We start from the raw sequence: 72,089 nt of genomic DNA on the forward strand, positions 1-72,089 counted from the left end.
TGATACTTAGGATCTGATCTAAGTACCTTGGGACGTGTGGAGGAAGTACTTAGAAAACTATTCATGAAAGCACTGTGTTGTTTTGTTGAGAACACACCTTCTTAGACTATACCTTGTCACTTAGATGGTCTATTTTGTTTATGAACTTAATGCCATGATATTTTATGATTTTGACGTCACTTTTTGATAATTTTTTGTACTATAAGTGGTATGGGTGATGACCCCTTGCTTGTGTCCATGAAAAGACTTGTACTTACGGTAATTATTTTTATTAATCATGGTATGGTAATTTAAAAGGACACTAAGTGTATAAGTTTTCTATGATTGATTGTTATGTAAACTGAGCTAATAAAGGATTAGCTAATCATGCATTCATGATACTTTTAAAACTTACCAGATAACGCCAATGTATGTCAGTTAGGATTTTCAGGTTATGATGCTGATGTGCATCTTATGAGATTTTTAGGTCATGATGCAAATGTTTATCCCTTATGGTTTTTGGCTCATCGTGTGGCCATTCACTTACATCGTAGTTGTAAATCGTAAGTTTCAGTTGGATGTGCATGCCCATGCTGATGTACATTCATGTATTCATGCATAAATCAAGATTTACATGATAAAGTTAATATTATATGAACCTTATCTTCCTTGAATCATATTTATGAACTATATTAGACTATGACAATTGATATATAATATTGGGGGGGGGGGGGGGGGGTTAGAAAACACGGATAAGTCTGAAGAGCCGATTGAGAATCCAATGGATGAAATGCCCTACATGATTGCAGTGAAGCTCATAGAGCTCAACCAATAAATAGATTTCTTCTTATGCTTTGATAGAACTATTGATAATTAAACGGATTATTTAATTTTGTAATAAGTCACCGATTGAGTGGACAAGTTTAATTGATTTTTATGATGATTGGAACTCTATACAAAAAGTTTAGTTTATTTTACTTTTGTTTGATGTATACGTATGTATACTTTCACTAACACCTGTGATTTCATAGCAACAATGTGATACTCGAGCTGTGAAATTTGGGGTGTAACACCTTATGAGGGTGGATGATCAAATCCCAATAGAGGAGTTGGATTCACGCTAGTTACCTTATCCCTTAGCTACTGATATTTGACGAATCACAAATAGAGCGTTCCTTGGGAGTAGGGATCATCATTATCTCCCCAAATAAAAAGAGGGAAGATTATGCCTTCCAGTTGGAGTTTGAATGTATGAATAATTAGGTCGAGTATGAAGCATTAATCATCATCTTGAAAATTATAATGAAATTAGGGGTTAGAAACGTGGAAACCATTAGTGATTCCTTACCAGTGATAAATCAACTCGTGGGAACATCCAAGTGCATAAGCTGAGCATTATTGCCCTATTATGGAATGGTTGTGCAGTTAATGGATGATTTCGATGAAGTATTACTAAGATACATCCCATGGGAATTTAACATTGATGCTAATAAAATGATGAAAATCGCAGTAGTTTTGAGACTCCTGAAGGGATTGTCTAAGAGGTTTCTTATAATTCAGAAATGATTATTACCAAAATCACACAAAATGATATTGAACGTTTAAATAACTTTGTTGGCGGCATTAGTAAAAGACTGGCAAATTCTAATCATTCAATACTTGATGAGGCCGAGTACTAGGACTGACCAAGTAATGCGGAGGATCGCACCACACTACTTGACCCTAGATAATGATCTGTATAGAAAGGAGACTGATGGCATTCTTCATAGATGTTTAGGACAAGATGAAGCCATGGTGGTCATGGGAGAGGTACACGAAGGTATCTATGGAGCACACCAGGCAGGCTAGAAAATGCAGTGGTTGATTCGAAGGCATGGTTACTATTGGCCGACCATTTAGAGAGACTGCATCAAATACGTGAAGGGGTGTCGGGAATGTTAAAGGCACGACCAACTACAACATGTCCCAACACTGGAACTCCATTCGATTGTGAAGCCATGGCCATTTTGAGGATGGGCCATTGATATTATTGGTTAGACATATCCATAATCCTCAAATTACCACTATTTTATCATTGTGGCTATCGATTACTTCACCAAGTGGGTAGAATTTCGGCCGATGAAAGAACTTAGACATGTGGAAGTTATGGATTTTATCAAGGAACATATCATCCACAAGTTCAACATCCCCGAACTATCATAATAGATAGAAAAGCATCATTCTCGGGAGATTAGATTCAAGCTTTTGCAATTGCGTATAAATTCAAGTTTGTTTATTCTACACAATATTACGCTCAGGACAACAGACAAGTCGAGTCAACTAACACGATCTTGAAGAACATTTTCAAATGAATGGTAGAAGACAATCCATGATCTGGGCATACTATATTGTCTAAAGTATTGTGGGCTTACACTATATTGCAAAGAACTAGTACATGAATGACACTATTCACCCTGACGTATGGACATGATGCTGTGTTACCTATGGAACTTAACATGTTTTCCCTTAAGGGTAGCCTATCTAAACAAGCTGACTCTCAAAGAATTTACTAAGGCCATGTTTATGGAGTTAGAAGAGTTGGACATCATTCAATTGCAAGCTTTGTATATGCTGAAGGTTCACAAGTTTAAAGTTGTTAAACTTTAGAACAAGAAGGTGGAGGAGAAGAGCTTCAGTGAAGGAGAGTTGGCATGAAAAACCATACTATTGGTTAGTGTGAGGAATTACAAGTATGGTAAGTGGTCCCCAACATGAGAAGGACTATTGAAAGTTAAGCGAGTTCTGCATGGAGGAGCATATTTGTTACAAGATATGGATGGTTAGAAGAGAAGGAATCCTATCAATGGCTGGTACTTTAGGAAATATTACCCAACGTTATGAGAATCAATGCAAATTAAATGAAGATCGACTACGGAGCAAGCTGATAAGAATGAAGAGTAAAGTAGATAGATAGATAGAGAGAGAGAGAGAGAGAGAGAGAGAGAGAGGAGGGGGGGAGGAAAGATTGGCCATTATAGAGACCTAGTACAAAATGTGGTTCTCTCTTATGAGCAAATTTACATAAAGTAGAAAGGGAAACAAAAAAAATGTTTTCTGGTTGATTGAAAATCCAATTTTTTTTTCTTCATTATATTTATAGAATAGTGGCTAAGCCCTGAGCTTCGGCCGCCACCCATTGGGAGTGCTATTTTTTATTATTATTTTTTTTAATCTTTTGATTCATGCATAGAAAATGTCTCCAATTGCAAGACAACGAACAAAAGATGGTTGTAATCTGTATTGAAAGCTGACAATCATGTTAGTGGAATTCCAACGCTGGCATTACTGTGTATGACGATTGAGTATGAACCTCGTGCCGCCATGTGTTGCACATCGGAATGACTACTAAAAACTAAACGTTGAACATCCCATCACATATCCCGATGCGAAGGGACATGAAAGCATTGTTTACATCCATTTTTGGCACACTGATGTGGACCAATAGGAAGTCACCACATGTCAACACTATGAGTTTGGTGTTGATAGAATCATAAACACATCCCAAGATATCCGAGCTATGGAACAAAATTATACACATGCCTTTAGGTGATCGAAACGTCGAATAACACGTGGCCATAATTCGTGTGGCATTCAAATAAGGCAATGTACCTAGCATGTAGATAAAAGACCTACTGAAGTAAGTATCCTATCATGGACCTAGATATGGTATGCTTGGTAAGGCAGTCTCTCACAATCCTTCTAAAATGGGAGATATTTCCAGAGATCTTCGGAGCTCTTGCAGTAAATATGAAGATTCTAAATATCCTAAGATCAGATGCATCTGAAAGCGGATTGGTAGCAATACAAACCTTTATTGGAGCATATCAGAATAAAAAGAATGGGAGATTAGGATCTGGTGGATTTGGTCCCACTAGTTCCACGATCACACAATAGAAGGAAGGGTAGAGATCGCTCTAACAGAGGTGTTTTTAGATGTAGCATTGTCCTGAAGGTCTCCAATATCGGATCATTTATGTAAAAGTGAAAATTTAAAAACCAATGGTTTCAAATTTACGGAAACTCCCTTTGGAAATACTACAAGCCATAGATGTAAATGATCATGAACCATCAAGGAAACCCAGCGGGGTTTTTACCATCTTAACAACCTATAAAAGGAGCACACAATGAAAAGCTCGAGGCCCATGCTAAATACAATCTATTTTCTTTACATTTATCTTTAGTTTTATCTTAGCATAACCTAGTTTTAGCATATATCACTATTGTTCAACAAAATTGCTACAGTACTGTAGGATTAGATTAAACATCCACAACCTTACGTTGCTGGATTCCAATCAACTGAATTCTTATTTGGGCGATCACCATTTTGGTCGCATCTTACTGACCATTCACCTGGATCATCTGTCTACACAGACGAAATAGGTATTTATCTTTTTTATTTTCTTGATTATAATGAGCCACATATAAATATTAACAAAATTGACATTTCTTTGGCCTTTTTAGTTTATCTGTCATCTTTATTCTTTTGACAAATATATTAGCTACAATTAGTGGTGAAAGAAAGAGAATCCATTAGGAAGGACTAACCCTTGCCCTTTCATAAATTACTTGATCACTGTTTCAGATGGTGGTTAAGATGACAGCTGAATTTATGAATTTGGTCTTACTCAGGTGTCTTAGCATTGGGGGGGAGGGATGGGGGAGGGGGTGTGGTGTTATTTCATGCAAGTGTGACCATTTGACCGTACACTCACTTGTTCCCCCACTTTATCATCTGCCACACAAGTGATTAAGGAATTTAATCACCCATTCATTCGACCATTTTATAGTCCACCTGATGATGTAACAAAATACATCATAACCCTCCATCAATGTATGCTATAACTCACTAATGTATCACGTCTTAAACGTGCATAGCATCGGCGTTTAAGTTTCAATGTTTTTAAAGAGTTAATAACATGTGTTAAATACTCTCTTTTTTTTTTTTTTTTAAGTGCAACATCAATAAATTAGAAGTAAAATTATTATTGTCTGAGTGTTAAATTTTAGGAAATAAAAGACATGTGACTATGATTAGAGTTCACTGATCTAGACCGTTAATCACAATTAGTAACCCAACCATTTTAAATAGTCCAAGTTCTATTATAGACTGTGCAAGGTCTATTACAAGATCATTCGACCACCCATTCGTTAACTTAAACCAACAACAGGAAACCATTAGATTCATACACAATGCCAGCACTGCTTATGGAACTTCTCAAATCATCATCCAACACTCAAATCCATTCATCCATTCAATCCATCAACCCACCCACATGATCGGCCATTCATTGTACATCAATGATTTCATGTGTACGCTCATGTATACACTGCCTAAACATGATCACCATGCACAAATTCATGCATCATAAGCATCACATCAATTACACACGTGAGGCCTTTTATTTCATAAATAGGAACAATAGATTGTGAGTGTTTTGTCTACCAGAGAGGTCTTTTAAGAAACACATTTAGGAGTGCATTTTGTTTTTTTTTTTAATTATTTTAATTATTTTTATTTTATTTTTTATTTTTTATTTTTTGCACATGTGTGCATTAAGAAGGGTGGGGCCCTTTGTTATAAATAGGGTAGTGGGTACGAGAAGTGAAGCATGAGAGAAAAATAAGGAACAAAGAAAAAAGGAAAAAGAAGAAGAAAAATAAAATAAAAGTAGAAAAAATAATAAAAAGAAGAAAAATAGAAGAAGAAGAAATTTCCTTAAACTCTTGTCAAGGTAGGTGATCTCAACCCAATGTTTAAAATTTTCAAATTATTGTTTATGTTATTTTATTTCAAAATTTAATAATAATATTGTTTAAATTAATTTCAAATTATTTATAAGAAATTTGTTGAGGTTAATCCTTTTTAATTGAAAATTTTAGAATTATTTCATTTAATTGCTGATTTTTAAATATATTTTTGAAAATAATTATTGAATTAAATAGGTTTGGTTCATATTATAGTCCTGATTTAATATTTGAATTAAAAAATTAATCTTGTTTAGTTTAGAATATAACATGTTTTAGTCAATTAATTATTAAAAACAAATGTTATTAAGATGATAATCTGATTTAAATTTTAAAATAATTATAAATTGAAAGTATGATTTTAATTATGAATTTTTTAAAATGTAATAAATTTAATTAAATTTGTTAAATATAAACTATTAAATTAATTCAATTAATATGTTTTGGATTTTATTAAATTAATTTGTTAGATTATAATTTGATTTAATTTTTTCATTAATTTTTTTATTGAAGTGGATGTAATTTTATTGTAATAATGATTTTACTACATTATTTGCTTAAATTAGTTTATAATTTTATATCAATTTTTAAAATTTTAATTTAATGGCAGAACATTTGAAAATTAAATTGTTAAGTTTAGGTTATAATTTAAGTAAATTTAATGAATTTAAAATCAAATTTGTTAATGGTAATATGATTCATTATTATTATTCTTTTCTTGAAAAAATTATGGACAAATATAATTTAAATTAAATTATTCTTATATATTATCAAAATAAAATTGATTAAATCTCAACAATTCTTGAATTTAAGAATATTAAATTAAAAATATTATATTTAAGTGTTTTAATTATTAAAGTTTAGATAAAATTATCTTTAGAATTATTAATTAGAAATATTTAAGTGTTTTTTTTTTTTTTTTTTTTTATACACCTTGACACACACAACATTGGTACTTGAACCCATGACCTCGGTGGGTCTAACACTGAGCCATGAGTAGGAACCCAGACTTGCGCACATGGGTAGGGATCCAGACTTTTAATTTGATTACATTTTTCATTTAGGCATACGCAAAAGTAACTGGCACTCGGCGTGATTATGCTTGTTTTATGAATTCCTTGAACGAGGGTTGGTTATAATTTAAGGGAGTGTTTGGATGCACAATTGGATTAGATTGCAATATCACTCTGATAGAGTAGAATCTTAATCAACTATAGTTTTCTCAGCATTCACCCCAAATTGTAACTAGATTACTACAATTTGAAGGCCACTTCCTCATTATGAGCACTTATAAAACTCTTGTATTATCTCCTCTCAATCAAACTGTATGTAACTTGTGCACCCAAACATGGGCTAAAAATGTTGAAATGGGTTATTGAAGATGATTAGAAACCGTTGTGGTAAATGAAAAGATCGAATATGTTGTTATCCAAGATGAGATTTATATCCAATTAGGTGTAGGCTCAGAAGCTAAATGAGGGTGGTAGAATTCCATGGTCTGATACCCGAAATTCTATATCATGGATTCGAAGTCCTGCTCAACGGGGCACACGTGGATAAGATCCGGACCATTCTTTCATAAGGTCCTACTGTGGGAAGCCTGTAACGCAAAGATCACACTGATCGAACAATCCTAGACATCTGATAAGTGACTTCCATCCGTGTTGGACTGTCGCTCATTTGTCTATTGGTGTCCATGCATGATAAGTCCCACTTGATGAATGGACCAGATCACCCTCGCATGCGCCACATGTAGACGTGTAGACACAATTCTAGTGCATCTTGATAGTTTTGGATGTTTCTTGGGACTTTATGGACATGAAGTTCTGCCAACTCATGTATATAATGTGAGCTTATTTGAGAAGGTGACATTAATCATGGATATGAAAAGCTATCATGGCCGTGGAATCAGTCAACATGAAAAGTAATGAAAATGCTAAACGGTCAATTGTCAATTAAGCCTTTTTGTTTCTCAGTTTCATTTTTATGGAAATGTCTAGAGTTTGATGATTAGAGGTCAATGATTAGTAGTGAGAGGTGTCTCACACTATCAAGGGAATACTAATGGATTAATTTATTTCTTGAAATAAACTAATTTCATTTATTAAAAAATAAAAAAATAAAAAATAAAAAATAAAAAATAAAAAATAAAAAGAAGCAGAAGAAGAAGAAGTATACTAACATTGGTCAATTTCCACAACTACTTTTAATATTAAATAATAATAATAATAATAATAATAAAATAAGAAAATCAATTGTCTAAAGAATTGTCATTCTCCTAAACTATTTCAGGAGAAAAACTGCCCAACACTATTCGCGTTGAATATGGTAAAGGTATAAAATGAGAATTGTTTATTACATCAGCAAAGGCTTGGAATGAGAATGGTTGGAAGATGAAAAGTGATGTAAAGCAGGTTGCAGATAATTTTATGGCAAAGATGGACGAAAGAAGGCCCCGTCGGGGGTGGAAATGATCTGGACTGTCGGAAGCTTAAAACAGTCGTATCTCGCAAATTAGAATGAGTTTTTTGATGTATCATACGTGATTTTGGGTAGGACAAACTACTTTAGCCAACTAACCCTATTACGTCGGGTTACATATGCCAGATTTTTGAGATTCCATCCGATCGATGGTCAAAAGTCAATTTTATTTTAATTTTTACTATAAATAATAATTTTTAGTTCCATTATAACTTTGGATCCTTTGAGTTTTAAAAGCTGTGCCCAACATGAAAATGTCTTAGAAAAATTACGAAAATAACGTGGTTAGGCCAAATTGGACACATACTATTTTTAACCAAAAACCTTGAAGTCTAAGTAAGAATGACGACCATATATAAATAGTAAGTTACATTTTTAAGGTGTTTGAGTATAAAGTTTGAGCTCATTATTTAAAGAATTGTACTTTCATTTTTTTTAAAATCATCAATTAGTTTATTTTAAATTTATTAGAAATTATTTCTATTTTTATCCCGCGTGAATTCGAGGAAGCTCTGTGAGTAGTGTAGAGAGCTCAATGGATTCAGAGTAGTTATTCCTTGAGGAAGATAGTGATGGACCTCATCACTTCCTTTCCGCATCAGAAAGGAAAAAAAAAAAAAAACACCCAAAATAGTAATTCATGAACATACAAAATATTGAGTGAAGGATCTGCAATGTGAATCGAGGACTTGTAGCTTAGTTTCCCACAACAAAGTGAAGTCGATTCTCAATTAAACACATGGTACACACAAATACACACACACACCTTAAGAGCTTTTAAGCAATTAAAGTGACATTTAGGCAATTAAGTTAAAGCTCTGTCTTGAACCACACTAAAATAAGGGGTTTGCTACAATACATCTCCATTCTATTTTACAACGTATCTTATAGGATTATATCGGTGGACCTAGGTCACAATCTGTGACCCCAAATCATGAATCTCACGATCTGTATAATTGAGAGTGATGGCCATCGTATTGGAAATTAGAGATCCAGGGTTTTTCATTTTATCCTCTCTTAATTATAATAAAATAATAATAAAATTAGTTTGATAGTTCCATGGTCTGATACCTGAAATTCTATATCATGGATTTGAAGTCCTGCCCAACGGGGCACGCGTGGACAAGATCCAGACCATTCTTTCATAAGGTCCTACTGTGGGTGGCCAGTAACTCAAAGATCACACTGATCGATCAATCCTAGACATCTTATAAGTGACTTCCATCCGTGTTGGACTGTCGCGCATTTGTCTATTGGTGTCCATGCATGATAAGTCCCACTTGATGAATGGACCAGATCACCCTCACATGTGCCACGTGTAGACACAATTCTAGTGCATCTTGATAGTTTTGGATGTTTCTTGGGACTTTATGGACATGATGTTCTGCCAACTCCGATGTATATAATGTTGGCTTATTTGAGAAGGTGACATCTAATCATGGATATGAAAAGCTATCATGGCTGTGGAATCCGTCAACATGGAAAGTAATGAAAATGCTAAACGGTCAATTGTCAATTGAGCCTTTTTGCTTCTCAGCTTCATTTTTATGGAAACGTCCAGAGGTTGATGATTAGAGGTTAATGATTAGTAGTGCGAGGTGTCTCACACTATCAAGGGAATACTAATGGATTAATTTATTTCTTGAAATAAACTAATTTCATTTATATATATATTTAAAAAAAGTATACTAACATTGATCAATTTCCACAACTACTTTTTATATAAAAAAAGAAAATCAATTTTCTAAAGAATTGTCATTCTCCTGAATTATTTCATGAGAAAAACTGCCCATCACTATTCACGTTGAATATGGTAAAGGCATAAAATAAGAATTGTTTATTTCATCAATAACGGCTTAGAATGAGAATGGTTGGAAGATGGAAAGTGATGTAAAGCAGGTTGCAAATAATTTTATGGCAAAGATGGACCAAAGAAGGCCCGGTCGGAGGCGGAAAGATCTGGACCGTCAGAACCTTAAAACAGTCGTATCTTGCAAATCAAAATGAGTTTTTCGATGTATCATATACGATTTTGGGTAGGAGAAACTACTTTAGCCAACTAACCTGTTACGTAGGGTTACATATGCCGGATTTTTGAGATTCCAAAGTCCATTTTATTTTCGTTTTTACTATAAATAATAATTTTTAGTTCCATTATAACTTTGGATCCTTTGAGTTTTAAAAGCCGTGCCCAACATGAAAATGTCTTAGAAAAATTAGGAAAATAACGTGGTTAGGCCAAATTGGACACATACTATTTTTAGCCGAAAACCTTGAAGTCTAAGTAATAATAATGACCATATATAAATAGTAAGTCACATTTTTATGGTGTTTGAGTATAAAGTTTGAGCTCATTATTTAAATAATTGTAATTTTATTTTTTTTAAAATCATCAATCAATTTATTTTAAATTCATTAGAAATTATTTCTATTTTTATTCCGCGTGAATTCGAGGAAGCTCTGTGCTTAGTTCAAAGAGCTTCATGGCTTCAGAGTAGTTATTCCTTGAGGAAGATAGTTATCAACCTCATCACTTCCTTTCCGCATTTTTTTTTTTTTTTTTTTTTTTTTTTTATTTTTTATTTTTTTTTAATAATAAAATAAAAACGTAATAGTAATTTACGAACATACAAAATATTGAGTGAAGGACCTGCAATGTGAATTTAGGACTTGTAGCTTAGTTTCCCACAACCAAGTGAAGCCGATTCTCAATTAAACACACAGTACACACAAATATACACACACACACACACACACCTTAAGAGCTTTTAAGCAATTAAAGTGGCATTTAGGCAATTAAGTTAAAGCTCCGTCTTGAACCACACTAAAATAAGGGGTTTGCTACAATACATCTCCATTCTATTTTACAACATATCTTATAGGATTATATCGGTGGACCTAGGGTCACAATCAGTGACTCCAAATCATGAATCTCACGATCTGTATAACTGAGAGTGATGGCCATCGTATTGGAAGTTAGAGATCCAGGGTTTTTCATTTTCTCCTCTCTTAATTATAATAAAATAATAATAAAATTAGTTTGATAGTTCGAAGGATCATATATTACTATGATGTGCATGCACACCACTTACTTTAACAGCTGCCTAAAAAAAAAGTGTTCAATTCATTAATTTCACGGCCTACATTTTGCAATGTCCCAAATACTCCTACCATAGTTCTATACTTTTACCAAATCATCCCCAACAAGTATTCTACTAATTCTAATTTTTGTCATTTTTACTGGTAAATGAAGCTCATGGTACTAAAAGCTGAGGTAAATCCTCCGTCGACGATGAGATTATGAGCGGTAATGAAGCCGGCGTCGTCGCTGGCTAAAAACAATGCAGCTTGTGCCACGTCCTCCATGCTAGCACTCCGTCCACGTAGCAGACTTCCCGTTTCGCCCACGATCCGGCCCACCTCTTCAGGCCCCATATCGGCCTTCCCAAAGAAATTCCGATATGCGGTCACCAGCATCTCCGATGGCACGCCATGTGGCGATATGCAGTTCACACGTATACCATGCACTCCCAGCTCACATGCTGTGCTACGGGCCAGACCCAGCACGGCCTCCTTCGATAAGCTGTATGCGTGGGAAGCGAGCCCACCCATGATAGCAGCTGAGCTGGATGTGCATATGATGGACCCTCTCTTGCCCCTGATCATTGCACGTGCCGCGTGCTTGATCCCATGCACCATACCACAGATGTTGACGTCGAGCAAGTCCTTCATCTTGTCCATGTCCAGGTTGGTGATGCTCCCAAACGGGCCCGCCACACCGGCATTGCTGAACATGATATCAAGCTGGCCCCGCCATGCCAGCGCCAGGTTGACGGCTGATTCGACGTCGGATTCCCTCCCCACGTCGCAGTGGATGTAGCGGCCATCGATTGAATCAGCGAGAGTGGGACCCAGATCATCGAGGATGTCAGCGATGATAACGTGGGCCCCATTGAGGGCGAACAGCTTGGCGGTGGCCGCACCGATCCCTCTGGCCCCACCGGTTATAATTGCAACTTTGCCTTTTAACCTGTAATTAATTAAAAGTTAAAAAGGACTATAACAAAACCATGTTAAGAGGCCATATATACGTGTTTGAGAGTTGAAGATCATGTGGGGCCCACCATAAAGATCATCTGGCCCCATTATCCACCGTTACCAAGGCCAATGTACAGTCACTGGAGTCTTCCACACGGTGGGCCACAATGCAGAAAGTGCACCCAGTGGCGATCCTAAACATCCAATCAGTGGCCCTTCCCCATTTTAACCATCAACTCTCAAGCCACCTATTGGACGGTTAGGATGGTCATTGATCCCTCAATAATCGGGCCCATTTGGTGTATGGCTCTCCAATCATCATTTTGAAACATCTATTCCATAGATCCAACTTTGGATTGCTTATGATTTGGAAGTAATGCTTTCATTTGATTTGATGATTCTAACCATGTAATCTATGCCTTTTAAATTAACGGACGGTTCTAACAAATTGGCACCATTCATAGGGTTAGGATCATCCCACGGGGGTGATTCTAGTTCCATAGCTTGCTTCATTGAATCAGAACCGTCCTGACAGATGATTGGGTGTCCCACGTGGCATTCAAAAGGTTAGGGGATGCTAGCAAAACCCCACGTGAGAGAAATATTCTCCTATAAATCAAAATAAGCCTTATTGTTGTGTAGCTGTACTTTTTCAAGCCCATGGATGAGATGGTTTAGATTTGCTAATAGAATTGATTATTTAGAATCATACGCAATCCATGATTAGAGCTATGAAATAGATGGATGGAATTGTTTGTTAGACCTATTTTTGTACAAATGATCTTAACCATCCAAATTAGATCAGACCATTAAACAGATGATTAAGATCATCGGATCTGTGTGATATTTACATAGTAACCCATGAAACTTGAATGGGACTTAACGGACAGTCTAAATCAATTGAATGGAAAAGCTGCACTATAACTTAAGAGATATATAGATACACACAGACTAAAATGTGGACAAAGGGTGATGAATGATGTGGAGTGGATGGTCATGAAGAAATCTAAACCGTCCATTTACACTAGATGATGATGATGATAGAAGGGTGAAATATGGTGTAAGACAGGCGAACCTCCGTCCATTATGGATGTGGCCATTGAGCTCCATTGCCACCTTTGTTTAAGTTTAACAAATGGTGCAATCTCTGATATTTATATAAGGTTTGCATGGTGATGGGTTGGTTGAAGGTTGATAACCTTCTTCCATACACACCATTTTCACACCCTGCACCTGCACACAAACTGCAAAACAAACTACCTGGAAGAGAAATTTACCACCGTAGATGCCACCTTTTATCCAACGTCTTTTATGAAGAATCTGATACCTAACCTACCAACTTAGACCTTGCACGTGGGGACAATGAATTTGAGGATGAAAATACCCCTCCTTTTCACTGCCATTCTCTTCCTTTCCTTTCGTTTCCTAGGTCAATGTCTGAAAAAAAAAGAGAAAAAATCCTTTTCAACAACGAAAATCTGTAGCTTGGATCACATGCACCATCCTCTCACTGGATCCCACCATCTCCATACATCTGCATTTTTTCGATTTTCTGAAAATGGTCCCTCCACAGAAGAAAACATGCACCACAAGTATAATATAGTATATTTCCTTAAATAGTGTAAATTTTTTGTGGGCCATTGAACTGCTGGATGAAGCAGGCATCTTGGTTTTCGGTTCATCCATGTAAAAATCATCCTATGAACATGATGGATTACAAATAAAACATCATTGTGGGGCATAACAAGGTTTCTACGGTGGAATCACTATTTCCTGTGGTATGATCCACTTGATATTTGGATATGCTATCATTTTGGGCTTAAACCCTTACTTTAGATGGAAAAACGGATGAACATCATGGATAGTTCACATACATTCAAGGCGGGCCCAACTCAGTTAACTTAGTACGATAAGAGCGTACTTAAGCAAACTAGTTTCCAATTTGAGAGAGTTTTTGGTCCATTTGACCTACTTCTCAGCAATATGATTGACTCGTCACTGGCATTCCCTGTGCATGATTGGTGAAATTCCCCGAGCAATTCATGAATTTGACAGAGAAATGATAAAAATATGATCGGGAACGTCCACAGATTCATGTAATGTAACGGAAAATATTATGAACCGCTCGGTCAATGTCATTAATTGCCCGGTCAAATTCACTGAAGAGAAATTGAATTTCATGTAAAGCTCGTTCAATTATGTGTTAGGCTAGTTCAATTTCATTTAAAGTTCATTCTAACTCATGTTAGCCTCCCTGAATTTCATGTAAGCCTCGTTGAGTTTCATGTTAGCCTCATTGAGTTTCAAGTTAGCCTCACTCAATTTCAAGCTTACCTCTATCAAATTCATGTTTCCCTAGCTCAATTTTCAGCTTACCTCGCTCAATTTCTAGTTTGCCTCACTCAATTGCTAAGTTGCCTCGTTGAATTTCTAGGTCGCCCCACTGAATTTTTAGGTTGCCTCGCTCAATTTCTAGTTTGTCTCGCTCAATTGCTAGATTGCCTCGCTAAATTTCTAGGTTGCCTCACTCAATTTTTATGTTGCCTCGCTGAATTTTTAGCTTGCCTTGCTAAATTTCTAGGTTGTTTTGCTCAATTTCTATGTTGCCTCACTCAATTTGTAGGTCGCCCCGTTGAGTTTCTAGGTTGCCTTGCTCAATTTCTAAGGTTCCTCGTGCAAATTTTACGTTGCCTCGCTGAACTTTGTAGGTTCCCTTGCTCACTTTCTATGTTGCCTTGCTCAATTTCTAGGTTGCTTCGCTTAATTTTTCGGTCACCTCGCTTAATTTCTAGGTTGCCTTACTCAATTTCACCTTGCCTTGCTCAATTTTTTGGGTTGCCTCACTGAATTTTCAGCTTGCCTCGCTCAATTATCACCTTACCTTACTCAACTTTTAGTTTGCCTCGCTCAATTTTGAGCTTGCCTCGTTCATTTTCTAGCTTGCCTCATTGAATTTTGAAATTGCCTCGCTGAATTTCTAGGTTGCCTCGCTCAATTTCTATGTTGCCTCGCTAAATTTTTAAGTTACCTCACTGAATTTTTAGGTTGTCTCGCTCAAGTTTTAGGTTGTCTCGCTGAATTTATAGGTTCCCTCGATCAGGGTCCTTACTCTTGCACTAGTGGTAGACTCTCAGGAGTTTCAACACCTAGTCAAGGGTTCGAGTACCCATAGGTGGTGAAATCCCACAAAGGCGTGAGTGTGTGGGGGTGTGTGTAAAAAAAAAAAAAAAAAAAGTTCCCTCGATCAATTTCTAGGTTCCCTCACTCAATTTCTAGGTTCCCACGCTCAATTTCTTAGCTGAAAATTCAGAAGATGGTAAGCTTACTATGATCGAGGCAACCTAATAATTGAGCGAGTCAAGCTATAAATTTAGCAAGACAGGCTGAATTTGAGTCAGGAAAATATGATGTTGAGCGAGGCGCACCCTTTCCAGTTTCAAGGCAGCTCTTGAACTGCGTGAGTCTCCGGAATTTAAAGCCCATAACCTTAAATTTGAATAATGGCCCCATTAGGGCTATATATGTTACAAAAAGTCTCCCTAGGGCCAAATGGACAAAACTGCAGTCTATATAAACTCTAAAAACTCTCTCCGTCATACCTATATGAAATTTCTACAAGGAGGAGAGAGAGAGAGAGAGAGAGAGAGAGAGAGAGAGAAGGATCTCAATTTGTCGACTGCCGTAAAAGCAAACCCGCCAGCCATGGAAAGGTAAATCAACCCAACCCTGAAGTAAATCTAAACCCATTTACAGATCTACCTTACATCTATAAGAACTAGAAGAAGTTGATGATCTGTTATGATATCAAGCAACTAAATCTTATACTTGTATAATACTTACCTTTACCCCTTTAAAATCCCACCATCTTATTCCAAATAAACTTGTACCCTCATCTTCTCTTTCTCAGCTTCTAATGTGAACATCAAAAACCATTACCCAACATGTCATAGTCAAAGGGTTACAACAAATGTTCAATGACAACAATCAAATATTAGTGGCCCTTGCTAGAAGATTGTCAGGATTTATGAAGAGTATCAAGCTTTGCTACTCAAAAGATCCCTTTTTCGCATGTTGTGGGCTGGCTTGGTACTCTTTTCATCATTCTTAGAATCCTGAGTTATAAACTTGTTAGTGGGTTACCCTTAGAATATTTTAAACTTTCCTTCCTTTCTAGAATTTTAACCATACCGCAAAGCTAGTACGGTTAAAATCCATTTTGAATTCCCTTTATGGATTGGTTCAATCAACTCTTTCCATAGTACTTTGAAAAAATCACATTGATTGGATGGCAAAAAAAATGTTGTGAGCGTAATGCGAAATATGAATGGATATGATTGTTATATGAGACGAGTCTAATCAAATATTGGTGCCTCGCTCAATTCTTAGGTTGCCTTGCTCAATTCCTAGGTTCCCTAGCTCAATTTGTATGTTGTCTCACTCAATTCCTAGGTTGCCTCGCTCAATTTCTAAGTTGCCTCGCTCAATTGGTACGTTGCCTCACTAAATTCCTAGGTTCCCTCGCAAAATTTCTACGTTACCTCGCTCAATTCCTAGGTTTGACAAAGATATGCACCCTGCTTGACATAATAATTAATGATAAGGAACCCTTTCTTTTTAACATGAATCTAGACCATGATAAATGCTCATACATCAAAATTAATCAAAGAAAATCAACTTGAAAATTACAATGTAAGCCAAGTCATTGCAAAACTCGGCCTAGTTATGTATGTCATTTACATCTTATTCCAAATTGTCATTGAAATAATAAATCTTCCAGGATGCTTCAAATGCAGTCTTGGGCAAAGTTTTCCTAAAATCATGCATACTATCTTGTTTTGACTGCAGCATCAATTGACATGAACCCTAAAATAAAGCAGATCCAAAATTTTGTGGGTCACAAAGGTTTTGAATCAAGCTATTATTTGTGATGTCTTTTCATCCAGGTCTTTCTGACCTTATCAACAGGATGGATTGCAAATAAAAATTCCAGTGGCCCACAAGATGCTTTTAATGGTGGGTATTCAATCACCACCATTTCCTGTGATGTGGTCCACTTAAGGTTTGGATCTACTTCATTTTTCGAAGCATGCCTTAAAATGAGCTATCAAAATAAATGGATGAGTGTGTGGGGAAAATATATATATATATATATATATATATATATATATATATATATATATATATATATATATATATATACAGTACCTATGACTACGGTTATAATTTGTAGCCATAGGGGGGCCGCCAAATTCGCGTGGCCTCACCAAACAGGTTAACAAGTGGCGAGGGAGCTGCCAGTTCGGCTAGCCCACCTCGATTTAGGTTCGATTTTTTTTTTTTGGGGGGGGTATTTTATCCTCAATTTCGTTGTCCATATGTGCAAGGTATAAGTTGGTAAGTTAAGTTTTGGATTCTTCATAAAAGACGCTGGATAAAAGGTAGCGTCTATAGCGGTAAATTTCACCTACCAGGACCTTGTCCGGACAGTAATTTCATTCAGATGGTACAATAGATCCTCTTCTTCCTTGTTATGGTAGAGCTATCTCTCTACATGACACGTGGATGTGTAAGGCATCCATTGGGACCATCCATCTAGTTTCCCTTGCCAAGGATGGTACTTTAGATTACAATATTCAGGGCCTGTTTGGGGCATGGCATTGGGAGGGATTAGGTGGGATGGGATTCAGTAAACATAATTATTACCCATGGCAGGGATTGTCCCCTGTTACCATGGGATAAGCTTAATTCCGTGCTTTGTTTGTGATACAGTGGTACATTGAATGGCTATACCCACCATCATTTGAAACTATTGAGAATAACACACATGTGTTATATCTAAACCGTTCATTTGTTTTGTAACTTCATTTTATGACACCGGCTTAAAAATGAGGAAGATCCAAAACTTATGTGGCCCCAAAGAAGTTTTCGACGGTAAGTATTCAATCCCCGTTGTGTTCTATGGTGGGGTCCACTTGAGAGTTAGATTTGCCTGACTTTTTGGCCCATGCTCTAAAATGATCTCAAAAAATGGGTGGACAGTGTGGATATAGCCCACACATCATGGTAAGACCTACACAACTTGCTAATATTGACTGAAATTGGCACGGAACCGAATGCAATTCCATCTGATATAATTATAAGAGAAATTTCCAACTGTACGACCCATTTATGGCCCACCAACCTTTGTAAGCCCACTTGCTTTTTACCTCCCAAGAATACTCCCCAGACGTATGGACAGCTTTTCACATTACGAAATGCCCCTACTTTTCAAAAAAGCAATTTCCGAAAGCTAGGTTTCCTATGGCTACGAATTATAACTGTAGCGATAACCGTAGCCATTTAAAAACAAGTAGGTAGTGAGACAACGAGTTGGGGTCGACCGAGTTGGGACCCGGTTGACTGGGTCAGGCTGTTTTATGGATGCACTTTTTTTTTCTACATGAGGAACTTTATTCTGCCTACATTCTTTTCCAATACATATTTATATAAATATGTATATATAAACATATAATTTTCTTTCTCTTTTTCAACATTTCTTTCTTTATTCATTTAACAAGAATATCTTCTAAACCAAAATTAGTTACTTGATGTACCCTATATGATTTTGAGGTAAGAGAAGCTACTTTAGCCAACCAACCTAGTTATTTTCCAAGATTCCATCAGGTCGATTGTCGAAAATCCATTTCATTCAGTTCGTGGTCAATTTCATTCATTTCATTTACTTTGCGATCAATTCTATGCATTTCACGGTCAATTCCCTTCATTTCACGGTCAATTCCCTTCATTTCACGGTCAATTCCATGCATTTCACGGTCAATTCCGATGATTTCCCTTCACTTCATGGTCAATTCAATTCATTTCACGATCAATTCCCTTTACTTCACGGTCAATTCCGTGCATGTCATGGTCAATTCCCCTCATTTGACGGTCAATACCATGCATCTCACGGTCAATTACGGCGATTCCCCTTCACTTCACGGTCAATTCAATCCACTTCACAGTCAATTCCATGCATTTCACGGTCAATCCCCTTCACTTCACGGTCAATTCCATGCATTTCACGGTCAATTCCCTTCACTTCACTGTCAATTCAATGCATTTCACGATCAATTCACTTCACTTCACGGTCATTTCCATTCATTTCATGGTCAATTCCGGTGATTTCCCTTCACTTCACGGTCATTTCCATCCATTTCACAGTTAATTCGCTTTACTTTATGGTCAATTCCATGCATTTCACGGTCAATTCTGGCGATTCCTCTTCACTTCACGGTCATTTCCATGCATTTCACGGTCAATTCTCTTCACTTCATGGTTAATTCCATGCATTTCACGGTCAATTCTGGCGATTCCTCTTCACTTCACGGTCAATTTCATGCATTTCATGGTCAATTCCTCTTCACTTCATGGGCAATTTCATGCATTTCACGGTCAATTCCCTTCACTTCACGATCATTTCCATTCATTTCACGGTCAATTCCGATGATTCCGTTTGGATTCATGGTCATTTCCATGCATTTCACTGTCAATTCCCTTCACTTTATGGTCGTTTCCACGAATTTCACAGTCATTTCACTTCACTTCACAATCATTTCCATGCATTTCATGGTCAATTCCGGCAATTTTGTTTGCATTCACGGTTATTTCCATGCATTTCACGGTCAATTCCCTTCACTTTACGGTCGTTTCCATGCATTTCACGGCCAATTCGCTTCACTTCACGGTCATTTTCATGCATTCCACGGTCATTTTCGGCAATTCTGTTTGCATTCACGGTCATTTCCATGCATTTCACGGTCATTTCCCTTCACTTCATAGTCGTTTCCACACATTTCACGGTCAATTCGCTTCACTTCACAATCATTTCCATGCATTTCACGGTCAATTTCGACGATTCCGTTTGGATTGACGGTCATCTCAATGCATTTCATGGTCAATTTGCTTCATTTCACGGTTATTTCCACGCATTTCATGGTCAATTCGCTTCATGTCACGGTCATTTCCATGCATTTCACGGTTAATTCCGGTTATTCCATTCGCATTCATGGTCATTTCCATGCATTTCACGGCCAATTCCTTTCACTTCACGGTCGTTTTCATGCATTTCACGGTCAATTCGCTTCAATTCATGGTCATTTCCATGCATTTCACAGTCATTTTCGGCAATTCCGTTGGCATTCACGATCATTTCCATGCATTTCACAGTAAATTCCCTTCAATTCACGATCGTTTTCACGCATTTCATGGTCAATTCGCTTCACTTCACGATCATTTCCATGCATTTCACGGTCATTTCCATGCATTTCACGGTCAATTCCCTTCACTTCACGGTCATTTCCATGCATTTCATGGTCAATTCGCTTCACTTCATGATCATTTCCATGCATTTCACGGTCAATTCCGGTGATTCCGTTTGGATTCATGGTCATTTCCATGCATTTCACGGTCAATTCCCTTCACTTCACAGTCATTTCCACGCATTTCATGGTCATTTCCATGCATTTCATGGTCAATTCCAGCGACTCCGTTTGGATTCACGGTCATTTCCATGCATTTTACGGTCATTTCCCTTCATTTCATGGTCATTTCCATGCATTTCACTATCAATTCGCTTCACTTCACGAACATATCCATGCATTTCACGGTCATTTTCGACAATTCCGTTTTCATTCGCGGTCATTTCCATGCATTTCATAGTCATTTTCGGCAATTCTGTTTGCATTCATGGCCATTTCACGGTCATTTCCATTCATTTCACGGTCAATTCCGACGATTCCCTCTCACTTCACGGTCAATTCTATGCATTTCACGATCAATCCCTTCACTTCACGGTCATTTCCGTTCATTTCATGGTCAATTTCAGCGATTCCCCATCACTTCACGGTCAATTCCATGCATTTCACGGTCAATCCCGACGATTCCCCTTCAGTTCACGGTCATTTCCATGCATTTCACAGTCAATCCCCTTCATTTCACGGTCACCATAACATTTATTTTTCATCCAATCTATTCATAAGGTCACAAAGACCTGGATGAAGAGGAAAAACAAATTTCATGATGATCCAAAACTTTTGTGACGCCTAAAAGTGTTTCAATGGTAGATGTTCAATCATGCACTGCCTTTTATAGTGTGGTCCACTTGATAGCTAGATCTATCTTATTTTTCGTCTCAAGCCTTAATACGAGTTCGCCAAATAGATGGACGGTTTGGATATAACCTATACCTCATAATGGGACCCACAAAAGGCAGTGGGGATTACAAGGAAAAAAAAAGCTAGTGAGTTGACTAGGTTGGGATCCAGTTGACCAAGCCAATGGCTACGGAATATAACTGTAGCCATAACTGTAGTAATTCCTACCACTACGGTTATGGCTACGATTATAATCCGTAGCTATTGACCTAGTCGATTGGGTCCCAACCCGGTCGACCCTGACTCGTTGGCTGAAATGCGCAGGCTGCTGCACTGCTGCAACACTATAGTTATGGATATGGTTATAATCCGTAGCACTCACCCGGTCGACCCGACTCGTTGGCTTTTTTGTTTTTTTTTTTTTTTTTTCCTATTGTAATCCCACTGCTTTTTGTGGGTCTCATTATGAGGTATGTGTTATATCCAAACCATCCATCTATTTGGTGAACTCGAATTAAGGCTTGAGACAAAAAATAAGATAGATCTAACTATCAAGTGGACCACACTGTAAATAGCAGTGGAGGATTGAACGTCTACCATTGAAACCCTTTTAGGGGTCACAGAAGTTTTGGATCATTATGAATTTATTTTTTTTCCTCTTCATCCAAGTCTTTGTGACCTTATGAATAGATTGGATGTAAAATAAATGTTATGGTGGGCCCTACAAAATTTTTAACGGAGAAAATTAATTTTCTGGCGGCTATGTGGTGTGGTCCAGTTGATCTTTGGATATGGTTTTTTTTTTTTTTTTTTGATAATGCTCCGAAATGATCTCGAAATATGGATGAACGTTGTGGGTATAATAAATACATAACTGTGGGGCCATGTGACTCTGATATCTTTTGAGCCGCTCGTACAACTTGGACTTCGAGGAGCATCAGTGCTCGTCTTCGAGCACCTGGCGATCCGCTTCCGGAAGGAAAAGCAGGGGCATTTTCGACCTGAGCAGTGGGGCCGTACAGCTGGGGCGTATTCTCGGGAGGTAAAAAGCAAGTGGGCTTAAAAAGGTTGGTGGGCCATATATGGGTCGTACAGTTGCAAATTACCCTAATTATAATCCCAAGCTTTTCCATTCTTCCGAAACATGGAGTGAAATTGGCACCAGTTGCAATTCCATCCCACCTAAGCCCATCTAATACCATGCTCCAAACACTCAGTGCTGGTGAGTGAAGAACGGGAGCGGATCGGTCCATCAGTTTTTCAAGACCAAAATGGGCCAGAATCTAATAATCAGGCAGATCCAAAACTCTGGTGGGCCATACCACACGAAACAGCGGGGATTGAACTCCCACCATTGGAAACTTTTCGGGGAGACACATAAATTTTTTTATCAGGATAAATTTGTGCCTACAGTTTATCTGAGTGGTAGTAACCTGATGAAGGGTTTGGATGGCATATAAAAATCGAAGTCAGCTCCAGTAAGGTTTCAACAGTGGACGTTTCCATTGCCACTGACTCGTTTTGTGTGGCATACATAAGTATTATATAGCTTGAATTTATATGGCTATCTTATTGTGCTCTTGGAAAACTGATGGATGGAGTGGATTTGTCACGGGCATATATCTGTGCCCCACACAGCTTCCGACAATGGGGCACGGGCAAGGTACCCTAACTAGGAACGGACTGGGGCTCTGAGGGGCTACCTTGATGTATAGGTTTCATCCATACCGTCCAGACAATTTGAAATATGATTTTAGTCTTCAGTCCCAAAATGAAGGCAGATCCAAGTATCACGTGGACCACACCACTGGAAGCAGAAGTGATAATGACAGCCACCGTTGAAAGCTTCCTATGACCCACCGTGATGGAAAATTTCCATCCAACCTGTTCATACGGTCACATAGACCTGGATGTAGGGAAAACACAAATATCGGCTCATATCCGAAGACTTCTGTATCCCCAGGAAGTTTTCAATGGTAGGTGTTTAATACTTACTGTGTGGTCCACTTGAACCTTGGAACTGCTTCATTTTTTATCATGTATCCTAAAATGATAAAACCAATACAAAAAGGTGGCCCCTGTCTCTTCCTGGCCAGGGTCAGGCGTGGTAGTACCCAATATACTCTTGAGTGGCCCATTTTTGTAGTCCTCCAGTTGGGCCATGTGAATGGGTCATCGTAACCATTCAAAAGGTAGATCCATCATCTTTACAATAAAAGAGGAGCGTCCATTGCATCGTGATGTTGGGCCCCACAATTTTCAAGTGCTTCGTACACGGATCCACATGGTCCAGTTTGTTGGACGAGAATTTCACTTTTTTTTTTTTTTTTCACGTGACTTTGGTCCACCCACAGTGTACCAACATGTTCTTTACTTGTTTGAGGTTTGTACGTATCTCATTCCTTACAGGAGTAGTTGTTCTGATAAGCTAAAAGAATAATTCCATGAGGTTGCATCAGATAGCTTGTGGCCTCTCCCACATGTGTAGGAGATCTAATGCGTTCATCAGAGGCATACTACCATTTTGATGCCTTGCCCCAAGAATCATGTCATTCCACTATTTAGGTGGGTCACATTTTATGAAAAACTGTATTGCCTGATGAGAAAAGGATAACAAAAGTACTGCTCACCTGTTTTTGCTACATTGGTCCAGCTGATGGACCCATAGCTTTATTTTCAGATGAGACATCTATATGATGGTGGGCCCATCAGATGGCCACACTGTCACAAGCATAGTTTATATAGTTTAAAAAAGGTATGGAAATGTTTGTTTGAAATTTGGATGGACCCTTTAAAAAAATTGGTAAAAAAATAAAATCCAAATATAAAAATTATTAGAGAACGAAAATTTTAAATTTAATACATGAGTTTTAGTTGTGAAAAAATGGCCATATGTGGCATATAAATAGGATTAATAAATGAAAATGGTTAAAACATGTATGGAAATGAGTAGTGTACGCAGATAATTATATAGTGGTTAAGGGTCAATATTGTTATTAGACTTCCCTAGTGGGGGTGGCTAACAGTGAAGTGTGAACTTACAGTGGGGTGCACTAACAAACTAATTATAAATACATAAATAAATAAGAAGAAGGTAGTTCTCATATAAACTGATTGCTTATTAGTTATTAAATGTTTCTACTTCCTACTTGAGTTTATCAAAGCAAGGCAACGACCAATCTCAATATTTGAATCACCCTCAAAAGTTATTTTTCAATAAAATAAGTTTTTTTTTTTTCCTTTAAAAATTCAGTTTAAATTGATTCGTCAAAAAACAACTGCATGTTTGTCTATCTTATAAATGGAGTTTTAAATTATATTTAATCAATTATATATACTTTTTAAAAAATAAATAATTTATCGGGCATGATTTTCTTGAATTCCTATAACATTAGTTTTAAGCTCCTAGGAATATTTATAAGATCTACTTCTTCTCTATTTTCAACCATGCATATACCTCTTTCGCCTCTGATTCGTTCACGAAATCCTATATGGTTAGGAGGCACTACCCATCCACTTTAAAAGTCTTTGGTTGGTTATTCGTTCCCATAGCGGCGAATATAATTTTTCTACTATCTTGGCAAAAATAAATATATTATTTCAACCTTCATGCATGTCATCAATATTATACTATCATGGTTGACTAAGTAACATGTGAGACACATTACTTTGTTCTTATAGTATTTACCAGCAGAGAAGGAAATATAGTATCACTTGTTACCTTTGTCTCGTTAATATTCTTGATCCATCCAATCGTGTATAGAAAGAGATTTTTTTGTCTTCAGTTGCAACTTCTCAATTATAATCTTGGACACATTATTCTCATTACTCCCACCATTTATGATGGTATCACATATTTTTCTGTTCACAATGCACTTCGTTCAAAAGATGTTGTCTCATTATGGATCTACTTCCTTTTTCGGTGTGTATAATAACTTCCTCATAGTCAGAGTCTCACCGTGATCTCCGTGAGTCCATTTGTCTCCTTCTTTATCATCCTCAGCTGCTCACCATTGCCATTTCTGAATCATCCACTGCATCATCTGCTCCTCCATCGTTAATGACTAGATTAGACATATGTATCTAAGGACACGTATTAGATCGGTGACCATGTTGGCCACATCGATAGCACCTGTTTGGTGAAGGTAGACCATATGGGTTAGAGATTTTACTTGGACCAACAACAAAAATTGTGGCCTTCTGAGGTTTAACCTAACCACTCCTCGAATATCGGTTCACAGTTAGAGGATGTCGAGGATGCCCCCTTTAGGTTCCTCCTCCCGGGATTGTGATACATCCTGTGAAGGTCCAAAAATAGTTACCCCGTTTGAAGTATAGTTTCATGTATTGGAATACTCCAGTTGCATCTTCTCTCGAGTGGTCAATTTGATTGCCTCGTTTATCGTCCATACGGGTTATATCTAGATTTGATCTTGGATCGTCGTACGTAAGCCAGTAATGAATTTGGTGACCTGTTACAACTCAGTCTTGACCAAATCATTCTCGTGGACATGCTATAAAATTTCTCTACATAATCCCTCACAGATCGGCTGCCCTACCGACAATTCTGGTATTGTTGGAACAATACCTGATCATAATCGTTCGGCAAGAATCATTTTCGCATAAATTGCTTCATATGCTACCACGTGTGGATGAGTTCTTTCATTTGCCTGGTTCGAGTAAGTTGAAGTTGTTCCCACCAAGACGAGGCTCCTCCCTTCAACATGTAGGCCACATGTTCACACCCCAAGTGCAGGGTTGTGATGTAGTAATAAACTCGGTAAGACCAAGGTCGAATCCACAGGGACTGATACCTGTACGTTATCTGAAACCAAGTAGAACTAGAACTAGACTAAGATGTGATCTAAACCAAATAGAATTTAAGGAATAATTGTGGAATAATTATCTAAAACTTTAAGGAATTCAGAGGAAGGAAACTAGGGTTTCAGCGGATCCACTTGTAGGGATCAGGGAGATCTTATGCCTGCATTAAGATTTATGGAAATCAAACTGAACTTACTTGATCTGATTTTCAAGAGATGAAAGGTATATGAATTAGAATGGATTCCATCACCAAACCATGCCCAGGAGACAAAGTAAACAATAGAATTAAACTAATTATCAACCAATCAACAATGTATGAAGATCAGGAAGGTACCATCATCCTACCATGCCCATAGGACAATGATGAACAACAGGGCCTCCTGACGTCATAAACATCAAAAGGGAAAAAGAAATATTCAAAGCCATTGCAAACCCATTGTAATTTCAGTAAAACAGACCATTAAAGACTAAGAAAATATTCATTTGATAATCAACTTAAAATCAAATTCAGTTCAGAAATTTAAATTAAAGGCACAAAGTAGGATCTCCCATCTCGCTACAGGCTTCACCTCTTAGCCCTAGCTAAGAGGTTCAGCCACACATGACTGGGCTAAACAAAGCAATTGATAATAGAGAGAAAAAAAGAAAGAGAAGAACAAGAGGAAAAAAAACCAGCTTAACTAAACTTCCCTTCCTCTTCTCTGTTTCTTCTCTGTTTCTTCTCTTAGACCCAACTATTGCTCACGTCCACGCTGCCTTCCTGTCCCTTGCTTTTTCGATCCTGCTCCAGCATTCCCCTACCAACGGACCAGCAGCCTTCCTCTCTCCCTGACGTGCAGCAGCTACGTCCAGCCTATGTCCAGCAGCCAAACTCCTCCCAAACAAAACACGTCCTCTCCACGTCCAAAGCCTCTCCCTCTTATGCAGCCGTCCGCCTCTGCTCCTCTCCATTCGCAGCAGACTCCTGGTGGGACTCTGCCCATCTTGCGTTAGTGAGCTTGCTGGGACACAAGATCAGCGTATCGGCTTTCTCAGACGTTCGCAGAACGTGACTGCGCATTCTGTTTTGCGCTGATGATTGGTGAGGCCCAAGATCGGGACTGGCCAGGAAATCCCATCCATCCATTGAACTCTCCATGAAATCTTGGCTCAGACGGTGAAATTTCAGGAGAAGTTTTGCGGTGGATGCAGAGATCCTATGTTTTCTTTTCCCGCTGTCTGTCCGCTGTTTAAACAATCCAAACTGATCTCAAACTGTCTTTTGAAAATTTTCCACCTAGGTGATGGTTACAGGCCTCTTTGGAATCCACTAGACGGTCCAGATTGAACCGATCACCTCAGAGGGTGGCCCACAAGAATCCACCACAGGCTCTGTTGCGAAACAGAGCCTGCACGTTTGAGTGCTGTGATGGTCGGTGGGCCCCACAGTGATGTATTTTGAGAAATCCATTCCGTCCACTAGGTTCAGGACGAAAAACCCTCCGGAAATGAGTATTTTTTGGAGAAAATCGGTGTGGTCCACAAGCTTGCTTACTCCGCCGTCCATCTGACGTTTGGACGGTAATCTTCCTGTTATTACGTTCATGGGTCCAAAAGGACACCTAGGTGAGGCTTATAGGCACCCCTGGGACACCATGAAAGGTTCTGATCATCAGAGTTCATGATGGATGGGTCCCACAAGCCAAAAACGGCAATCGGCGGTGAAGGCGCTGGATTTTGAGATTTCTTTAAAGAAATATCGGTCAGCGCACGCTGACCGATTTCTTGAGTTATGGCGCACGTCCGCTCTATACACACCTCATATATACGCGTCACGTGTTTGGGTTCCAAGGTGACGTATGAGTAAAATCTGATTCGTCCATCCGTTCACTCATCTCATTTTAACCGTGGGGACTGAAGATGAAGTGCATTCATACAGCAGGTGGGCCCTAGTTCACTGATTTATAGGCTGATTTGTCCGTTGGGACACTTCCAAGGGATCCAATGGCTGAAATTTGACATGCACGGTTAGTTTTTGGTCTTTAGGCCGTATGTGAAGTTTCGAACCGAACGGATGGTAGAAACCCTGTGATCTTGCATTCTGGCTGACTTTCAGGCCGTTTGAGCTTCGGTTTCTCGATTTTTCCGAGTCCCTGATGTGTAATTCTGTTGATCTTGGGTCTCTGGAGTCCGTCCCATGCTTTGGTGTCATTAGAGCGTTAAGTCCATGCTTTAAGCACCCTTTTCGGTCCAGGCTCGTACATACACTCTGTATTACAAACACGATTAATCAGGCCATTAAGCGGTATCATGCGTGTAAATCTATGCAACAACTGGGTCTGATATGCAATATTTGACCCTCAACATAACCCCCAACCAGCATTTTGCTAGTCCCGAGCAAAGTATGCGAAAAATAAGTTGAGAATTACAGAACAATTTCTATAAAATCGAATGATTTTTGAAAAACAATCCAGATCCTAGAATTTTATGATTCATAAATGTTGGGCATTACTATCTCCTGAACTCGAGCATACGATAATTTCATAGTCGAGTTCAAAGTATTAATCCATCAATCAGAACAATTCTAAACATTAAGTTTCATGGGTATATACTTTAATCTCGACTTGTCAACATTAAGATTCACCTCGATATTTAAGGATATCATTGGTAACAACTAAGAAAATTCACGATAACCCAACTTGGCTTACACATTATCTTTTTATTCTTTTAATTTTTTTAACTTTTTTATTAAAAGTAACGCCAAGAAGAGGGATCAAATCCTTACCTATAGGGAGCAAACCTAAGGTAAAGACTGTACACCCAACTCTTTTTTTTTTTTTTCAAATATCATCCATGGGGAATCGAATTCTCACCTATAGGGAGCAAACCTATGGTAAAGACTGTTCGCCCAATCCTTTCAATTTTCCAAGTTGGTTCCTTTTATGTTTAGTGATTACCAAGTTAATCCTTCAATATCGAACTGAAACCTTAATATGCATGCGAGATGTGTCCTGCGAATTCATGACTCAATCAATGTTTACAAATTCTAATAATGGATTAACAATTCAAACTTAGCTGTGAAATTTAATAGATAACTGAATCCAAGAGTCATGAAGTACCAACATCACGCATCTTGAAATTCTAAGTACAAGATGGCCGTCAAAATCGCTTCGAATTCATACAAAATTCTAGAAAAATTTAAAAATTTTCACAATTTCTGCTCAAGATTTAAGAAGATACTGATTAAGAAACCTAATCTCCCACCCCCAACCTAAAATCTACATTGTCCTCAATGTAAAAGAAATAAGCATGCAATGCACATGGGACAAAATGAGTAAATGAGAAGTGATGGGAAGATAGTACCTGGATGATGCATAGAGAGACAAGATCACAGCATGGGCGTCGGTCAGCACGAGAGAAAAGGCAACAAAAATAACACAAAATAAAATCCTACCTATACCACTTTCATAGGTGCTCTCGATTGCATTTAGCGTATGCAACAAGCCTTTAAACCCCTAGGTTACCCCTAGTGGACGAGTTGTAGTCTCGTGAGGGTTTGCAGTAATGTTACCCACAAACATTGAACTAATGAATGAGAAAAGTGAAATGGAATGAAAATTTGGGTTGCGTCCTAGGAGCGCTAAGTTTAACGTCTTCAACTAGACAAGAATCCTAGACCTAAGAAAACAGGAAACCTACCTATACCTCCATCAGACTAGGAGATCAATCCTGGTAAACAGGATCAGTCAGAGGCATGGACATGTCCTCTGAATCAAATTTCTCGACAAATGGTTTCAATCGATGTCCATTGACTTTAAACTCCTTGCCATTGTCGGGATCTCTTATCTCAACGGCCCCATGTGGAAAAGCAGTGACAACAATGTAAGGGCCGGTCCAACAAGATCGAAGCTTACCCGGAAAGAGATGTAATCGAGAATTATACAAAAGGACCTTCTGACTAGGCGTGAATGATTTTCGCAAAATGTGTTGGTCATGAAATGCTTTCATCTTGTCCTTGTAAATTCTCGAATTATCGTATGCATCATTCCGGATTTCCTCCAGTTCATTCAATTGAAGTTTGCGTAGCGAGCCAGCGTTGTCCAGATTGAAATTAAGATTTTTGATCGCCCAGTACGCTTTATGTTCCAGCTCCACAGGCAAGTGACAAGCTTTCCCATAGACAAGTTTAAAGGGAGACATTCCAATAGGGGTTTTAAAGGCAGTACGGTATGCCCATAAGGCATCGGTCAATCGGATTGACCAATCCTTACGATCAGGGTTAACCGTTTTCTCCAAAATGTGTTTAATCTCCCTATTGGAAATCTCAGCTTGTCCACTTGTCTGTGGATGGTATGGGGTGCTCACCTTATGAGAGATACCGTATTTCTTCATTAAGCTCTCAAATGGTTTGTTATAAAAGTGTGAGCCCCCATCACTAATGATGGCTCGAGGTGTTCCGAATCGAGAAAGGATGTTTTCTTTTAGGAATTTAATGACCGTGCGATGGTCATTCTTTCGACACGGAATCGCTTCGACCCATTTAGTGACATAGTCCACGGCGAGCAAAATATACAGATTTCCAAACGATTGGGGGAATGGTCCCATGAAATCGATGCCCCAGCAATCAAATGCTTCAATGATAAGGATGGGATTCAAAGGCATCATATTTTGACGGGACAATGCTCCCAATTTCTGACAATGCTCACAAGCTTTGCAAAACTTATAAGTGTCCCTAAACATAGTGGGCCAGTAAAAGCCACACTGCAGAATCTTGGCCGTGGTCTTTTTATCAGAAAAGTGACCACCACAGGCCTGTGAGTGACAGAAGGAGATGACGCTCTGATGCTCATCGTCTGGTACACATCTCCTTAGGATTTGGTCTGGGCAATATTTAAATAAGTAAGGATCATCCCAGAAAAAGTTACGCACCTCGGTGAAAAATTTCTTCTTATCTTGCGCAGTCCACTGTGTCGGTATGGCGCTGGATTTTGAGATTTCTTTAAAGAAATATCGGTCAGTGCACGCTGACCGATTTCTTGAGTTATGGCGCACGTCCGCTCTATACACACCTCGTATATACGCGTCACGTGTTTGGGTTCCAAGGTGACGATGAGTAAAATCTGATTCGTCCATCCGTTCACTCATCTCATTTTAACCGTGGGGACTGAAGATGAAGCGCATTCATACAGCAGGTGGGCCCTAGTTCACTGATTTATAGGCTGATCTGTCCGTTGGGACACTTCCAAGGGGATCCAATGGCTGAAATTTGACATGCACGGTTAGTTTTTGGTCTTTAGGCCATATGTGAAGTTTCGAACCGAACGGATGGTAGAAACCCTGTGATCTTGCATTCTGGTTGACTTTCAGGCCGTTTGAGCTTCGGTTTCTCGATTTTTCCGAGTCCCTGATGTGTAATTCTGTTGATCTTGGGTCTCTGGAGTCCGTCCCATGCTTTGGTGTCATTAGAGCGTTAAGTCCATGCTTTAAGCACCCTTTTCGGTCCAGGCTCGTACATACACTCTGTATTACAAACACGATTAATTAGGCCATTAAGCGGTATCATGCGTGTAAATCTATGCAACAACTGGGTCTGATATGCAATATTTGACCCTCAACACCACAAGCTTGACATTTTTCTCCTGAGGAATCCCATGTAGTCAAAGAATCGCTTAACTTTAAAAAGTCAATCGAGAAAGTCCTCGATGTGACATTGGCCATTGAAGCTAGGGAGATCGACCTTTATTTTGAAAACCCTATCTCGATCCAGCCTGATGCCCCTTCGTTCTTCTTGCTGGATAATCATATCATCAATATCCTCATCGTTAGATCCCCCATCTTTGGGTTGTGGTCTACAATCTTCCACCAATATAATTGTTCGTCTGTTCTCTCCTAGCATGGATGGGGTGCGAAGTTCCAGAATTGGGATTGCGGTTCCCATTCAGACCAAACAACAATGACCCAAAGCGCCAAAGTAGGTAGACAAAGAGTACGATCAGATTCCAAGGAGATCGATCCCCTGTTCAGCCACTCGCTCAATGTGTAAATTGATCAGGCGATAATCAGAGGGTGGGGTTCATCCTTTGGTGATGGGTTATTCCTTTGCCTTCCGTATAAAATAATTTTTCAATACAGATAAAATGAGATAGAAAAGAAACTCTTACAGTCGGCCGCTGTTAGCTGCTGAAGGATACTCCTCTGGTGATCGAGTGTAGTTCGGCGTGTGATCATAAACTCCAATTACTGCTAAAGTTATCAGCTACGGGATTAATGCTATGAATTACACTATGAATGTAAATGACAAATTCAAAAAGTAAATAGTTATGCTAAGAAAAGTAATTTACTGAATAGGGAAAGTAAATGGTTACACTAGGAATGTAAATCTCACAAAGTAATTGAAAGATAAGTTTTAGTCTGATTGGTTTGGTATGAGACTCATTTTCCTCCTTGCTTTGCTTTCCCAATTATAAGCTTTGATTAACAGACAATTATTGTAACCGTTTCTCCACTACTCTACTTTCAGATGCTTCCCACGTTCTTTCTTCTTTGGATTCTTCATTGTCACTTGTCAAATGATTGTGCGACCTCGATCGCTGTCGTGCAAACATTTGAGCTCGATCGCTCTCTCTCAATCGCTCTAGCGACACATAAATGCAATTGATAAATTGTGGCTCGGCATAACTGTACATATCTGTAGAAAACCTGTGGTTGTAACATGCACACTCATACAAATTACACATACTTTACCCTAATTGTCTAAAATAGGACTCGACCAGATAGGGTACAAACATTGCCCCCCCTCGTTGTTGTCCTTTTGAAGAAAGAGACAGCGGCGTTTGATGTTTCATTAATGCTACTTTTAAATGCCCACACGTGTGACATAAAACAAACCGCCTTTGATCGATCACTTTACTATTGGTCGTGTCAAATTGAAGCATTGAATGAGTCTCGAGCTAACACGTGTCTTTATTAGCCGTTCTGTCGCAATAATTACGATTTTGCAATAAGTGCTTGTTTCGACCAGAAACAAAAAGTATTTGATTCGGGAAACTATCTTACTTAATAATAACAAAGAGAAAGAATAGAGAGACTAATCATCAAATTTATTCATTCTGAATTCATCACATCCTTTTGATCTTTTGATTCTAGGATATAGTTTTTATAACCAAAATACAAATGCTGAAACAAATTCAAATATAAATTTCGGCAGCATTCCAGCTCATATCATTCATGTCTCTATAAGAGATGAGTTGTGCAGATCTTCTCCATGCACATATCTTCCTTCATGAACATAGTAAAGGAGTGCCGAAAGTCCCTTGAAGAATTTAGAACAACTTGAAACATTTTAAAAAATGAGCATGATACGGCCTTGTAGAGTATCCGCGCAACTCCTCCATGAGTTACGCGGGCGGCCTTCTTCCCTCTCCCTCTTATCTCTCTAATACCTGTCAGAGGTACTGGTCTTCTGGAAAATCTGATCCCTTAAATGAAGGGATAGGGGGTATTTATAGGTTTCCACACATGTGGACCCTCAAATCCTGTGTTGTGGACTTCACTTCGCACCACTTCACAAGCTCCAACCCAATCGTCCCTTCTGGGAGTTGCATGGGTCAGTGCAACTATGATGACCCATTTTCCAGTGCAAGTTGCTCTCAGCGCAACTTGTAGTCTGTACAACTTGCTTCTTCTACATTTTGCTTTAGTTTCTTTCCTTCAATCTTTTTCTTTGATCAATTTTAATGCTCCAACAGATGCCCCCTTGATATGAGATTTGACTGTTTATTAAGTCAATTTGAAGGATCAAATTTTCCATCCAAGAGTCGAGTTGCACAGACCCGTGCAACTTCCCTTCATCGGATCCTGCGCAACTCCAATCGAGTCCCTGACTAGCTATAAATACTAAGCTCCCATTCATTTCTTCACTTCAGAATTTCCTTTAGTCCAGACCCCCTTTTCCATGCATCTTAAAACCTGCGCTACTCGCAGACTCGCGCAACTTGCAATCCACGCAACTCCTTTGCACTTAGTGCAAATTTTCATGTTCTAAAACTCCGATGAATTTTTTTCTAAATCTCAAGTCTCCTCATTTTTCTTAAAACCTTATATTTGGTCTTATAATTTTTATCCCTCACTCATGAAACATTCAAAGGCTTCGTCTTCAAGAAGAAGGGATCCTTCATCCTCTTTGGAATTTAAACAATCTTCCCAACATACTTAGGATTGCATACAAATCAATGAAGAAATATTGAAACTTCGCCACCTTCTGTGAGCAACATAATTACCATCCCTATAAATTTGCGATGTCATTGGTCAATTTTGTATAACGAACCACCCACTTATCGAAGCAGCCTCGTCTCTATAGACAATTGGATCATGAGGGAACCAAGGATTCTGGAATGACGTTTAGAAGGGAATGAATCTTGTAAAAAAGTTGGCATGATATATAAAATGTGATTTTTTCGTCCCTATTATAATCCTCATTAGCCATTTCTGACTCATTTCTTTAAAACCGCTTAGCAGTATTTCTTCAATAGTCGTATACCCTGGAAAACAGATGACTTTCTAGCTAAAGGTCTTCCATCTCCTCGAGATTTCTATAGTGCTTGGGCTCAGACCATTACTCGAAAACATACTTCCATTCTAGAATAGATTAACCTTTTCGATGCAATTATAGCCACATTAGAACATTTCTATGGAGATGTTTCTATCTTCAGGGGTTTTCTCAATCACTAGTCCCCAATCACTAATTCATTTCACCTTCCTTTGGGCGAAATGAGCATCACCTTATGGGATCTTCTCTACATAGCAGGTCTCCCTATCATTGGCAATATCTTTAATGCTTATATCCCTTCAAACGAAGAATTCTCTCTTGCCTCTATGGAAAATAGCAAATCTGAGATTTCAAAGACCACACTTGAACTCTTCAGAAAACTGGACAACTTCCCACAGCCCGTGCACATTAATTCTCTTAAATGGCTAGCTCATTTTTCTCGAAGACTATGGTATATATTTCTCCTTCCTGCTTTCTATTTCCATTACCTTGGTCTTGTATATATTTATGTTGGCTTGCCTTAACAATCATATCTTTACCTTGACAGCTTCGCAGGCCATAATCATCAAGAACTCAAGACCATTTGTGAGAATATTAAGAGCACCACTGAATACAGTTATTCCTACGAATTAGCTCTTTTATAGCTTATTGTTTGAGCTTGGTAATATTTCCTGACTTGGAACAAATTGATGTCATCAGACCGTCTCTCTTTGTAGTCACGGGTGTAATGGTGGAGGGTCAGAAATATTCACTAGTTCCTCTAGTTCTGTGCTCTCTGTATCATGCTTTTGGGGATGTCATCTCTGGTCCTGGAGATTCAACGATCAAATCTTTTGCAGTTTGTGCTCCCTGACACTTCTTTATAGCCTGGCTAGGAGTATACTTCCCTTAAACTTTTGCTGACTCTGGAAGAGCATATTCAGACCCTCATTGGCTCCCTCTTCAGCATTATCAACTAAGGAGGATGATTGAGAAGTTGAATGGTTGGGTCACTCGAAAGATAGAGGATAGTGATCCTATCGACTTTTAACAATTCCCGTTCACCAGTCATCTAGAAGGTATAGAAGTTGTTGATGACAATTCCATCTTTTTTTTTGGTGAGCATTCATTTCTTATTTCCATTAGATTCGGTACTCTTCTGCTGAGAGAAGGTAATACATTCTGGCGCGAACCATATTATTCGAGTAGATTTGCTCGTCAATTCGGATTTGATCAGACTGTACCAGAGACCTGCGACATCGTTACAAGAGCCATGAGAAGTTGTGGTATCAGACCATATAATTGGGCTTCGATATGGAGGCAGCTTTTAAATGTTAATACTGGATCTCATTTTATAATTCCTAGCTATGATTATCCAGTCCATACTTCTTATCCCTGGATGCGTTGGTGGGCTCACTAATACTACCTGACACATAGATATTATCCAGTAGACCATGCCATATGTATTCTTCCGCCGCAGCTAAGGAGTTATCAGGAAGACCAAGGCATAGGTTATTCTAAAGAGACAAATCATTCCCCCTGTCCAGGTCAACTTTGTGTAAGAATTTCTTCGGAAGATATTATTTATGATGTAAAGCCCGCTGATACCCTTGAACGATGGATAACTTTTAGTGTCTCTTTGAGGAATTCGGAGAATATATTTGAATTATTGAACCTTTCAGATGAAGATGATGATTCTTCGCGATTTCATCCTCCACTGCCTTTAAGAATTTTGTGGGACGATTCATCTTCGTTGTAAAGACCTCACAAATCTCATTAGAAAGGTAAACATATTGTGATTAACTGATAGTTATTTCAAAAGGCTGAACTTTTGAATAGAATACTGCAACGTTTCCATTTTCTTGACATTGCTATAATTGAAAAAGAAAATATGACATTATGTATTTCTTGCAGTAATTTCTTTAATAATCCATCTATATGGGAGAAGGAGCATATGCATTTGTAGAGTTATGCCCTAGTTCGAAGCTCATAGTCATATCTCCTTTGATGATTGATGCTAACTTTTAATCTAATTAACTCTAACAGCATCATATACAATTTAAACTTTGGCAGGCATAATTTAAAGAAATGATCAATTTTTGTAAGCATATTTAATAAGTACATGCTAACACAGTAACAACCTATGTATGACTGTGAGTATAGCATCACCTATATGGTATTTTAAATGGGTGGGACTAAGTTTCTATTTTAGTTAGCCTCACACATAGTTTAAGCTCATGTGTAGTGGAGTGATCACAATTTTTCAGACTCGTAAGTAGTTGTAGTTAGGTCTTATGCGAATGGCCTTTATAACTCTCTAGAGTTCACTGGGCTTATCGCAGCTGGGGATTTCACAAACGCGATCCATCAGAGGGGCCCAATGAAGCTACCAGGGCAGTGAACTCAGCAAGTTTTATGCACAAGGTTGGCCACAGTAACTCTCTAGAGTTCACGGGGCGCACAAGGCTACCTTAAGGTACCAAATCCAAGGCCGTTAGTCCATTAATGAGGGGTCATCTTGCTTCAGAGACTTGCTCTCATTAGTTACTACTAAAATCAAGCCATAAATTTGGGGAGTCATCTTGCTTTAGAGACCCACTTTTTCTTCATCTGCAAGGTCAGACCCATTCACGAGAGGGCATTTTCTCATCAACTCTTGTGACGATGTCGGAAACTATACACACGGCATATGTCTTATGTGATTATTTCATCAACTGCCCACATGGGTTCATGTGAAGCTCTTTACGAGCTTTTTAGGGCAATAGACTTCTCACTGCTGCCCGAATAACGTCATTGTATCGCCATCGCCAATGATAACACTTATACGTAGTTGGCTTCCCTATTACCGTATTGATGGATCGCCATCATTATCGTAGGACTTACACATTGTTGGCTTTATAATATTATTCCACTACCGTAAATGATGAATCACCATTGCCGATAATATTTGTATGTAGTTGGCTTTATAGACATGTCGAAAGTAATAAATCGAAATTGATACATCGCCATTGCTGATGATATTTGACAAAAAAAATTTATGGTTAGAATAATATATCAACTTGGTGGTAATATTAATTTTGATGAATTTAGATAATGAAATGGCCTTCATGTCAGCAATATGACGATGTCGATGACGGCTTTTAACGATTTAATGATAATGATTGTTGCTTTTCATTTGGTGATAATTGTTGGCACTTGGTGATAATCATTGGTGCTTGGAACTTGATATAATCGAAAGTCTGCATTTTATTCATTGCATAGAGAGGAATACACAACATTGACTTTTAACGCTTGTTTTTCTTTTTTTTTTCTTCATTCTGCTTGTCTTGCCCCCTTTTGATTGGGAAGTATTGCGTTGTGAATCTTTTGAATTAAAACTTTGTGCATTTTTAAGGACGATGTATTTTTATGAAGCGAGCATTAACTTGTATACTTGTCCATCTTGATCTACTATTCGATAGGCCCCATTGGAATACACTTCGAATGTTATGTACAGACCATCCCATTTAGGGTCAAATTTGCCCCATGTTCTACAGGTGATCACTATTAGCCTTTTTAACATCAGCACCATATTGCATTTCTTAAAGGAGCGATGCTTGACTTTCTTATCAAAGGCAGCGGAGATTCTTACCTGATATAATTGTAATCGTTGTTGGGCCATTAGTCGCTTTTCATCAAACAAATCCAATTCTACTAGCCTTATTTTAACATTTTCATCATCTGTGATTGACTGATGTACTACTACTCTGAGCAACACAATTTGCGCTTCAATGGGGATAACAACTTCAACCCCATAAACCAAAGAATATGGTGTAGCTTTCGTAGCAGTACGATGAGTAGTTCGATAGGCCTATAGAGCTTTTTGCGACTTCTCATCCTAATCACGCTTATTTCCCGTGACTGTTTTCTTCAATATCTTCATAATTGTCTTATTAAACGCTTCGGCTAACCCATTGGCCGATAGATAGTAAGGCGTTGAAAATGAATGCTGGATATCGAATTTTCGGCATAATTTCTCCATACCTTTGTTCTTGAATGGAGTTCCATTATTAGTGGTGATCCTCTTCGGGATACCATGGCGGTATATTATTGCATGTCGTATGAAATTTATGAATCCTTCTCTTCAACATTTCTTAGTGCAATAGTTTTGGTCTACTTTGAGAAATAATCTGTCACTGCCAAAATGTATTGTTTCCCTTTAGATGACAGTGGATTTATGGGGCCGACAACATCTAGCCCCCAGGATGTAAAAGGGCCAGGAAGTCACTCATTGATGAAGATCTGTAGGAGCTACATGTATGACGTTACTGTGTATTTAACATTCATAACATCATTTTGAAACATCATGGGCCAGTAATATCTCATTTGATGTACCCGATGAAACAAATTCCTGCCAGCCTGATGAGCCCCACATTCACCTAAATGAGCTTCTCGTAATATTTGATTTGCTTCTTTCATATCCAAGCATCTTAGCAACATCTCATTATATGACTTTCTGTAAAGCACTTCACTACACATAACAAATGTTTTTTCTCTTTGCTTTATCTGCAACTGTTGTGCTAGATCCTCTGGCAAAATATCATATTTGAGATAATCTACGAAAGGCTGGCGCTAGTCGTCTATCGTAATTCCAAACATGACACGGGAAGTGCTTCAGATATTTCATTAACATCTTCAGCGGACAGTAAGAATCTTCTTTCTTCAATTGTTATTTGAAGAGGACTTTGATTAGAACAGGTTAAGGTTGCAGCCAAATTAGCTAAAGCATCTGCCCTTGCATTTTCTGATCACGGTGTATGCTTGATTTCAATGTCCTGAATTTGCTCCAACAATTGTTGTGCTCATCGATAATACGGTAGGAGCTCTTACTTTCTTATTTCAAACTCTGTCATCAGCTAGTTTATTACCAACTTGGAATCGTCGAAGATTCATAGTGCTTTTATTTTCATCTCCCGAGCTATCTCCATTCCTATAATGAGAGCTTTATATTCAGCTTCATTATTAGTACATGCCGTACCCAATGTAAAGGAATATGGTAATAGGTCACCCTGAGGAGTAATGAATATCACTCTAGCACCAGTTCCTGAAATCTTGGAAGCGCCATCGAAGTACATTTGCCACAAATTAAGAGGTTCTATCATCATTACCTGTTCATATGGAAAATCATCACTGATTGTTTCATTATCTGGTACGGGGTGAGCTGCTAGGAAATTTACTACTGCTTGTCCCTTCACTGCTTTTGCTAGTTCGTAAGTGATCGTATATTCTGAAAGTAGAAGCATCCATTTAACCAACCTCCCCGATAGCATCGGTCTTGTCATCAAGAACTTTATAGGGTCCGCTCGTGAAATCAGGATTATATCATGGGAAAGTCAATAATGTCTTAGCTTCTGTACTGCAAATATCAATGCCAGGCATACTTTTTCGATGGGTGAGCAGTTGCATTCAGTGCCTATCAGAGTTCTACTCAGATAATATAGCGTAATCTCTTTTCCTTGTTCGTTTATTTATGCTAGTAAAGCCCCTAATGAATTTTACACCGCAGAGATAAAAAATGAGGGGTTTGCCTTTCGCAGGAGCTGCTAGCACTGGGGGTTATTTTAGCAATTCTTTAATCGAATTGAACATATTCTGATAAGCTTTGTCCCAAATAAATTATGCTCCTTTATTCATCAGATGAGAATGGCTGACATCTTCCTGCCAAATTTGAGATAAAACGGTGAATGTATGCCAACTTTCTTTACAGACTCTTTAATTCTTTTAACGTTTTCGGCGGTGGCATCTCTTGAATGGCTCTAATATTTCCCGGGTCAATTTCAATTCCTCTGTGCCTAATGACAAAACCAAGAAACTTTCCTAACGAGACACCAAAAGCACATTTAGACGGATTCATTTTTAGTTATTTCTTTCTGAGTTGACGAAATAGTGAAGCTAAATGTTTGTGATGTTCTTCATGATCATTTGATTAGACTACTAGGTCGTCCACATAACACTCGATATGCTTATGCATCATATCTTGGAATATATTCTATATCGCTCTTTGATACGTTGCGCCAGCATTCTTGAGACCAAGTGGCATAACTTTATAACAATAGATTCCTAGAGTTGTTCTGAATGTCGTAGCTTCCTCATCTTCTGGAGCCATTCTTATTTGGTTATATACAACATAACCTTCCATGAAGGACATAACGACATATTTAGTCATACTGTCAATTAATAACTCAGTTATCGGCAACGAAAAGTCATCTTTTGAGCATGCTTCGTTTAAATCTCTGAAGTTAACACATACTCTAATTTATCCACTTTTCTTTTTCACTGGGACAATGTTTGATATCCATTTAGGATACTTGACTTCTTTGGTAAATTTGAGTTTAAATCCGACTTTAATTAGTTTATTTACCTCTTCTCCAATTCATTCAACATTGCCAACGGTAATAGGTTCACCACGGATCCATTATCAAGCATTATTTGTTTGATCTACCTGCCATGGACTTGGCCTATGACCATCAACGACCTATTGTACTCTCTATCAAAAATTAGATCATCATGGGAGAAAGAAATGATTGGCATGTAATTGTTTCGTTCTTCGTGTTCCATTTATGTGAGTAATGCCTTTTTGACATTATTATCGGATAGGGCTTGAATCAGGCTATGTCGGGAATCTTTTGACAATTGCAATGCGTCATACATGCTTAGTCGAGCCGGTATGCCTTTCAGATGACTTATTACATTGTATAATACCTTCTCAATCTTATTCTTTTCTTCTTCTCTATTGCTACCATGGTATTCCTCAGATGTTTCTCCTCTCATTATTTCAACATTATGTTTTCGGGGACTTTTTATTCTTTTGCCCGAGCATAACATGATTACTCTGACTTCACCTGTCCGTCTTAGCAGGCGATTGTCGTCCATTTCTCTTCCTTTTTTTTATAAGCGGCTTCTTGAACAGTTAATACACTCACTGTCACTTTGTTGCAACGACTGTCAGAAAAAATAAAAAAAATGTTAATTAGCATTTATTTGCAAATACACTCTATCCTAGAGATGAAAGCAACGATGTTCCCATCGAGAGTCGCCATTTTGACATCTTATGAGACGTCAAACAATGGTGAGATTCTTCACCTTATTCCTCAGTCAATATCAAGTAAAATAGAATTCCCCAGTGGAGTCACCATTTTGTTTCGAACATAAATGAAAAGTATTTAATTGGGGGAACTATCTTACTTAATAATAACAAAGAGAAAGAATAAAGAGAATAATCATCAAATTTATACCTTCTGAATTCATCACATCCTTTTGATCTTTTGATTCTAGGATAGTGTTTTTATAAAAAAAATACAAATGCTGAAACAGATTCAAATATAAATTTCGGCAGCATTCTGGCTCATATCATTCATGTCTCAAAAAAAGATGAGTTGTGCGGATCTTCTCCATGCACACATCTTCCTTCATTAATGTAATAAAGGAGTGCCAAAAGTCCCTTGAAGAATTTAGGACAACTTGAAACATTCCAAAAAATGAGCATGATACAGCCTTGTAGAGTATTCGCGCAATTCCTCCATGAGTTATGCCGGCTCGCGCAACTCATAAAGAGTGGCGCGGCCTGACCTTCTTCCCTCTCTTTCTTCTCTCTCTAATACCTGTCAAAGGTATTGGTCTTTTAGAAAATCCAATCCCTCAAATGAAGGGGTAGGAGGGTATTTATAGGCTTCCATACATGTGAACCCTCAAATCATGTGTTGTGGACCCCACTTCACACCACTTCACAAGCTCCAACCCAATCGTCCCTTCTGGGAGTTGCGCGGGTCGGCGCAACTATGATGAGTTGCACGGTCTCACGCAACAAGCTCCCATCGCAACTTGTAGTCCGCACAACTTGCTTCTTCTACAATTTACTTCAGTTTCTTTCCTTCAATCTTTTTCTTTGATCAATTTTAATGCTCCAACAATGCTCTTTCCATTCTGCATCTATATGTTTGTCACTTCAAATTTGATTTCACCACGCTTCCTAGTCACTTTCCCTTTTCAACTTCTTCCTTCGAAACCTTTGCTTATAATCTTTATTTCTATAATGGTTGCCTCTTTGTCATCCGCTCCCTCTTTTGATTAAAAACACATAATGACAGTAATGGATTTATTTTCCAGAAAGTGTACCGACGACATAATCTTTAAAACTCCTTTGAACGAAGAAGCCTTCTGTCTTAGCCTGATATTTTCTCTAAAAATTTCAACCAAAGAACTTCAACCTCTAGATCCCTTCTTCCCGATCTACCCAGGGGAAGAGATTCTTATCAGAACTAGATCCATTCCTGATGTGGCCAATGTGTTAAAGATACCGAGGACATGGCTGAACCCCTTTTGAAATGGAATGAATGGTTCACTCTAGTGTTGTCTCAGTACGAAGGTATGTGGAGGGATACTGGGATATATGAGTGTATCAAACTCTCTCTATCTCTAAATATCAAGTTAACTAATCCCTTCTTCTTTCTCTAACATCATTCTAAAGCACTTTAACCAATACCTTCTGTCATGCCCCAAACTCAGAAACCGGGCTCACAAAATTCTCGATCATCGAATCTGGTGCCGACAGCCTCCATAGAACCCCATTCCCGGCTCCTGACACCTATTTACCAGGTTCCAATCCTAGGATCCTACAAGAAGGATTTCTAACATCAATTTGATTCGTAATGAGCATAACCATAAGCATAACCCACGAACAATAACCATAAGAACACCATCACAAAATCTACTATGATAAAAAACTTTAAGGTACAATGGTATGAAGGGAAATACAAGACAATAAAGCTAAAATTCTGGAAGCTCTGCAGCACGCTCCTGCTCCAAAACTGCTACTGCCTAGCGTCGCCTATACGCAACGGTCGTGCATAAGCTTATAGAAAACTTAGAGGGTGGTGAAAGTGTGTGCATATGATAGAAATGCAAGGTTATAGTATCAGAGTAATGCAGAAATGCCGGTAAGTCCATGAATGTCATCAGCCGTACTAAGGCTATGCGATGCAAGGCATGAGTGTTATCGGCCATATCAAGACCATGCAATGCAAGGAATGAATGATATCGGTCATACCAAGGCCATGCGATGTAAGATGTAACTCAAGCACACCAGACCTCATCTGAATCCATATGTCAATGCAGCTCATCGCTGGAGGATCAAATATTAGTATAGTCCTTACTTTGGATAATCATCGGGGTCTAGTACACTCTGCACTAGCTTGCCGCTCTTATCCGAGCGCACAACTAGGTTAGTAGAAGAGACCTCACTATCTACCTACCAATATCGGGCCTGACTCGTCGATAGCAGACTTATTCCTTAAGCTGGTCAAACTTAACCTAGAAATTGCCCCCTCACTCAGGCGGGTAAGGTCACACCCCTTTTCAACTGACCACGACACAGTGGGAGACATGACCTACTGGTATACGGCCCTCGTGTGCTCATATATTTACTCGGTCTTGACGTTGGAGTCATCCTCTGGTACCATTGGGTTTAGAGATTTTCACCCAGGGACATCTATGACGCCCCAATGCTAGTAACAGTATTTTCGGTGTCCAATCCGACCATCCACGATGTATCTGTGGAGGCTATGACCCTGATCTCGTTAGGGTATACAATAATTACAATAACACAAATACAAAGTACATGAGTCACGCAATCCAATCATGCATCAATCCTGCGCATACCGTGCGTTCATGTGGGATGACTCCCCCTATCAGAGAGTCACATGAACCACCTGTACTATGGCATATGCAATGGCCAATCACATCTCATAACAAACATACAGATGATGCGTATGGGCATATATCGTGATGTTATGCTGTCACAAACTCATAATTGGCAACGGTAGCTGGTATCGGCAATCGGCACCGATAATCGGCATCGAAATCAACTTCAATGCAGGGCGGCGTCTATAAATGGATATCTGATGATGGATCAACCAAAATCAATGGGGCCCAAGCATTTGGGTTAGCCCACTACTGAATAATGAGAATGGCCCTAACAAGGTCTAAAGGAAGGTCACAATGTGGGCGTCCAACTATCATTGCCCATCAATGTAGACCTTTAACCAACATTGCTCCCAAGGAATGACGCTCATAGGGCCAATCGTATAATGGTCCCCCAGCCTCATACAAGGGCCAAATATACATGATCACGGGCCTCGCTTATGGGGCATATACACATCACATTGGGCTTCACTCATGGGCCAATATATATATATATATATATATATATATATATATATATATATATATATATATATATATAACATCAAATGGGCTAAATCAGATGGGCCGAATCAAATGGGCCGAGTCAAATGGGCCGATTCAAATGGGCCTAATCAATGGACCGAATCAAACGCCCCAAATCAATGGGCCGAGTTAAATGGGCCGATTCAAATGGACCGAATCGAATGTGTCACGCCCCAGACTCGGTAACCGGACTTACAAGGAACCCGATGGCCGGTTCTGGCCGCAACAGCCTCCGTAGTACCCCATTCTCGGCTCGTGAGGTAGGTTCCGATCCTGGGATCCTACAAGGAGGATTTTTATAATAGTATAATCATTTCTAATGCGAGCATACCCAAGATCACAGCAAGTACATCTGAGAATAACAAAGGCACACATCACAAAATTCACTAAAAAATTGAACTTTTACAATCATCAAAAAGGTCCAAAAGGACATACATGAGAATAAAAGGAAAAGAGAGAGAAATTAGCAACACTAGAGTCCTCACTGCTCAACTCTACTCCACTCTCTACTGCTACGGTGCCTACCTAGAGTCTCCTGCATGCATCAATTCTGCATAATCTTATAGAAGCTTAGAGGGTGGTGTAAGTGTGTGACAATCGTGCACAGAAGAATAATAAGATGTATAAGGAGAGAAGCATAATCAATGAACATATCACTAGTCTTACCAAGGCTTACCATGAACGCGATGCAATAAGTAATGAGTGCTATACCAAGGCAATGTATGAAAGGGGGAGGGGGCTTGTACAGCCAATGCTAATGCGATGCAAGTAATGTCAGTGCTCATATCCAAACCATAAGTCAAGTACATTTTCAATCATAAGGAAATCACCGGGGTCCATTACACTGCTGAATGACTGCCACTCTGCAGACCCCGCACAGTCAAACGAGCGTAAGAGACCTCACTACCCGCCTGTGGACAACCAATCACCAACAAGGACTGAAGGTAGTGGACTCATTTACGAGCTGGTCAGACTCAGCCTAGCAATGCCTCCTCACACCAGACAGGTAAGGCCACACCCCTATCCAACCGACTACACGACAGTGGGAGTCGCGGCCTAACGGTATAAGGCCCTTGTGCGCTCATGTATTCCACCCGGTCACGGCGTTGGAGCAGATCCTTGGTACCATGGAAGTTTTAAGAATTTCACCCATGGGCATCCTATGCACCCGGTATGCTCAACTAATATTTTCGGTGTCCACACATATGGCCATCCACGAATACCCCTATGGAGGTAAGGCACTGATGAAGTAAGGGTGGATACCCACAAGCTATGCAATACCAGATGCATGAATCACACAATCACCTATGCACCAATCCCAAGCATCCATCTCTCGGGGAGATACCAACATGTCCTACATAATGGCATAACCATGGCCAATCACACCTTAACCAAGCATGCATATGATGCGTATGGGAATAAGCTATGAAGATGAATAGGGGTGCCAATGAGGTGAAGATGAACTTTCTACCTAACCATGAAGGGTCTAGGTACTTAACCAATTCTTCATAAGGAATACAACCTCTAGTGGGGGCCCATATACCTCGGGTAGCCCACGAGACTAAGGACCTAGACTAAAGACCACGAGACTAATGGTATAAGCCCAAATAGATGAAACAGGCCTAGCAAGAGTCTATGGTGGGCCTTTAATCACCCATAGAAGCCCGTGGGCCTACCTTAGGGCCACCAATGTGGACATCCAACCACAATTGGTCCCCAAGAGGTAGCCCATCTTTAATTGATCATGGATCAAGGCCCAAGGCCCACGCAACATCAGAAATAAGAAACGGGCAGCCATAATCATATCACAAATGCTCATGTTGGGCTTCAGAAAGGCGGCCCAAGGCCTATCTACAACATGGGTCCAAGGGAAACACACATAGTCCAACCCATATATATTGCTATGGGCCCATAGGGGAAAGGTTAGGGCCCAACATAAAGGCCACTAATCCCATATATTGTGGTGGCCTAGTGAGCAGCCCATTGCTCAAACCACATGGGCAAATGTCATGCTCTTAGTCAAGTAAGTTGGGCCTACAACCCGGCCCAAGTATTAAAGTTGATTTGGTGGGCAACCAAGGGCCCACCTACTTGTGTAATCCAGCCCACTAACCCAATACAATAGTATGGTAAAAATGGCCCAAGAGTTCAATGGGCCTATCTGGAAAGTTCTAGCCCAATTGGGCCTAAAGAATTCAACAACCAGCTACATCCATGGACCCGATTAAATTCAACTATGGTGGGCCTCAAAAGTGCATTTATCAAGCCCAACATTTAAGGAACCAAAGGTATAAATTATTCTCTCTAAGATCTTCACAATGTGGTGGGCCCCACTCCTCAAAATTTCAGCCCAAAGGCCAATCATAATTATAACAAGTTGCTGGATTTTTAACCCAACAGGTTTATGGGCTTATTGGAGTCCAGTAATTGTTTCATTTGATTCGGACATTGGCCCAAGTGGTCCAGCTATCAAGTCAGAGGGCCCCACCACATAGGGTTACATCATACTACATAAGGGAATAGGTGGGCCACACTGCTAGACCAAAGTCTAGCAGGTAGCCCATATGGGCCTGGGTATTTGGCCCAAACTGACCTGAATTTTCAGGCCGCACCACAGTCAGCTCGATTGTCCGTTAGGTCTAAAATTTTGTAGAGTGACACTTCTATAGGTGGGTCACATCGCAGGGATGGGTAGCCTATGGTGATATAAACTATGTTGCTAGGCTAGATTAGGGATGGGTAGTGTGTGGGTGGTCGGTGGTGTAGGATTTGGGGGTTTCGGTAGTGTATGGGTAGTGTGTGTTGGAATTTGCACAAAAGAGGGTGGCCACCTTAAAAAATGTGCCCTCCACACTAGGTGGGCCACATGATCATACTCAAAGGCTATAAATGAGATGCACATAACTTATGATCCACACATCGGATGGACACACAAGACTCATCGTTGGAACCGCGGCGACGATGCGGTCACAATGACATAGGTCTCAACTCGATCTGAGTCGGGTCTTCACGACTGGGCTCACGGATGACCGCAAACACTATCCAAGGGTTACGGGTCACCGGGATTCGACCGGTAGGATCGCGGGATCAAGATGGACGGAATGCATACTCACACACACATATGCACACCTGCGAACTCGGGTCGGGTCTCACAACCCTCCCCACCAAACAAGAAATTTCATCCTCAAAATTGAACAATCTAAGACAAAATAAAAGATAAAACACCACCATCATATAGCAATCATCATATAAGGAAGGCAATACAAACAATCATATATCAATCAATCATTAAACAAATGGGGATAATATTCTCTAATCTCGGCCTCGCGTTCCCAAGACGCCTCGGCCTCTGAATGATGACCCCATTGCACCTTCACCAAGGGAATGACCTTGGTCCTGAGGACCTGCTCCTTCCGATCAAGGATACGAATCGGCTGCTCAATATAGGAAGCATCCTCACGGACCTCAAGTGGCTGCCAATCAATCACAGGAATAGTGTCTGACCCACATCTCCGTAACATAGAAACATGAAACACGTCGTGGATCACAGACAACTCAGGAGGTAAGGCAAGCCTATAGGCCACAGCGCCCACGCGCTCGGTAATCTCAAAAGGTCCGATGAATCTCGGGAAGAGCTTGCCCTTCACACCAAAGCGAACCACGCGTTTCATAGGCGAGACCTTGAGATACACCATGTCCCTGACTGCGAACTCGAGGGGTCGACGCCGACGATCAGCAAAACTCTTCTGCCGGCTCTGAGCTGTGCGCATCCTCTGCCTGATAACATCAATAACCTCTGACGTCTGCTGCACAAGCTCGGGACCTAAGAGACGACGCTCTCCAACCTCGGTCCAATAAGTAGGAGATCTGCACCGTCTGCCATAAAGTGCCTCAAAAGGAGTCATGCCGATAGTTGCCTAATAGCTATTGTTGTACCCGAACTCGGCGAGGCGCATATGATCATCCCAACTGCCCGTAAAGTCGATCACACAAGCCCTGAGCATATCCTCAAGGATCTGGTTGACCCTTTCGGTCTTTCCATCTGTCTGCGGATGATATGCGGTGCTGAGATGCAAAGTGACCCCCAATGCCTATTGAAAACTCCTCCAAAACTGAGATGTAAATTTTGAGTCTTGGTATGAAATGATCGAAACGGGGATGCTGTGCAGTCTCACTATCTCCTCAATGAATATCCTCGCTAATCGGTCAATAGACCAGGAAGTACATATTGGAATGAAATGAGCCGACTTCGTTAGACGATCAACCATAACCCAGATGGTATCATGACCGCGTTCAGTCCTCGGCAAACCTGCGATGAATTCAATGACTGCAAGGGACCAGGGGGTCTCTGATGATCGGCCTTGACACATTGGCATGTGTCACACTCAGCCACAAAACTCACAATCTGGCGCTTCATCCCCTGCCAGAAGTACTGCCTCCTCATATCACGATACATCTTCGTGGAGCCCGGGTGGATAGTAAGTCTCGATCGGTGTGCCTCGGTCATCAGATCCCGACGCAACTCTGGAACGTTCGGGACACACAATCGGCCTCTGAAGCGTAATCCACCATCGGAACCAATCTGCCAGTCTGACTGCTCCACGGATGTAGCCTCTGCTCAGTACTCCTGAAGTGACTCGTCCGTCTGCTGAGCCTCGATCACCCTGGTCACTAAGGAGGGTTGAATCGACAAGCTCGAAAGCTAAACATTGGAAGACTGCAGACCAAACTCAAAGTCAAACTCTGACACATCCTCAAGCATTTGCCACTCACGCACCATCATCTGTGCCACCAGGCCTCGTTGCTGGCAGTTGAGTGCATCCGCCACCATGTTTGCCTTGCCCGGGTGGTACTGAAGGTCAAAATCATAGTCTTTCAGCAACTCAATCCATCGCCTCCGTCGCAGGTTCAACTCGGACTGTGAAAATAGATACTTCAAGCTCTTATGATCTGAGAAGAGCTCGAACCTGGCCCCATATAGATAATGCCTCCACACCTTCAGTGCGAAGACGACTACTGTAAGCTCTAAATCATGAGTGGGGTAGTTCAGTTCATGGACCTTGAGCTGGCGTGAGCAATACGCCACTGGCTTCCAATGTTGCATCAGTACAGCACCCAAGCCAACTCTGGAGGCATCAATAAAAACAACAAAACCCTCACTCCCATTAGGAATAGTGAGAACAGGAGCAGATGTGAGACGGTCCTTCAACTTTGTAAATGCCTTCTCACAAGCGTCACTCCAGACGAACTCGACGCCCTTCCGCGTCAACCGGGTCAGCGGTGCTGCAATACGGGAGAAACTCTCGATAAATCGTCAGTAATATCCCGCTAGACCAAGGAAGCTGCGAATCTCGGACGCGTTCATGGGCTGGCCCCACCAACGCACTACATCAACCTTCGAGGGGTCCACAGCGACACCCTCCCTCGTCACCACGTGACCGAGGAACTTCATCTCCTCCTGCCAAAACTCACACTTCTCCAGCTTCGCATACAGCTGGTGGGTACGGAGGGTCTCAAGCACAATCCGCAAGTGCTCAGCATGGTCCTCTCGAGTCATCGAATATACAAGAATATCATCAATGAATACCACCACGAACTGATCAAGGAACGGCCGAATAACCTCATTCATCAGCTGCATGAATATAGTGGGCGCGTTGGTCAGTCCGAATGACATGACCAGGAACTCGAAGTGACCATAACGTGTCCGAAAAGCTGTCTTCGGAATATCCTCCTCTCGGACCCGAATCTGATGGTAACCAGAACGTAAGTCTATCTTGGAAAAATACTGTACACCCTGCAACTGATCGAACAAGTCATCAATACGGGGAAGCGGGTATCAGTTCTTGATGGTGACTCTGTTGAGCTCACGATAATCTACACAGAGTCGCAATGAACCATCCTTCTTCTTCACAAACAATACCGGGGCTCCCCAAGGTGAACTACTGGGACGAATGAAACCTAACTCCTGAAGCTCATCCAACTGCTCCTGCAGTTCCCTCAACTCCAACGGTGCCATCCGGTAGGGGGCCTTCGAGATGGGCACAGTATCGGGTACCAAATCAATCTGGAATTCCACCTGCCGACGTGGAGGCAAACCCGGGATCTCCTGAAACACATCCGAGTACTCACAAACAACTGGTAGCAGCTCAATATTCTCTATCACAGAATCCTCAACGACTAAAGCCAAGAAACTAGATAACGACTCTCCTCTGGGCTCAGCAACGAACTGAAACACTGGCAAGCTTGGAATGTGAAACGTAACCGTCTGCGCGGCATAGTCTAAGATGGCACCATACTCCGCAAGCCAGTCCATACCCAGAATCACATTAAAACCTGACATCTGCATCATGAACAGATCGGCAGGAAGGAACATCTCGCCCACTAACACCGGGCAAGGAGGACAGCGAAGGGTCAGCATCATAGACTTCCCTATGGGAGTCGAAATAGTCAAAGCCTCAGACACGGACTCTGATGGAATACCAGTCCATCGGTAAAACTGCTCGGCCATAAAAGAATGAGAGGCACCAGAATCAAATAAAATATGAGCAATACAGGAAGAAACAAGAAGAATACCCTCGACTACTCCACCGGTCGATGACTGCGGGTCCTGGCCTGGCGCCTGCTGCATAGAATAAAAGCCACCCTGAGCTGGTAGGGGAAGTAACCTGAAAGACTGAGGGTCCTGAGTCTGTGTCTGCTGGGCTGCGATACATACTGGACCCAGGGACCGGACATGCGGATATCCCCTCTACTGGTGCTGCGGCTACTGCTGTTGTCGCTGCTGAGGAGGTTTTCCTGGCTGCCTCTGCTGCTGAGGAGCCCTAGGAACGGCGGGTGGAAGCTGAGCTCTCTGCTGCTGCTGAGGAGGACGAGGAGGAGGCAACTGCGGTGGCCTCTGCTGCTGAATGGGGAGAGGGCACTCACGCCTGCGATGCCCAGCCTGTCCACAGCCGAAGCATACACCAGAAAAGGGGCCGAAAGATGGTACTGATGACGATGATGAAGCTACTGTCCAAACCGTAGGTTGTTGAAATCCTGACCTGCCCCTCCGTCTCTGCTGACGGTGCTGCCTAGAACTGCCGGCTGGTGCCATCCTCTTCTGGTCTCCACCGGAACTCTGCTCTCTCGACCTCTGGGTCATAGCTCAGTCCTCCTCATAAACCAATGCTCGATAAACGACCTGGTCAAACGTTTCCAAACAATGCCCTACCATATGACTGTGAAGGGCAGGACGCAAACCAGTCACAAAACGACAAGCCCTCATCTTCTCATCGCTGGTGAGATGAGGAGTAAATCTAGATAAGGCCAAGAAATGGGCCTCATACTGAGATACGGTCATATCACCCTGCACTAGGGTCTCAAACTCGATCGCCCGCTGGATCTGAACGTGCTCAGGGAAGAACTTCTGGTTGAAACAGACCACGAACTCCTCCCATGACCAAACAAACTGAGGTCCGACTATCCTAGATACAGATGACCACCAATGGCGGGCCTCACCCTGAAGGAGATAGGTCGCATACTCTTTGACCCGCAGGACACTGAATAGTGTAAAAAATCCTCACAACCTCAGTGCGCCAAGCCTCGACGGCAGAAGGGTCAGGGTCACCACTGAACCTCAGGGGATGATGCTGCCAGAACTCTCGAGCTATCGCACTAGCTTGTGGCAAATCAGACTGCCCAGAAACCTTAGTGGTAGTAGGATGACGGGTCTGCAATGCGGTGGCAACAAGCTGCATCAACTGTTGAAAATGCTCAGCTCCTATAGGTACTGTCGGAAAGGTAGGGGTGGCACTCGCCTCAGGCGGAGGCACGGGTGCGGCCGGAGGAGCAGGAGCCTCAGTAACTGGAACAGCAGGCTGAGGAGAGGGAATAGGTGGGGGAACCAGAGCAACTGGAGGTACGGGTGCTATGGGCTCAACTGGAGGAACAGGCCGGATTGGGACCTCAGGAACCTGATCCTTAACAACAGGAGCAGGATGGGTAACTCGGGTGCCTCATCCACGGGCACCATGACCACGGACGCCACGACCAATAGTGCCACGACAACGGGTGCCACGTCCACGCGGCATAATCTACAAAATAATGATGACGCAAGGAATCAAGACAATTACAGGCTTAATACGGAGCGAAAGGAAGGATCTCGGGACACTACTTGTCTCATGTTCTTAGCAGACCTGCGATGTTATCCTTAGTCATTCCAGAATTACTTGCTATGCTCTGATACCAACTCCTGTCACGCCCCAGACTCGGTAACCGGACTCAGAAGGAACCCGATGGCCGGTTCTGGCCGCAACAGCCTCCGTAGTACCCCATTCTCGGTTCCTGAGGTAGGTTCCGATCCTGGGATCCTACAAGGAGGATTTTCATAACAGTATAATCATTTTCAATGTGAGTATACCCAAGATCACAGCAAGTACATCTGAGAATAACAAAGGCACACATCACAAAATCCACTAAAAATTTGAACTTTTACAATCATTCAAAAGGTCCAAAAGGACATATATGAGAATAAAAGGAAAAAAGAGAGAAATCAACAACACTGGAGTCCTCACTGCTCAACTCTACTCCACGCTCTACTGCTATGACGCCTACCTAGAGTCTCCTGCACGCATCAATCGTGCATAAGCTTATAGAAGCTTAGAGGGTGGTGTAAGTGTGTGACAATGGTGCATAGAAGAATAGTAGGAGGTATAAGGAGAGAAGCATAATCAATGAACATATCACTAGTCTTACTAAGGCTTACCATGAACGCGATGTAATAAGTAATGGGTGCCATACCAAGGCATTGTATGAAAGGGGGGGAGGGGGGCTTGTACAGCCAATGCTAATGCGATGCAAGTAATGTCAGTGCTCATATTCAAACCATAAGTCAAGTACATTTTCAATCATAAGGAAATCACCGGGGTCCATTACACTGCTGAATGACTGCCGCTCTGCAGACCCCGCACAGTCAAAGGAGCGTAAGAGACCTCACTACCCGCCTGTGGACAACCAATCACCAACCAGGCCTGAAGGTAGCGGACCCATTTACGAGCTGGTCAGACTCAGCCTAGCAATGCCTCCTCACACCAGGTAGGTAAGGCTACACCCCTATCTAACCGACTACACGACAGTGGGAGTCGCGGCCTAACGGTATAAGGCCCTCGTGCGCTCATGTATTTCACCCGGTCATGGCGTTGGAACAGATCCTTGGTACCATGGAAGTTTTAAGAATTTCACCCATGGGCATCCTATGCACCCGGTATGCTCAACTAATATTTTCGGTGTCCACACATATGGCCATCCATGAATACCCCTGTGGAGGTAAGGCCCTGATGAAGTAAGGGTGGATACCCACAAGCTATGCAATGCCAGATGCATGAATCACACAATCACCCATGCACCAATCCCAAGCATCCATCTATCGGGGAGATACCAATATGTCTTACACAATGGCACAACCATGGCCAATCACACCTCAACCAAGCATGCATATGATGCGTATGGGAGTGGGCCATGAAGATGAATAGGAGTGCCAATGAGGTGAAGATGAACTCTCTACCTAACCATGAAGGGTCTAGGTACTTAACCAATTCTTCATAAGGAATACAACCTCTAGTGGGGGCCCATATAACTGGGGTAGCCCAGGAGACTAAGGACCTAGACTAAGGACCACGAGACCAATGGTATAGGCCTAATTAGTTGAAACGGGCCTAGCAAGGGTCTATGGTGGGCCTTTAATCACCCATAAAAGCCCGTGGGCCTACCTTAGGGCCACCAATGTGGACATCCAACCACAATTGGTCCCCAAGAGGTAGCCCATCTCTAATTGATCATGGATCAAGGCCCAAGGCCCACGTAACATCAGAAATAAGAAACGGGTAGCGATAATCATATCACAAATACTCATGTTGGGCTTCAGAAAGGCGGCCCAAGGCCTATCTACAACATGGGTCCAAGGGAAACACACATAGCCCAACCCATATATATCGCTATGGGCCCATAGGGGAAAGGTAAGGGCCCAACATAAAGGCTACTAATCCCATATATTGTGGTGGCCTAGTGAGCAGCCCATTGGTCAAACCACATGGGCAAATGTCATGCTCTTAGTCAAGTAAGTTGGGCCTATAACCCGGCCCAAGTATTAAAGTTGATTTGGTGGGCAACCAAGGGCCCACCTACTTATGTAATCCAGCCCACTAACCCAACACAATAGTATGGTAAAAATGGCCCAAGAGTTCAATGGGCCTATATGGAAAGTTCTAGCCCAATTGGGCCTAAAGAATTCAACAACCAGCTACATCCATAGACCCGATTAAATTTAACTATGGTGGGCCTCAAAAGTGCATTTATCAAGCCCATCATTTAAGGAACCAAAGGTATAAATTATTCTCTCTAAGATCTTCACAATGTGGTGGGCCCCACTCCTCAAAATTTCAGCCCAAAGGCCAATCATAATTATAACAAGTTGCTGGATTTTTAACCCAACAGGTTTATGAGCTTATTGGAGTCCAGTAATTGTTTCATTTGATTAGGACATCGGCCCAAGTGGTCCAACTATCAAGGCAGAGGGCCCCACCACATAGGGTTACATCATACTATACAAGGGTGTAGGTGGGCCACACTGCTATACCAAAGTCTAGCAGGTAGCCCACATGGGGCGTCCCATATGGGCCTGGGTATTTAGCCCTAACTGACCTGAATTTTCAGGCCGCACCACAGTCAGCTCGATTGTCCGTTGGGTCTAAAATTTTGTTGAACGTCACGTCTATAGGTGGGTCACATCCTAAAAAAATTTCAGAATTTTTGAACGCTTAAAAATATTTTAATTTATTTAAATAAAATATACTATCCAGAAAATCGGACTGATCTGGACACCATATTGTAATGGGCCGGTCCAGCCACCACCATGGTGTGTACAGGTGTCCATTGGCCCCCAAATTTTGTAGGTAGGTCCTAACATGAGTGAAACACCCCTATACAAAATTTTATAATTTTTGAATACTCATAAATATTTTAATTAAATTAGGAATTTCAATCTGTCCAGGAAGAGATGTTGCTGTCCATGCATTGTTTACCTAATAAGGTGGGCCCAACCTTCATCCAAGAGGGGGAAAATGGAGGTTTAGTATTTTCTTCATAAAATAAAGTAAGGTGGGGTTCATAAAAGTGGCCCATCCTTCAGAGAAACCAAGCTGAAGTATATGTTTTCCCTCCATACATGTGGGTTGGACAGCCCAACAAGGTGGACCGCCCACCCTTATGGGCCTCCGTTTTGGGTACCATATCATGGGCCATCTGAGGTATGACCCGTCACACCTCATGGTGGGGTCCACACCTTCTCATTACAACCCATACTTAAAAAGAAAATAATGGCAATCATAATCCAAAAATCCATGCCAAAGATTGAACATGACAATCAATGCAACAGTCCAGGTTTTTGGACAGCAATATATGGCTGGACACATCAGCCTATATTTCAATAATCTCAGCCATAAAAAGGGTGTGTGGCCTTCCTCAGTGGGCCCCACATAAGTCCAGATCACATACTAGGACTAGGACACTTTCATGCATTGATTAAGGTGTCCAATGATCATGGAGTTTGATGGTAAGGGCATCCCACCTTACTGGATTTTTATTTTTATTTATTTTGGAACATCCAAGGCCCACTAAATGGGCCACATACACATTATCATCCATACATCAGAAAAAAGAGAAGAAGAAAAGAGAGTAATCCGGCCATGGGGGTAGGGCCGCGCCACTAATGGGCCCTCCCAAGAGTGAATCATACCCATACAACTACATTGATTGTACATGCAACATAAAATCACTACATGCATGATCTATAATTGTTATGGATGGTTGGGATGCCATCCCAACATGATCCTTAGGATCTAGATGACCTTAAGATGGAGTGGATTATTAAATACATCATGATGGGGTCCATGGAGAATGGCCCCATCATGGATCATGACATGCATGTAGGATGGGCCAAAGGGCCACATCCATGGGATCAAATGGGATCCCCACCATGGATTGGTGGGTCCCACATGATCCATCTAGGAAGAAAAATAAGATCAAAGGGTAGAAAATAAGATTAGAAATTATAATCACCCACCTTAATGGATCCCACTCCAAAGTTACATCAATCTTCTCTTTATGCTCCAAGGGACATGTTTCAATGGGTGAGATGGATTATTGAAGGTTAGATGAGAGGGGATTTGAGGGAGAAGGGGTTGGAGAAGAGGGAAAATGGGGCTGAATTTTTTTTTAAGAGAGAAAAAAGAGAGAAGAGAGTAGAGAGAAATGAGAGGGAGAGTATGAAAATTTACTAGAAAAGAGAGAGAGGAAAAGTAATCATCACTCTCTCTCCTAGATAAGAGAAAAATCATCATAGCCTATGGTGATATAAACTATGTTGCTAGGCTAAAGTAGGTATGGGTAGTGTGTGGGTAGTGGGTGGTGTAGGATTTGGGGGTTTAGGTAGTGTATGGGTAGTGTGTGTTGGAATTTACACAAAAGAGGGTGGCCACCTTAAAAAATGTGCCCTCCACACTAGGTGGGCCACATGATCATGCTCAAAGGCTACAAATGAGATGCACATAACTTATGATCCACACATCGGATGGACACACAAGACGCATCGTTGGAACCGTGGCGACGATGCAGTTACAATGACATAGGTCTCAACTCCATCCGAGTCGGGTCTTCACGACTGGGCTCATGGATGACCGCAAACACTATCCAAGGGTTACGGGTTGCCGGGATTCGACCGGTAGGATCACGGGATCAAGATGGATGGAATGCATACTCACGCACACACATATGCACACCTGCGAACTCGGGTCGGGTCTCATAGAATGGGCCGATTCAAATGGGCCAAAGCAAATGGGCCAGGTCGAATGGGCCAAGTTGAATGGGCCAATTCCAATACACCATTCATCCATTGTTAGAGATCAATATAGAGCATTATAAAAAAATGAATCATATCCAAAGATCATCTGGACCATACCACAATTAATAGTGGTGATACAGGGTCCCACAATTAAGATTCCAGTAGGCCCCACCATAGGGTTTATTTCTCATCCAGTCTGTTCATAAGGTCACAAAGACCTGGATTAGAGGAAGAACAAATATCATATTAGTTCAAAACTTCTGTAATCCCAAGAGGGGTTTCAATGGTAGACGTTCAACTTCACTGTTTCTGCAGTATGGTCCACCTGATAACTGGATCTGTCTTATTTTTCTTCCTAGGCATTAGAACCGGCTCACCTAAATGGATGGATAAATCAGATGTAACACATACATCAGTGTGGGGTCCATATACATGGCTCGGCACGTAAAAGGGATGGACGGTTTAGATGCACATATAGCAGAGCGAGGTCCCACCCATCCAGATTACTGGATGGTGTGGAATGAAGTACGTATACGGTGGGGTCCACAGAACTGGTGACATCAAACAACAGCTTAATAGCTGTTGTGAGACGCACCAGCCACACTTTATGTAAGTGGGTCCCATGTGAGTATGGCATGGATAAAATATATACTTCATGGTGGGCCACACACACACACCATCATCGATACAATAGAGAGAGAGAAAGAAAAGGTGAGATGGAGGGGCCCCGCCACTATGGGCCCCTCTCTAATACAAGGCATACATCAAGTGGGTCCCACAATAAGTGGGCCCCTTAAAAATCAAAATCAACCGCGGATCACCCACCTATCGGCCTTCTTCTTTAGCTCCTTGGACTCGTATGCACCGTACCTTCAATTTTAATAGAGGTTGGTGAAGGATGAATGGTTGAGATGGGAGATGAGAGGGTGGGAAAGCGGGCAACACTTGTTTTTGGGAGAGAGAGCTTGGACGTTGGAAGCTCTCTTAGGAGTTGGGATATTTCTTAGAGAATGAGAGAGAAAGAGAGGTGATGGATTGATATGGGATGGGTGGAATGGGTGTTGTAAGGAAGGGGATGGAGAGGTATGGGTTTGTTTGAAATTTTGGTAAAAGAGGGATGGGTAGGGAGAGAGAGAGTTAACTTGGGGAAAAGAGGGAATCGGTGTTTATACTTGGGATAAGGTGAGGTGGCATTGGGGTATGGAGGATGTACTTGGGATAGGGTGTGTACTTGATTGATTGATTGATGGGACATGTTGTAGAGATTCTTTCAGAATTTGCAATGCGTGTTGTTTCTTCGGAATGAACGCGGGCCCACATCTTGTGGCCCGGGTATCGGACCGGTGCACGAGTCGCGGCGTTAGAATCGCGGCGACGGCGCAGTCGCTAAGGTACAAGTTTCAGGTCAAGCCCACTTTGATATACAGGACTCGATTTAGGATTGCGCGCAAACGTCGGATATAGGTTGAGGGTTGCCAAAATTTGACAGGGAGGACCGCGGAAGCCTACGAAATGGTACGGTCTAAGATACGGGCCTTATACCTTCATTTTTAGTTATGGTCCGATGAGTATCACTATCACGGATATTTATCACCTGACTGAGTTATTACCTTTTGAAATGACCTACTATGCTAGTACTAACTCAAGGCAATGTAAAGACTTTTAAAGCATGATCGCCAAAGGCTATACCAACTTTATGAATGCATATCGCAAACTTGATGGCACGATCGATGAACTTGAGCACACAACATTCCTACTCCTTTAGATCTGCTGACATCTCTTCTACGTGAACACACTACAAATTACGACCGAATATGCGGCTTTGGCCGAATATCTCGCACAAGGCCAACGCATAACTTTGGCACCATATGTTCTTGCCCATCTGCATTGAAGTCTCTACGAGGTCACTCGTAAAGGGATGCATTCTATGGGGGGACCACTTTGGATAGCCCAGATGTGGTTCTTTGCTTATTTTTGGACTTCTCCCTTTAGTCAATTGGCACAGGGGGATCGAAATTTTCTTCTTATAGTGACTGAATTCTCTACATTCTCTCAGAGAATATCATGGTCGAGAACTATCTCTTTGGCTTCTTTTTCCTTGATAAATCCAAAGAAAGTCAAACCTTCATGCCTTTTGCAGAAGAAAAGGCTTATGGACCAGAATGGTTTAATAGGACGATTCGAGCCTGATGATGGATATGCAGTCGGTCGATCACATCATGCCTAGACCTAGTATGTAATCGATCATGACTTATCTTATGGCGGCATAGTTGAAACAGGAAAAAATGCAAAGGTTGGAATCGAGCAATATCATTCTTCTTTATTTGCTCAATAATTAGGCCTTGTCTAGTATATTCCATGCCCTCTTACTCACAAAACATCCAATCAACCTCCTTATGATCAGTTAATAGTGATAGATCCTGAATTCTACATCTCCCTCAGTAAAAACTATATCAAGGAATCAGTTGTTCTGAATATTCTGACTTATCTAGAGTCTCTTATAGCAATGGGTAGCTTCATGGTGTGGTGGGATCGCCAGTATAACAAAATTTTGGGTTGTCAAAGCTCTCATTTCTCAATTCTGCTCCCAATTGAGTTTGATGGAGAGCAAGAAAAGAAGTGTCCCTGCATCGTCTGCTACTACTATAAAAAGAAAAATAAGGGTGAGGATGAGGGCAGCCGCCCCTTCTCCTATGCTGGCAGTGAAGCACCTATCCTAGGGGTCCCCTAGATTACACAGGAGCATCTCAATTTCTTACAACCGCTCAAGTACAACGGATGGCTCCGAGGAAAATTTTAGATTTGGGAGGTATCTTTAGTCCTCCCCTAAAACCACCTACCCTTTCTTTCCAATGTATAGAACCTTTTAAACCTCATCCGATGGTAAAACATCGGCCGACACTAAGAACTAAGTGATCATCAAATACTTCTTCGGATGAGGCCATAACATCTTTCAAAAAATATTTTAAAACGAAGTTTGGCCTCACCTTAACATGGCAGATTATTCCCACAAGATGGAAGAAGGTATAGAATGGCATGAGGAAGCTCATTTCAATAAATGATATAACAAATGGTGGCAGTATAAAGAAAGGCTGAACAACCTGATCTCCCATTTGTTGGGAAATATCTCAAGCCTTATCGCCCTTAACTGCCACCATTCCTTACCACAGCTCTGCCGTTGGCGACTATAATAAAAAATCATGAAACTGTCAAGGATCTAACAGTTAGACACATGATTCGATCTTAAGTGGAGATCACTTGCCCATGTACTTGTTTGAATTAATGTTCTTGCTATCCTTTTTAGTGACTCAAGAGTTATCAACAACAGTGGTGAAGGACATGCCGTCGATACCAGCTGTTCCTTTGATTGTCGTGCTTCCATCAACTTCGGCCCCAACAACCATAATGACCACTATGATGATAACTCCAGTGGTCCTATAGGATCCCATTCGAGTTGACCACCAATGTAGTGACCCTGGACTCAGAGACGACAGCCAGTGTGGACGACATTCCTTCCAGTAGCTTGCCAAAGGTTAGCATTGTTCCTGACAACTTAGAGCATGCATGACAGACCCCTTCTCCTCCTACGCCAACTACCTGTGGAAGAATCTTGATATCTCCACCCGTCCTTTCAGCCTTATCCTTGTTCTGACCTTACCACTTTTTACATTACTTACATCGAACAAGGAGGTTCCAGCTTCGGTCGAGCCTATAACAATGGTTGAAGCGACAGTACCAGAAGGATCAATCGAGACAGAAAAAGTTGCTATTAAGGAGGATAAAACCGTAGAAGTTTCGATGGAAGTGGCTGAACTGATTTTGGCCGAGATTGTAGAGTCGCGATTGGTTGATGTTGACTAGTCGACTGAAGCTACTTCGGTCGAGATCCCTATCGTATCGACCGAGGTCGAAATGGTTGATGTCAGCCCTCTTCCATCAATTTCTCCAGTGTTTATCCTTGGAAATGTTGCACCCACTCCTACTGATCTTCCTCCTGTGGATGATATCCTCTCTTTGTTTGAGAAAACCCTCATCAAAGAGATGTCTGTGGCCGCATCTCCTCTTTGTCTTAACAATCTGCAAGATTTAAAGGTGGAACTTGATGACCTTCTTCGAGAGGTCTAGTAGAATCCTTCGAGGTTGAATCAGTTGATAAGGTTGGCTGTTTAGTCAAATTATCCTGCATACTATCTCAGTTGAATTCCACTTTAACGGCCAGAATACTAACTCTCTTGGAGCTCCATGGAGTGCTTCAGATTTATTACCAGGTTGATGTAGTTGTTGCTCGCATCGAAGTTGAAATAGATGTGGCCGAGTCTAGGAGGACCAATGCATAAAAGATCACTCAGGAACTCTCAGCTAAGAATTCTAAGGTGAAAGCTTTCGAGATAAAAATTGAAAATTTGGATGTCAGGATCGTAGCTTTAGAGGATGAACTGCTTGCATTGAGATAAAATTTATCAGAAAAATAAGCAGGATGTTTTAAGCCAAAAGAAGAGATCTCTAAGCTGGCTGATCTTGTACATGCTCAAGTGGAAGATATCGGCTGATTGTCTCGGTCAGCTGCAAAAAGGGAAGCAGCATTGTGGGCTGCAAAGAGTTGGATGGAAACGGCCAAAACATTTTTGCAAAACTTTCTTTCTTCCGACTTGTAATTATTTCACTTATATAAATGAACGGCCACCAAGCTCCTCTTCTTGTGACTTTTGCTTTTATAATTTTCTATTATCATCATCTACAACTAAACACTGAGTGGTTCCTTAAAATTCGGTAGAATGTGGGTCCTTCCACACGTTATATTTCCACTCCTCTCTTTCCTAATAGATAGGAACATGCAGCGCTCTCATCGCCATGCTTCTTTTAGATCATGGGCCTTAACGGCCTGCTATTTAAACGACATTGTCTCTTATTTCATTACCATTCCAGATGATTTTAATCTTTTTCAATGGCTTTGAATTCTCCACCTCTCATTGCAGGCACTGAATGGTACCTAAAAGAAATCCTTGAATTGAGCTTAAAGGATTATTTTTTCCTGAGTTTGCTATCTGATGCCAATAGATTTACGACCGATGCTTCTTACTTGACAGATGCCCTCTCTTCGTCTGAGTTAAACTGCTAGCTTAAAGAACTTATTCAAAAGTTAAAGTGCTTGCATGCCATAGGATCGATGTTGAGACTCAAATATTACATATTTAACCTTTCAATCACATTAGTTTTCCTGGTATTTAAGTGTTAATTCAATTTAATTATATATATATATATATTTTTGTCATTCGAGGTGGTTTTGGACCTAAAGATGAATATGTGCTTAAAAAGATGGATTTAGAGCTTAAAAGAAGATAATGAAGATTTGGAGATTTGGAAGTCATTAATGAAGAATTCACATGCCAAAGATCTAAGAAAATGAAGTGCAAAGGATGTAGAAAAGACTCGCGAAATCACAAGTCCTACAAGAGAAAATACAAACTGTTCGGTCCCACCTAAGCTCGGTTCAGTCCGACTGAAAGTGTATAAAATAGTCTAGCAAAGAATTGTGAATTTCAAACTTAATTCGGTCCTATCGAAGCCAACTTTGATCCAACTTAAGACAACTTAGGTGGGACTTAAATTTGACAGATTTCGCACAACTTTTTCAAATGTGACTTCATTGCGACTGAAGCATAACAAAAGTGCGTAAATCTAATGTTGGTTTGCGAAATCTCCAAGAGGGTGTGAAAGTTAGAGTTCCACAAATATAAATAGGAGTCCCTAGGGCATTTCAAAGCATCTTCTAGGGTTTGAAAAGGGAGAGAAGGCCAAAAAGGAGTGCGTACAATGTTCTTCCACTCTGATTTGTTCACAGGTTCTAGTTGATCTCTTTAGTTTTCTTTTAAGTTAGTCTTTTTAGGATGAAGCTTGTATTTTATTCATATGTTTATTTTACTTTGATTCAAGTTTATGGTTGAAATTCCATTGATTTCTAGTTTGAATAAAGGAATACTTTCAGTTTTTTGTGGTTTATTGTAACTCCAATTACAGTAGATGCTTGAAAAGATTTTGATATGTTCTTATCTATTTTGTAATTGTGTGATATGTAAAATTCTTAATTTACCATTGTCTCTTGGTCATGGTAGATGGTTGAATTCTCTGTGATCATCACATTGTTGCTTTAGGAGGGAACTAATCCAATGAAAGCTCAAAATTCCATTATGATTTAACCACTTCATTATCCGATTGGATAGGATAGGACTTCAATTCTAATTGAGTTATCATTGAATCAATAAAATAATATTGAGATTACTATAAGTGGATTCTTGGATCCTTAATCTTTTATCTTTATTATTTAAAGACCCATTTCTTCATCGCTAGATTAAAAACCCAGACAACCAAGTTAAATTAGTTCTAGACCATGTTCCCCATTCCCTTTAGATTCAACCTCGGTCTCACCGAGTTATTACTACATCGCGACCCTGCACTTGGGGTTGTAACAAGTGTAAGACTCAACCCGAGTGTATGTGTGTGCATTTCGCTTCTCTTGGTCCCACGATCCTACTAGTCAAATCTCAGTGACCCGCGACCCTCGGATAGTGTTTGTGGTCATCCTTAAGTCCGGTCATGTAGACCCGACTCGGATCGAGCCGAAACCTATGCCATCTTGTTCGCATCATCGTTGTGGTTCAGACGCCACGTCTTGTGCATCCATCCGATGTGTGGATCATAAGTTATGTGCATCTCATTCTCTAGTCCTTGATCATGATCATGTGGCCCACCTAGGAGTGGTTCACACATTTTTTTCTAGATGGCTCCCTCCCTATGCACAAGTTCTAACACACACCACCAATACACTACCTAAACCTCCATCTTCTACACTACCCACACCACCAAGCTACCCATCCCTAGTCTATAGCCACAACCTAGCCCACATTTGCTAGCTAATGATGGGGTTTCTCTATCCAAGGCCTCCCTTTTCTAGAGAAAACATCATGGCCTTCTCTTCCCAAGTCCTCTTGCCATGATGGCTTTCCTACAAACACTCATTTCCCTCCTTTCTCCCTCATTCCTCTCCCTTCCTCTCCATTTCAAGAGCTTGGACGTCCACACCAAGCTCCACCATTCTGGCCCTCCTTTCTCCTATTTTCTCTCCATCCTTCCATAACAAATTCATCTCAACCTTTGATCCTGCTTCCTTGGGGCCATAGAAGCCTAGAGTTGGAGTTTTGGTGGAGATCCAAGGTGGGTGCTCCTCAATTTCATGTAATTTCTTTTTCATAAGTGTAAATATCCTCCTTTTCTCATTTGGGATGTGTAGGACCCACCAATCAATGGTGGAGATCCTACACAACCCCTTAGATGTGGCCATTTGGCCCATCTTATGCATGCATGTCCCATGCATAGGGTTTCTCCTTGATGGAGCCCATCATGGAGGTTTCTCCTAATTCCATAGCATGATGGGTCATCTAGGCCCTTGCATCATGGTTGGGATGGCATCCCAACCATTCATCTTAAATATAGATCATGCATGGCGAAGAGCTATGATGTAATATAAATGTGAAGAAAATGTGTGGGTGTGATTGTGTTGGGGAAGGCTCAATAGTGGCGGAGCCTTCTCCCTATGGCCAGGATGCTTTTCCTCTTCTCTCTCTTTTCTTCTATTTCTGATGATGATGAGTGTGGCCCACTTGGTGGGCCTGGATTGTCCAGAAGGCCCAGCTAGGGTGGGACGCCCATACCTCCCTACACCATGGTTTTGGGTGTCCCATTTGCTAACTTTAATTGATGCATGCAAGTGAGGTAACCTTGGATTTGATTTGGACGTTTGTGGGGCCCCCTTAGGGTGGGCCATCGAACCTAGTTTTGGGGTAATTCCCTTTTTAATTAACTCATACATTTAATTTAATGCAAGTGTATGTTGCTGTCCAGAATTCTCTGGACAGTTTCTGGTTGATTTTGGAGCAGATTTTGAGACTATTTGGGGGACTTTTCTTACCCATCAAATATACCTTTCTGAAAGGTGGGGATCTCATCTTGATTTTTCCCAATTTCCAGCCCCATCTGACCTTGATTGAGGTACCAAAGGTGTGGCCCAAGTGAGGTGGACAGTCTGGATTTTCTGGACTATTCCGACAACATGTCAGTTTGAAAATCTTTGATTATAAAATAACTTTTGCATTGGTGGGCTACTTCTGTGGACCCCACCCTATGGTATACATATGAGGGGATGTAAAAACCAAATTTCTCTAATTTTTGGAGGCCTTCAGTCCCCACCATTGGAAGCTCAGATCAGGGCCAGCCTAAATTTTGCTTTAACCAGATTTTTAGGCAGACAGTTTTCTTTTAATTTAAATAAATACTTTTCTAATTCAATAAAATCTAAATTTTTTCCAAGGGGTGGCCCACCCATAATAGGACCCACCTTCTAAATTTTGGGGCCAACGGACCCCTGAACGATCTTCGGCGAGGTCTGGACCGGCCCAGCAGGCTGGACACCTAAGGCTGGGACGTCCAGCATGGGCTAGCCGTCCACCCTATTTTAGGCCCACCTTGATGTGTTTTGTATCCACGCCATTCATTTATGATGTGGTCCACATGAGACGTGGGCCACCTCCCTGTGGGACGTCCACATGTGGGGCCCACTTTGATATATTTTGGGGACTGGTGTCTCAGGCCCATAGGACCGTCCAAGCTAGGACGCTTGGCCCATCGGGCTGCTGTTGGACGTCCAGTCCAGCAGCATTGGTCCACTTGATGTATGTGTTTTATGCACTTCATTCATCTGGTGGGGCCCACAGTGATGTGTGTGGGTCACCAGTAAATTATAATTTTATAAATTGATTTTTTTTAGTGTTTGACTCCAGCAGGCCCAGAAAACAGGTGGGCTGGAATTCCAACAATAGGCCCAAACTGGCTGCCCTTAATAGCATGTTTCGGGGCAACATGGCCCACTAGATTAAAGATGTTATATGCACATATTTTTCCATTTCCCTGATGTGCCTTTGGGCTTAATTAGTGCACACTTGAGGCCCACCCTAGTTGGGTTTTTATTGGATCAATGTTCTTAGCTATTTGTTGGATTTTGTAGGCCCATTTGTCCTGGAACTTTCTAAATAGGCCCCTTGACCTTTGGGCCTACATTTACTACTTCTTGTGATGGGTTTGTGTGCCATAATATGCAAGTAGTTGGGACCTTGGTTGCTCACCAAAATAACCATTGTACTTAGCCAAATTGTGAGGCTCAACTCACTTAAAATAAGTATAAGGATTGCCCTTATGGTTGGATTACCGGGCTGCCCATTAGGCCCACCATAATATGTGGGTTTATGATATTTATGGTTGGGCCCAAACCTTGCTTGAGGGCCCACCATATTGCCTATGTGTTGGGCTTGGTGTATAGCCTACTAGACCATGGATTGCTTAGGCCTTGAGCTTTGTTTCATATTCGAGTAGTGGCGGGCTACCTTTTGGGATCCAGTTAGGGTTGGATGTCCTCCTTGGTGTCCTTAAGGTAGGCCCATGGGTTGTTATGGGTGGTTTGAGGCCCACCATAGGCCCTCATTAGGACCGCTTATTCCTTTAGGTTTATATATTGTCCTCCTTAGCTTTGTGGGCTACCCCAAAGTATTGAGCCCCCATTAGAGGATTGTTCCTTAGATTACTTGTCTAAGTACCTAGACTTGATTTCCTTCTTGGGAAGGAGGAGTATGTTCTGCGTCATCATCGCCATATGACGTACCCTCATAACCCATATGCATCATGGTGTGTTTGGATTTCATTTGTGCGTGGTCATTGGGTTGTTATGATAGAGGGATGGAGTTCCCTTCTTGTGCACATTGAGTGCTTAGCGCTAGTGTATGATTGGTATGCATGACTCATACATCTGGCATCATATCTCATAGATATGATCACCTTTGCTTCATCAGGGCCTTGCCTCCACAGGTATAATAATGGATGACTATATGTGGACACTAGAAATATATTATTTGAGCATTTGGGTTGCATAGGATATCCTTGGGTGAAAGTCCCTAAACCTTCAAGGTACCTAGAGGACACCTCAACGCCATAACCGAGTGGAAATTATGAACGCTGAGTACCTTAAACCGTTAGGCTGCGTCTCCCACTGTCATGTAGTTAGTGGAGATAGGATGTGACCTTATCCGCTTAAGTAGGAGGGCATTGCTAGGCTAAGATTGACCAACTCGTGAATGGGTTCACTACCGTTGAGCCTTGGTGGTGATTGGTTGTCCACAGGCAGGTAGTGAGGTCTCCTATGCTTGTTTGACTGTGCGGGTCTGTAAAGCGGCAGTCATCCTGTAGTGCATTAGACCCCGGTGATATTCTTTATGATGGAACTATACTCGATATGTTGACTGGTTATGAGCATTGACATTACGTCGCATTGCATTGATATCAGCTGTATAAGCCTTATTACATTGAATAGCCTTGGTATGGCTTCCTGTATTCATGGCTTAGCCTTGGTAAGGCTAGTGATATTGGCATTGATCATGTTTCCTTTCTGCATCTCCTATTATTCTTCCACACACTATTGTCACACACCTTCACCACCCTCTAAGCTTTTTATAAGCTTATGCACGATTGATGCATGCAGGAGATCCTAGGTTGGTGTCATAGGGGCAGAGCTTAGATAGGAGTTGAGCCAAGGACCCCAGTGTTGTAGATCTTTCCTTCTTTCTTTTGTTACCTTTATGTATTTTCTTTCAGCCTTGTACTCGAAAAGTTTAAATTCACAACGAATTTTTCTGTGTGTTCCTTTGTTATTTCTGATATTTAATTACTATAATCTTGGGTATGCTCTTATTGGAATGAATATATGATTTATGAAAATCCTCCTTGTAGGAACTTAGGATTGGAACCTACTTCAGGAGCCGAGAATAGGGTACTACAGAGGCTGTTGCGGCCAGAACCAGCTATCAAGTTCCTTGTGAGTCCGGTTACCGAGTCTGAGGTGTGACAATAAGTTTTTGGAGCCGTTGCTAAGGAGTGGCGTTGAACACAAATAGGTTTATGTTTTCTAGGTTTGATTTTTTGTTTTAGGTTAGATTTTTCTTGTTTTCTGAATTTTCTAATTTACGATTTTTAGGATTTTTCAATTTTAAGAATTTAGTTTTTAGGTTTTATGTTAATTTTTTTTTCTCTAACATTACTAACATAGTTTATTATTTCTGTTTTATAGGATCTTTATTCTAGTTCCCCTCTTCTGGTAACATCTTCCCTTACTCCCTTACTTGCTTTCCATATTGTAGTAGGATTTTTTTCTAGGAATTTATTTTAGGAATAGATTCAGAATTAGGGTTTCATCATGTTCATGCAAGAGTGAATATGTGAATACTCTAACATACTTCTAGAAGACGAGAGCTATGTTGAAGGGTTGTTAGATGATTATGTAAGGAAACAACCTATGTCTAAAAAATAAACTAAAAGCATGATTGAGAACCGAATAGGATATGATATTCCATCGGTTAAGAAGTCTATACGTGATCATATGAGGGAGAACAATTATCATTCACTAGTTAAGAAAATAATTTTCTATTATATTATGGGGGATAATACTTACCAACAATCATCAAATACTCCCACGTATGACCTGTATGACTACAATTTGTGGAAGCAACAAAGTTTAAATTGGAGAAGTGTACCAACCATGGATTGTAATGAGTATCCTCTTGGATCCTCTACATATGAGATCCAACTAGAAAGAATCCAAGAAGATTCCCTTCAGAAATACATGGATGCTCAAGAAAAATTCAACTAACATGTCACACAATGATTCGTAGATATTAGAAAATTATTAGAGTTGATTTAATCATCCATTCAAGAAAGTTAGTAATGCCATATTGATAAGGAAGATGCTAGTTTAACCTAGCCTCAACCCAGTCTGGAAACACAATGTGAGGAGAGTGATTCCAACTTATTGGTGCACTCAATCACATAAGTCATGTCAAGTAGTTGGTTGAGCCTTTGAAAAGTGAAGACCGAAGACATAAGCGAAGCTGAATTATTAAAGAAGCAACAACAGGTAAAACACGTGCCTTGGTGATCCAAACCCTTGATCTAAAACAACCCATTCACCTCTAAATGATCTTGACCTAATAGGAATAATTAATTGATCATCCCTTAGCCTTATGAGACCCAAAAAAATATGATAAACAAGGCTAGAAGAGGTGTAAATATGATGTGTAGAAGATTTCCCAAAACAACAGATTCCAAGTGATGTGCGATGGCATCGAGCTTCCATCGAACGATCTTCGATGCAATCAAAGACTTAGCCGATGTAATCGATCGAGAGTCAGGGATGTCCACCAACCAAACTTGATTTTTAGCTAGAAATCTCGATGGCATCAAGGACCCTTCGATGACATCGAAACTTAAATTTCGATGGCATCAAAGTCCCCTCGATGACATAAATTTGAGATCTAAAAATTAAGTTTCGATGGCATCGAAGTCCCCTCTATATCCATATCCTTCATCCCTAGCCTCTATTGCTTTGCTTTAAGTTTTAAGTAATGTCCTTTGAGATTACAACTTTAATGAAGATTCCATCCTCAACATTGAGATGTAGTCCAAGTCTTATAGGAGACCTATCTATTTGAATCCCCTATGATAAAAAACTTTCCATTAGTTGTAACAAAATCAACTCACTCCTATCATCTTGGTCGCCTTGGAGGAGCATCATATGTAAGGTGGTTGATCGTGGAGCTGGAGCCTTGGAAAGCGGTGACAACATGATCAGGGGAGCATCAGAGAGATGATTGAAGCATGGGAGAGTGGAGATTAAGCAACCTAAGAGGAGCATAAAAAGGGACTCAATCTGACAAGTGTTATGTGTAGGAGTCCATGTTTGTAATCCTTCCTTGTGTAGGTTGGAGTTCAAGAGTTTGTGTTCAAACTCACCTTGACATTTCGTAGGGCCTAAATTCTGTGGTTCTTGTGTAGGACCAAGGTTGTTATTTATCCCAAGGAAAAACTAATCAAAGTCCTTTTGTAGGCCTCTAGTGGGAGAATACATGTTGGGTTTAGTAGTAGGACCCTTGCTCTTGTGTAGGGCATAATTCTTGGGTTTGGGAGTAGGACCTTTGCTCTTGTGCACGGCATAAACCTCATATGCAAGGTGGTTGATCATGGAGCTAGAGCCTTGGAAAGCGGTGACAACATGAACAGGGGAGCATCAGAGAGATGATTGAAGCACGAGAGAGAAGAGATTAAGCAACCCAAGAGGAGCATCAAAAGGGGCTCAATCTGACAAGTGTTATGTGTAGGAGTCCATGTTTGTACTCCTTCCTTGTGTAGGTTGAAGTGCAAGAGTTTGTGTTCAAACTCACCTTGGCTCTTTCGTAGGGCCTAAATTCTGTGGTTCTTATATAGGACCAAGGTTGTTATTTATCCTAAGGAAAAACTAACCAAAGTCCTTTTGTAGGCCTCCAGTGGGAGAATACATGTTGGGTTCAGTAGTAGGACCATTGCTCTTGTGTAGGGCATAAATCTTAGGTTTAGGAGTAGGACCTTTGCTCTTGTGCAGGGCATAAACCTTAGGTTCTTATGCAGGACCTTCGCTCTTGTGCGGGGCATAAATTTCCAGGTTCTTGTGTAGGACCTTGGCCTTCGTGTATGGCTTAAATTGTCGGGTTCTTGTGTAGGACCTTGGCTCGGGAGTAGAGCCTAAATTGTCGGGTTCGGAATTAGGACCCTTGCTCTTGTGTAGGGCATAAATCTTAGAGTCCTTGTGGTGGGTTGTAAAGGTTAGAGGTGAACCTGATTTAAAACCTCCAATAGTTAAATCTGGTACACTCATGGGTTGAGTGTGTCCATCGGGAGTGGAGTAGGTAAGTAGCCAAACCACTATACATGCTTGTATTTGAGAGTATCATTTGCATAATTATTTAATTATGCTTGTCATTTTGAATGTTTATATTTTGACATGCATGATTCGATGAATGCTTAGTGATGATAGGTAGCACATCCCACACACACACATGTTCACTATCATTATATAAACTAGTCACTTATTTGCAAATCATTCATAGTCTTTGTGATTGGACCCGCTATTGGCTTGGAAGCCTTAGAGTTATATTGCCTTACTCACTTTAATTGTTAACTAGTTTAAGTTAGGAAATATGAATTTTAAATTGGCATAATTTTAAATAGGTCCTAATCACCTCCCTCTAGGACATAAATTTAATTCTCAAGCTCCACCATACTTCCATACTTAGATGCATTA

General features: G+C 40.7%; 1 protein-coding gene across 1 annotated transcript; it reads right to left on the minus strand.

Moving 5' to 3' along the window:
- Window positions 1-11,351: 11,351 nt before the first annotated feature.
- On the minus strand, window positions 11,352-40,052 carry LOC131244139 (short-chain dehydrogenase reductase ATA1). Its single transcript, XM_058243791.1, has 3 exons — window positions 39,761-40,052; window positions 32,378-32,456; window positions 11,352-12,274 (listed from the first exon to the last, which is right to left on the minus strand). The coding sequence occupies exons 1-3, from the start codon at window positions 40,050-40,052 to the stop codon at window positions 11,482-11,484; spliced, it is 1,164 nt and encodes a 387-aa protein (XP_058099774.1). The 3' UTR covers window positions 11,352-11,481.
- Window positions 40,053-72,089: the final 32,037 nt, after the last annotated feature.

This window comes from Magnolia sinica, chromosome 4, assembly GCF_029962835.1.
Source record: "Magnolia sinica isolate HGM2019 chromosome 4, MsV1, whole genome shotgun sequence".
NCBI lineage: Eukaryota > Viridiplantae > Streptophyta > Magnoliopsida > Magnoliales > Magnoliaceae > Magnolia > Magnolia sinica.

Bases quoted from the DNA above. Each gene is read 5' to 3' on its own strand.
- LOC131244139 (XM_058243791.1), bottom strand. From the start codon at position 40,052: ATGCTATCGGGGAGGTTGGTTAAATGGATGCTTCTACTTTCAGAATAT. The intron at 32,457-39,760 runs GTACGGCATGTA...TAACTTTAGCAG, and splicing joins ACCATATTCCTTTACATTGG to TAATTGGAGTTTATGATCAC. The intron at 12,275-32,377 runs GTAAGAGTTTCT...AATTAATTACAG, and splicing joins GCAGCTAACAGCGGCCGACT to GTTAAAAGGCAAAGTTGCAA.